The sequence below is a fragment of the Physella acuta genome, unplaced genomic scaffold (genome assembly GCF_028476545.2).
Source record: "Physella acuta isolate Inbredline_101_S28 unplaced genomic scaffold, ASM2847654v3 ptg002079l, whole genome shotgun sequence".
NCBI lineage: Eukaryota > Metazoa > Mollusca > Gastropoda > Physidae > Physella > Physella acuta.
Genome location: NW_026733581.1, coordinates 26,863 through 80,356, shown reverse-complemented (window position 1 = coordinate 80,356; position 53,494 = coordinate 26,863). Strand labels below are relative to the sequence as shown.

The following is a 53,494-nucleotide window of genomic DNA, read 5'->3' as shown; positions in this document are numbered from 1 at the left end:
GCCCGATCTCTGAATACACTCCAAATACTAATAAAGATTAATTTATTCAGCGGGAGAGCGAAGAGCATACACCGAAGTGTCACGCAAACGAGACAAGCACTCACTTAACTCGATTGTGAACACATTTTTTTGAGAATTTAAGATCACTGGACATTAAAATAAATCTCTTTCTACTTTTGTTTATTTTTGTGAAAAGGGGGGGGGGGGGCAGAATGGAGTCTTGTTTTATTTTTTCTAATTATATTTTTTTTTATTTTTTCGTTTCTATTTTCCTTTTTTTCATTTTAAAACTAGTTTTTCTGCTGGTATATGTTTCTTATTATTGAACAAAAAATAAAGAATCAGCTATTATTAAATTAGTTGATTGTATAGTTGTGACATCTGTGTTGGGTTCTCCGAAGACTGCGCGAAACGGAAAATTTCGCACGGAAAACTCCCCAAAAAGAAAAACACGCAAATCGAAACTAATTATAATAATACACTTTTTTAAAAACTTGTTATATTATGCTATAATGTACATGTGGTCATTCTTTGCGAAGGTCTATAAATGCTCGATTTAGAAAAACAAATTCCCTTGCGGACATTATGTGCGCAGTTATTTTTCCGTTGCGCATTTTTCCGGTCACTTTTGTGTTGTTATTGTTAGTGTTGGGTGCAAGTTAAACGATAGGTCCATATATGGGAAGGTAACACTAAAATATTATCCGTAATTATTCTTTACAATTAGGCCCAAATAAACTGCTGACCAATCAACCGGTGTCCCGATTAAGCAAAATCGACCTCATATGAAGAAACGACGCCCAGTCCTAGGTCCACATTCATTCTTAACCTCAGTCTTAAGGTAGTGTAGCTGCAGTTGTTGTAACTTGTGGCTTGTGTTGGCAAAATCCCTTATTCTATGTCTATGACAAAATCCCTTATTTTATGTCTACGAGAAAGTCGCGCCTAGGGAAAATGAAAAGTAGGCTGACTAGAGCAATCTTGGAATCAGATAAAAAATACCTGCCCAATAACAGAGTCTTGTGTAGAGGTGTGGCTGCAGCCCTTTGTTTCTCAAGGCTCTAAAGGGATAGGTCTTAAGGTCATGCACATATATTATCCAAGCTCAATTTCCTGATGAGGATCTGATCTTCACGTGCCTTATATTTTAAATACTGATTTTTTTTTAAATGGTATCTTTCGAATATTTGCCGACTTTATAAAATCCTCACAACTATAGATGAAACAAAAAATATACAGAAAAAATATGTTTGTTGTTATTTTAACTTTCCAAAAGAAATGAGCGCTCTTTAGAAGACGACTAAGGGAGAGAAGAAAAATATGTCTCCATTAATCACCAGGAATGTCGCCTGACGGTGTAAATACTAGTGTAGTAGTATAGTCATCGGCTGGGACTTCTGATTGGTCACCAGAGAGTCACCTGACAGTCTACGTCATTTGTGTGGGGCGGAAAAAAAATATCTTCAAAATTTTAGTTCATTTTGCTCGTGATTCAGACATTCAGTGGAATGGGAAAGGGCGGATCGGAAAGAACGAACGGAGCAGACAGAACGATCAGTGTTTCTTGCAGACTTATTTCTCCGTGGGGGGGGGGGGGGAGGCACTTGAAATTTTCGGGGTGGGGGGGCGGTAGAGTTTCTTCGGGGGGGGGGGGGGCGGACACTGTTAAAAGTATATATTTTCTATATAAATTTCATTCCGTTTGGGGGCGGTAGAGGCCCCTCCCCCCCCCCCCCCCCCCCGAAGAGATGCCTGGAAGACGGAACTTGCTGCAAAGGCCCGACTCGAGTGTAAGGGAAAGACTGTAAAGAATTGCTCAAGTCGGACATGGGCGTGTTCTGTGTGCGGAATATGTAATCAGTTATATATTTATATAGATATAGATATATATGTGTGTGTAAATATACACATATATGTATGTATATATATATATATATATATATATATATATATATATATATATATATATATATATATGTATGTATGTATATATATATATATATATCACTATTGGTCACGTTTAGCCTTGACCTACATAGCTCTGTGTGCATGACAGTGAGCGACTGACTCAATCTAAATGATCAATCTAATAACAAACTGTCCATGCACAAAAATTCGCTGCCATTTCGATCACTCACAAACTCATGCCAAAAAAATTACACTATACCTATCTAGTCACATTACAAATCACCTGTCAATTCAAAAGTTTGAACCCAAAAAAAAACATGATAAATTAATTACACCTGCCAATCATTTTTCCTATCCTTGTTTTTCGTTTGATATAACATTTAAAAAAAACGAAATAAAAAAATAATCTCACTTCCCCCCCCCCCCCACCCCCACCCAATGTCCGTCACAGTTTGTAATTCGCCCCATCCCATGTTGGTCCCCTGTCACACAGCTGACACAGATCCTTCACTCCACCCCTGTCTTGGTCCGCCACTTCAAGGGCCCCAGAGAAATGGATATATTTTTTTCCCCTGGGTTATTTCCCCGCCGTCCGCCTTATGTCCCCTTGGTTAATCATCGTATTGGCTTGCCCACCCACAACCAGGGCTGTCCTAAGCCTAGGCCTCGCCTCGCTTTCATCTTTATAAATGGGGCCGGACACGCGACTGAACATTATTTATGGGAAGATCCGAAGACGTCATGGAAATACCAAGAACAGAGCTAGGTTAAATCATAACTTACAGCACAAAAGATATTCACACACATAAGTCATTTAGGCGGATTCTTTATGTATTTAACTCTACTTCATTGACAGTAAAAGAAGTATAGTCTTTAAAGTCACTTTGAGGACATGTAGGGCTTGTAGTTAAAAGGTAGTAAAGTAAAATAAAGTTCCCTTTCCAAACGGTCTAAGTGCCAAGTGAAGTAGAGTTCACCTGTTCCTTTGACCTGGCATATGAAGAGATAGTGTAGTCAGCACTATGCCCAGCCGCCTTTACTTTCACTAACGTGAGTTAGGTACCCATCAGAGTTGGATGGACTCAGGCACGGTCTACTGACGTGAACCCGCATTCGAACTCGAGACTTACGGGTTAGCAGTCCAGCTCTCTGACTTCTCCCACTTAAAAAGACAGATAGTATATTTATTTACGCTTAAGCTTTTGTAAGTCCCCCCTCCCCCAAGCTCTGATGGATACCTAACTTGTGTTAGAGAAACTAAAGCGGTTGGGTTTAGTTCTGATCACACTATCCCCCCCTCTGTGCCTATGTCATTGAAACTTTAAAAATCTACTTCATCTGCCTCACGTGTCTTGCACACGAACGGGATGAATGGCGATGAAGCTTTGTGTTCTGTAAAGAAGTCAAGAATAAACTCACGTTTTAATTACAGTGTTGAAATGAGGTCAAACATTGTATGATATTCAAAAAATGGTTCATTGAATTGTCACATCGAATATGCAGCGCCAATGACCACTACAGAATGTACCGTTTATTTTCAATAATCTCATGATGCCGCACGATTTTACGGTAGAACACTGCCAAACTAGATGTTGGACAGCATACTAAATTCTTTTAAAAGCTGACGACTAATATACAACACTGCTAAACTTTTTTTTAAAGATGACAGATAGCATACTAAACACCAAAACGTATATCAAACTAATTTACCAAACATAAAATGACAAGATGACCAACAGCTTACAAAGGACCTAACTTATTTTAATAGCTGACAGAAGAGAGTTTCGGATAACAACTTTTGTTGTTGTTTTTTTTTACAAAAATTGTGTGCCAAAACATATTAATAGAAGTAGTTCTTTAGCATGTATTAGAGTTGAGTCGTATAAACATTTACTATACATTAGCAATACAAACATTTGATAAGTCACACAAACATAACGACATTTAACCAGACATACATTAAACATATTTTAGCCACACACTTATCCATATTTTAACCATACAAAGACATATTTTAGAGCCATATTTTAGACATACAAACAGCCATTTTTTTAGCTATACAAATAGCCATATTTTAGCTCAAAAAGGCTGTGATAGCATTTGTCATTAATGTCCATACAAACAAAACGAAATTTAACATCACAGACATTCATATTTTAGCCACACATTCATATTTTAACCATACAAACAGCCATATTTTTAGCTATAAAAACAGCCATATTTTAGCCACACAAGCAGCCATATTTTAGCCATACAAACAGCCATATTTTAGCCATACAAGCAGACATACATTAGCTATACAAGCAGCCATATTTTAGCCATACAAACAGCCATACTCCAACCAAACAAACAACGTACTTCAGTAGAATTGCTATAGGCTGTGATAACATTAGTCATTAATGTCCATACGCAGTTAGTGCTGGGGGGAGGGCGTTGTGGGAGGTTGGGGGAGGGGGGAGTGAGACCAACCTCCGTTTATATTTGCTCATTATTGATTTTGCGGCAATAGGGTCTAATGAATACTATAATTACAATGATTAATAAATCTAATAGCAGTCTAGGAATCAATAAAATATTATGGTTAATAAAGTATAATGAATGGTAAAGTACAATAATTGGTGAATTACAATGATTAATAGAGTATAATGATTTACAAATATAAATGTTGGATGACTATACTCGAATGAGTATAGACTTAAATCATTAATTTTAAAAAATCAAATTTAAAAACAAATATAATAAACGAAGATGTGTAATATATAAAGACTATGGTCTGTGAAATCTATTTACGTTAAGGGGACTTGCATAAATAACGTCATATTCCTAGAAGATGGGGGGGGGGAGTTTGGTAGTAATGTTTGGCGAGTGGGTGGGGATCGCATGCATTTTTAAACAAAGCGTCAGAAGTTAGTTTTCAAATTCTTAAAGGTTTCTGTGTCAACTGTAATACATAATTATCAATATACAACTTAAACATAATAAACTTAACTAAGCCAGCTCAATTAATATAGTAGGAGATAAAAGAAAAAAAATTGTTATTGCAGTTTGTCAGGAGGTTGAGGTAATTTGAAATGTGACGTCACTTTATGGGGGGGGGGGTCTGGTTTTTGTGACAATGTGTGACGGTGATCGGTGGGAGGAGATATATCGTGATCCAAGAACTGACTCTTAACCTGGTGTACAGGCATGACTATGCTGCATGACTCTGCTAAATGACTCGGCTGCATGAATACATTATCACACTTTGCCTTCCCTCTCTCCACTCCTCATAAAATGACAACTGGATTTGATGGAACAGCAAAAATATTTTTTTTATAAAAGAGTAGAGATTCCTCACAGGTCTGGTGACTCTACAGGGACTGGTGATTGAAATTCTAAATCAGGAACTCGGTGAGCACGTGGTTCTAGCTTTGATTGGCATTTTATTTCTCCTCAAACTAAAATAAATGCAAATTAAATTCGCGGAATTTTTTTTTTACAATTTGTTTTTTAAAAATGTAAAAGTAGTAAAAATCGATGTAGAGTTTAAAGATTGTCAGAGACTTAGTGAGGTTCTGAGATTGTCTTTGCGTTGATCGGTAATTTTTATAGGTAGAATCAATCAAATAATGGAATTCGCGTGATTGTTTTTAACTAGATTATTATCTTTCCGAATGAATAAAAATTGAGATGATTGTAAGGCATAAATAACATGCATGTTTTTTTAGCTACTATCTGTTCAGCATCCAAAGTAAGATAAGTTATAATGACAACAGATGTTTCGGCCACAGATCTTCTTCGACATAGATGAATGTGACGGACGAACTTCAATTAGTGCAAGGCTGGTTCCAGTTGGTCTTGTGATACTGCCATCTATTAATATCTATAACAGAATTCGATGTTTTTTATCGTACCGGAAACAGGTCTATAAATATAACGACATGTTTGTTTGTTGTTTGCTTTTTGTTTGTTTGTTGTTTTTTTTTTGTTTTTTGTTTGTTGTTGTTGTTTTTGTTTTTGTTTTTTGTTTTTGTTTTGTTTTTGTTTATTTTTTTACTCATTTTTAAACTCTACTCCTCTTCTCCTGTTCCGGGTGTCGAAAAAAAAACGAGTAGATTTCAAAACTAAATTAATATACTCTCTTTTTTTTAACCCTATCCCCCTTTCTGTAACACTTCATCAAACAAAGTCTGACCCCCCCCCCCACCCACCCCCACCCCTCACCCCTTAGGTGTGAGACATACTTTACAGACAAACCCTCACGCTGTCTCCACCCAAGTACAATCGCACACACGATGATTAGAGTGTAAAGAGCGGTATCGATTACCGTCAAACGATACCCTACTAATCACCCTCCTAACTGGCATAGATTTCACCAAACAAAAAACGCTGCGCCTCATTATCCTACACCGTGGATCCTTTAAGCCTTTTTATTTTTTATATTTTTTTTTCAAATCCCTTGCACTAAGGCGTCGTAATGACGACACGACAGTAGTCTCGGTGAAAGATAATAAATTCACTCTTTGCGCATGCGTACTCACAAGAGGGTTTTTTTTTCATTTTTTTTTCCACCTAATCAGGTTTATGAACTATTTTATGATTTGCGATGGCATTCATATCAGTTGTTGAGAGGCTGTTCAATGTGCACGGAGATGAAAGTATGGCGTTGTTTTTGAGTTGGGGAGGGGGGTACATTATCCGAAAGATGAAAGTATCATATTTTATCATATTTTAGCTATGTATTTATTGCGTGTTTTTCTCAAGCTTCTCCTGACAGTAAATTGACGATGATTTATGTCAGTGCATTACCCTATAGGGGGATGGCGTGGCCAAGCAGTAGAGCGCTAGACTGCTGATCCGAAAGTCTGGAGTTCGAATCAGGTTCTAGTTAGTAGACCGTCCAAGCTTTGATGGGTACCTAACTGAAGTTAAGGAAAGTGAAGGCGACTGGACATAGTGCTGACCACAATATCTCTTAATATGCCGAGGTCACTTCACCCGCCCCATGAACCGTCAAGTTCGAAAAGTGAACTTTACTTTTACATTATCCTATGCCTTATGTTAGACGATTCATGACAATATCCTATTGAGAGTAGTAGGTTCAGCAGTACTGGGTAGTTAGTTCATCACTGGATTGAAGGTAATGTATCATGCCCATGAAAGAGAAGTAGGGGAAGGACGTCTAGTTCTGGTTGGGTTTTTTAAGTGCTAGATCTTGCCTTAAGTTTTAACTTAGGAAATGGTGGTCTGTTTTTCAAGATCTTAGGCATCAGTTTTAACTCAGGAAGACTTCGTTTTCCTAAGTAATATAATTGGTCTCACTATGAATATACACAACTTTTAATAAAATAATGCACCGTGGTACTAATTTTATAATACAAAAAGTTGGGTTTCCGTACATTGTTCCCTTTGACATAGTCACGACTTCCAAATACATCCCTCCTCACTATACGCACTGGAATACTTTGAACTATTCAGAAATAGACTACACGTACCGTTATGAAAAACTGCTTCTAGAACCTTCCTTGGTTAAATGTCGTTCATTGAACGTGGTACCCACACTCTATAGCTTTACTTAATTCATAATCCATTATTGAACAACACGACAGTTTAAATCAACATCGTGATTACTTTATTTACCTAATTAGCCACCTAACTTCATAACTTAACTAAAACTTTTAACAGCATTAGATCGACTAAACTGCATGTCAGACTGACCTCGGGTAACTAATCCTTTGCTTCTAATTACACACATTTTAATGAGTGTACGTTAACAACACCCTGTTATGATAAGGTAGAACAACCCTCGGTAACAGCCCGGGTGTCAGGGGTGTCGTGAGGCGGTCTTGGGAGCTACCGGTTACACTACCGCTGGGGCGCGAGGAGCGACTCCTAGTTCGGTTAAGTCATCGAATGTAGTGGTCTACCGCGTCCTTGGTGTAGGGCGCTCATTAAAACAAATGTAGGCGCCATCATGCTCATTGGGTAGCCATGTGCTCCACAGACAGATAGACATACTTATACTTTATATATATATATATATATATATATATATATATATATATATATATATATATATATATATATATATATATATATATATATATATATATATATATATATATATATATATATATATAATATATAATATAAGCGCCATGTACTGTTTTTTTTAGCTTATTATTGTTTTTTAAAGTATCGCCCTCCCCCCCTTTTGACTTACAGTTACACCAGCGAGTACGGTGACCTGCATCTAACATTTACTGAATTCATAATTCATGGCTGTGAGCAGGGAACCCCCCGGGGATAGAGAGTGGGGACACGAACTTCAGTGGCACCGGTCTGCCTGCCCACAGATCGATCGTGTAAACCTTTTATCGATCTAGCTATACCTAGGCCTGTTCCGATAAGTAAACACTGCTATACCTAGGCCTGTTCCGATAAGTAAACACTGCTCTACCTAGGCCTGTTCCGATAAGTAAACACTGTTATACCTAGGCCTGTTCCGATAAGTAAACACTGCAATACCTAGGCCTGTTCCGATAAGTAAACACTGCTATACCTAGGCCTATTCTGCTAATTTTACATGCTATACCTAGGACTGTTCCAATTAGCGAACATGCTTTACCTAGATACATTATTTTAGGTAAACATACTTTACCTTTAACCATCATATTCTGCTAAGTGATAGAATTAAGCAGTATATTAAAAAAAACGTGAATACCTTGCTGTCAGTGTTTCTTCCAGGCATCTCTTTGCCCCCTCCCCCCGCAAGAGAGTCTACCGCCCCCACCGAACGAAATGGAATTTAAATAGAAAATATTATATATTCTCTCAATCGTGTCCGCCCACCACCACCCACTGCTTGCTGTCAATTCTATACTCAGTGTTGGTTATCATTACCGACTAAAACTCCACGTTCTAGTCAGGGAGAATAGAACAGCGTGATGCTCCGCCTGGTTTGGACGTGAAGGGCAGTTCGGTCTCGAGCCCGCGGGATCCGAACTCGTACCTCCCGGGTTAGCAAGTACTAGAACTAAGTGGACTCGTGGAACTGAAGTGTGACCAATCGCTTGCTACATCTCTCAACCAACATGTCTCCTCCACACTCCAAATCACATTTTTTAACCTTTTTGATCAGATAGTAGAACAATTAAAAATTAACACCTTTTTTACATAATGTGCACGACTGATAAATCGTAATGTGTTGCCGAATCTCTTTTGTTAACTTAGCACTCAACACCCAACCTGGCAATACAGCCCAAGCCAAATAAACCAAGAGCTTTATGGGTATGCCGTGAACACACACATTTTCCCCACCGACATTTAACACCAGATTTATCTGGCCACTTCCATGGAACGTAATAGCAATTAACATATCACCTCGCTACGCTAGCTGTACAAGTACCTCGAATATTTACAAGTCTAATTGCCGGACCGAAAACAAACCAGCCGTGATGATTTCTAAAAAGAACGTAATGTTTATTTGATGCGCTGTAGTTGTGACACTTTGAATGAGCAGGTTATACCATTATGTTAAAATTATTCAAAAGTTCATTTTCAATATTGTATCGATTGTTTTTCAAACTATCTATAAAAGTTTAAATAACTACGACATATTGGTTTTAACACTCAGACGTGTTCTGTGATGTTTATAACTGACTGAAAGAAGAGCTGATGTTGAAAGGTTAACTATGATGGCTCGCCCCGTCTGTGTCGTTTGAACTGATCGAGTTGTTAAACGTGCTAATTACTATTTTTGTTGTTAATTTCTTTCATACTGCCGCTGTATTTTATTTTGAAGAGTCACAATGTTTAGCCTACCAAATCAATATCAAACACAGCGGTTAGTCTGATGTGTGTTAATGTAAGTGGTTAGAGGAAAGTGGTTATGGGTGGAGGTTGTTACACGGAAGTGGTTATGTATGGAAGTGGTTAAGGATGGGGGTGGTTACAGGAAAGTGGTGAAGGTTTTAAGTGGTTACATGAACGCAATTATGGATGGAAGTGGTTATGGATGGAAGTGGTTATGGATGGAAGTGGTTATGGATGGAAGTGGTTATGGATGAAAGTGGTTATGGATGAAAGTAGTTACATGGATGGTGTTTTGGATGCAAGGGTCATCAAGGAAAGTGGTCATGAATGTAAGTGGTTGCACTGGTTACAAGGACGATGTAGTCACATGGCTATGTGTAAGTATAGTCATCGAACTAAGTATTTATGGAGGTAAGCGGTTTAGATGTAAGTAGTGACGGGGGGGTGGTTTGTAAGGAATGGGAATAGTAAAGAATTACAAATCCACTGGAAAATATTTTTTGTTCGAATTTCTTTTACCAGAATACTATACACGAGTTCAAAGAGGGTGTGTCTAATTTCGAAACTTTCTGCTACATCCGACCATAGGAGTAGCTAAAATTATACTTATTTACTTAGACATGTATTGATGTTTTTGCAATGTTTGTTCGTTTGGTTATTTTTTATCTAAAAATTTATTTTTTGTCTTGACAGAGATCTGAAGATGGAGAATATAATGCTGGATACACCAAAGAAGAATATCAAGTTGGTCGGTAAGTAGCGGGGGGGCGGGGGGAGGGGGGAGGGGGCGTGTGCTTGAGAGTGGGGGAAAGAATCTGGAGGGTGGTGCTGAAGGATGGATGTCTTTGTCGGTGGGGTAGGAATGTAAGTATCAGAATGGTGCTGGGAAACAAACATGAGTATTTATGTGGCTTTACATAATCGTAAACAAAACAGCATCTTTTCTCTCGTAAGTCACAGTGACTTTAAAGGATTTTTTCTCCATTTCCTACGCGGATTGTGGAGACTATCATAACCTATCTATATCCCCAAAACTAACTTTAACCAAGCCCTAACCCTAATTATAATCACAATAATACCCCCCTTACCCCCCCCCCCCACCCCAAATCGAATCATAGCCCTATCGCTTTCCATATTGCTAATCCTAAACCTAAAGGGTCATCCATTTACGACGTCCACAATTGTTTGGGATTTTGGAAAAGTCCATACGCGTCCGCAAAAGTCATAGTCATTTTTTCGGCCACCCCCCCCCCCCCCCCCCCCGTGTGGACGTCATAATGGATGACCCCTAACCGTAACTAGTTCTATCCTTAACCCAAACCCTATTCCTATACCAAACTCTATCCTTACCCCTTTACCACACCTTACCACCAACCCGATTCGCATCTATCTGTAAATGAACGGTTTTGTTTTTTTTTTGGCTGGAAAGGTGATATTGTACAGGGGAGGTAAAAATTGAATACTAAAAGACACTAGACTCTCTGCTGGCCAGTACCCCTCTATGATACACTTGGATCTTCTCCACTTTACAAAACGGTATATAAAATCGACGTTGGTTTTCCTGGATAAAAAGTTCACAAACGCCCATACACACACAGGGACAAAAAAAAAACTGAGGGTAAAAATTGTCTATTCACCGTAACGCGGACAACTACCCTTGATGAGAGCAAGCGGGACAACTCAGAATACGCGGGGGATAAATGAATGTCAGTCAATAATTAATGGCGACGGCGTATCCAGCTTAATCACAGAGAGCGCGGAATCAAGTGCGCTACTTTGGATTATATCATTGAGCTAATGTGGCGATTTATCCGGATGTGGTGGGTTCTGTGGGGTTTATTTGTCTGAGTGTGTGGGGGGGGGGGGGGGGTAAGCATTTGTCTGTGGTGGTATTTGTCTATGTTGGTGCGAGTATGCGATGGTATTTGACTATGTGGGAATATGTCTGTGGTGGTGGTATTTAAGTGCAGTGGTATTTGTCAATGATGGTAGGAGTATGTGATGGTATTTTGCCTGTATTGGAAAATGTCTGTAGTGGTATATTTGTAATGGTATTTGTTTGTGGCGGTGGTATTTATAGTCGTATTTGGTGGTGGTGGTGTTTGTGGTGGGTGGTAGTTGTCTGTAGTGGTATTTGTCTGTAATGTTTCTTTCAATCATTTGTCACACGTCGGGGTGTCTGTTCCCCTGAAAGTTTCAAGTGCTTTACAACCACCACCCCCCCCCCCCCCCCCCCAACAAACCCTCTTAATAAAATATGTGAACGAAGTCCTTTTTGTCAGTAGATATTTGTAGGTAGATTATATCCGTAGGATTTTGTGAGTAGAAAAAATAACATGAATGTCGAACCAATCATTAATGAGAAACAACATTGATGAGTTACCATATTAATGAGAAACAACATTGATGAGTTACCACATTAATGGGTAACAACATTGATGAGTAACATCATTAATGGGTAACAACTTTAATGGGTAACAACATTAATGGGTAACATCATTAATGGGTACCAACATTGATGGGTAACATCATTAATGGGTAATATCATTAATGGGTAACAACATTAATGGGTAACAACATTGATGGCTAACAACATTGATGGGTAACATCATTAATGGGTAAGAACTTTAATTATTAACAACATTGATGGGTAACAACATTAATGGGTAACAACATTGATGGGTAACAAAATGACCGACTAAAACCTATAGAACAAACCTACTATCGGACCTTATCAGCTGTTTCAACTTTAGGCCAGGTTTAAACACCCTGTGTTTCTTCCACGAGCAATCAAGATGATGTTATCGTTTACAGTCAAAACACCACACCATACCTCATCAGCTATCGAGACACTGCTATATCCTACGAACTACACACAATAACGCTATCTCCCACAAAACACACATCAAACCAACCATCACCAGCAATGACGACTCCAGTGTCTCCCACAAACCACTCACCACACTGCTGATAGCTCCCACAAACCACACACCACACCGCTGATATCCCCCACACACCACACCAACCCTCATCAGCAACGGAGACGCTGGTATATCCTACGAACCACACACAATAACGTTATCTCCCACAAACCACACATCAAACCAACCATCACCAGCAATCACGACTCTAGTTCCCCCCCCCCCAAAAAACCACACACCACACCACTGATATCTCCCACAAAACCACACACCACACCACTGATGTGTCCCACAAAACCACACATCAAACCAACCATCACCAGCCATCAAGACTCTAGTTTCCCCCCCCCCCCAAACCACACACCACACCACTGACATGTCCCACAAAACCACACACCACACCACTGATATCTCCCACAAAACCACACACCACACCAACCATCACCAGCCATCAAGACTCTAGTTTCCCCCCCCCCAAACCACACACCACACCACTGACATGTCCCACAAAACCACACACCACACCACTGATATCTCCCACAAAACCACACACCACACCAACCATCACCAGCAATCAAGACTCTAGTTTCCCCCCCCCCAAAACCACACACCACACCACTGACATGTCCCACACAACCACACCACTGACATGTCCCACACAACCACACACCACACCACTGACATGTCCCACAAAACCACACACCACACCACTGACATGTCCCACACAACCACACACCACACTACTGACATGTCCCACAAAACCACACACCACACCACTGACATGTCCCCCAAAACCACACACCACACCACTGACATGTCCCCCCAAACCACACACCACACCACTGATATCCCCCACAAACCACACCAACCATTTGACCCTATCGACTGAAGTAAAAGCAACACAAGATTACAGCCCATGCCTATACTTAACGGCCTCCACGGTGACCGGCAACCGGCGAAAATTGCCGGTCAACGGTCTGGAATCAGGCGTTTCCGGTGGTGTACTTCCTCTCCTCCGGGTCGTGTCGCCCAGATTTATACCGGCTGCACGTGGTATTTGGCGGGCTTGTTCTGATGTCTCTATCTGGTTCCTGTTGCCTCCTGGCTAATTTGTGCGGTTTATTCTTAGCCGGCTTTTGAAGTCAATAGGAGCATCGTTATTCCGGGGTGTTTTGATGGTGTTTGTAACATGAGGCCTGGTGTAAGTGAATACTCAACATACGCATACGTACACACATACACACGCACTTGTACACTTACACATACACATACATGTACGCATACACATATTACAAAAATATGTTCACATCAGCGCATGCATACATCATACACCCGCATAATCCTACACTCATAGAACCACTCACACGTATGCACAATAAACACTATAGACACCTACACAAGTAGGCTACGTGTTGAATAGGCACCGGACTACACACTAATCATAGATAGAACTACACATTATCGTTTTATTTATTTGATTCCGTGTCACATGTATAAAATGCCATCGCCTCCCATCATATCCCGCCCCCTCCCAATTTATATGCCAAATCAGCTGTTTCACTAGCCAGGCCTTATGAGTACGAAAAGGACTGTAATCCTAATCAAAGGGAAGTAATTAGAGAAAAAAAATTGATTTGTTTAATCCAGGGGAGATAATATATTTTTTTAAAAATCCTAAATTGAACAGAAAACAATCTGTTTACATATTTAATGCAGAAAAAAATAATTAGCTGACTAAATGTCCATAATATTGATCCATTAATCTTAGGGAAATAACTGCATCGCTGACATCTGCTTGTTTAAGATCACCCAACTATTATTCTCTGCTCAAATCGAACCTCAAACTTCGCTACCCTTTTTTTACGTTAAAAATATCCGCCATTCTTCCTCCTGTACCACCCCTACCCCAATATCGTCCTCAGCAGAATGTATTATCAACGCATCCCATCAGACCTACGTGGTTGGACATTAACCTTCATTTCATACTTGACCTCGGAGGAGAAGCTAAAAAAAATTGCTGGGGAGCGTGTTCTATTTATATAACTTTCTGCATACAGCTTTGAACAGACGGAGGCAATCTTGTAAGTGACGTCACTTCCGTCGTGACTCGAGTAAGGCATGAAAATCTGCAAGCAACATTAGTTTTGCTAACCACTATTTCATTTTACTAGAGGTTGTCTGCTGTTGTTGCTGTTAATGTTGTTGTTGTTGTTGTTGTTTTCACAGCATATCCGTATAATAAAGGGAAGGATTTAATTTATTCACTGATGTGCATGTAAATGAAAAGTCTATAAAATCTGCTAAAATATTTTCGTTTCTGTAGATAAAAAAATGTGTACACATGGCTAGCTAAAAAAACAATATCTCAGATTAATCGATGAAGTGATTGTGTTACAAAATTAACACCATCCATTCAGACGACACTCTCGCCCATCCTGACTGCACTCCCATACATCATGAGTACACTCTCACGCATCATAAAAGCACTCTCAAAAATCCTATGTGTGTGCTCATACAACTTGAGAGCACTCTGATACACCATGTGTGCACTCTCATATATCATAATGCACTCTCGTAACCATTTGCGGTCTCTCATATATCATGAATGCAAGAAGTAGTCTTGTTCTACCAAAAAATATTTCTCCTTAACCAACATATAAATAACGAGATTTTAATATAGAGCATAAATTGAGCTTTCGTAGAAAACCATATTTCTTATACATAGGAAAGTGAAAATAAACAAGTAAAACCTTATTTTCGACAGTGTGGGGTTCTTAGTTCTAAATGTTCTTTTTTAGTCCTGTTTCATATCTGTGATATATCTTTTCTTAAATTTAATATTAAAAAATTGTTAGTCTAGCAACCTGATCATTACGGGTCGAGTATTTTTAAGACGTGGTAGACACGCTTTAGAAACATGACCTAGCTTTTATGGATTTTTGTAGCCCATATTAGATGCGGTTGTTTTTTTAAAGTCAGTAGACATAGTAGTTAGTCTTAAAAATGTGACTTGTTAAACCTGAAACAGATAACACGGACTACGATACCCAACACTAGCCGTCAGTGTTTAATTCAGGCAGTTGTCCCACCCCCCTCCCAAAGCATGTCTACCGCCCCCCCTCCCCCAAAGAAATATAATTTATACAGAAAATATATACTTTTACCAGTGTCGTCATCCCCCCCCCCCGCACCCCTCCCTCTCCGTCCCATCCCGTTACCCAAAATGTTCAAGTGCACCCCCCCCCTCCGGCTCAGCCAGTACTAAAAATAACCTTTTCTTAGTCTCAGACTTAACAAGTAGCCTACTGAATAAAGATTACTTTTACAGAGGTGAATAAAGATTGTCTGAACAAGAATGCGGTTGGTGGGGGAAAAGGAACAATTGACCTTTTTTTAAAACAGAAAGAAGAATTTTTTTTAAATACGATTTCATTTTAATGTAATTTTGTTTCTTTATCTAAACATTGCCCCTAGTCTTTTCCCCACAATCAAAATTAAATTTACGGTGGTAAGGTTAAGCAGAAAAAAAAACTAAAAACAATGTGGACATACTCGTAGGCCTACATCTAAACTATTTTAACCTTAGACCACTCTTATTTAAAAACTCGGATCTGCCGCACACAGTTTTACTAAACGGAACAACCCACTAATTTCAACTTTTATTTTTACTTTTAAAAAATCTGGCCAATGTCTTCTGTATGCTCGTATCGACTTACATGTTAAAATTGTTAGCTTGCTCAAGTCGATGGCTTCTGTCATTGGCCAGGAAGAAATTAACACAATCCCTAGACAAACGAACGAATTATCCACTGTTCGGCTGAGTCATACTAAGCAAATAATCAATTCTTAAGCTAAAAACAACAGAATATATTCAAAACGGAAGTGGAATCCACAATATTATGGAAATGTATCTTTTTTCCCCGCAGATTTCGGCCTTAGTAATACATTTGCTAAGGATGAGTTGATGAAAACGCATTGTGGGTCGCCTGAGTACGCTGCTCCTGAACTCTTCACTCCGGGAGAAAGATATGGCCTTGAAATAGATATATGGAGTTTGTGAGTTTGAATTTGTTTAATTTTTCACCTACTGATTAATAAGGTTTTTTTTTTTTTTTTTAAATGGCACTTTGATATTTTAAGAGGTTGAGGGGGAAAAAAGAAAGTTTACAGTTGAGTTTTTATATCTGTTCATTTTCGGAAATAGGCCAAAAAAATGATTTTTAGTCTTATAGTTTTGGCTTGTTTTTCCATGGATTATAAATGACGTCACACTTATATAGTCATAGGGAAGTTTAGACTTTAACTAAGAGGCCACACTTTGACAATTTAAGAAGGCTTTTTTATTTTATTTTCAATGTTAGTAAATTGAAATAAAAATAGATTAATAGACATGTTGACCCAGCTAGCGTGTGACGTCATTTGAAGAGTGGGGTTTGGCTGGCTCCTGTGATGATCATGATGGGATGACATACTGTACTGTTTATTTTATGACCTCAGTTAGACAACTTAGGCTTTTTTTCATTGTATAATCGGATTTTACAACAGTGTCTGCCAATTATTTGTTAAAATTTTGTTTAAAAGTGTGAGTGATATATATATATATATATATATATATATATATATATATATATATATATATATATATATATATATGACATTAAGGAAAAAATGTACAATTAATCTCAAGAGCACTTGTTGTATGATCACAGGGGAATTGTGATGTATGCTATGTTGATTGGCAAGCTTCCATTCACCACGCCTTACACAGACCAGTACAGAAGACAGAAGTTGGTCCAGCAGATGGAGAAAGGTCTGGTTGAGTCTCACAACCAAGAAATGGCACACCTTTCTGCAGGTCGGTTGTCAGCTCAAGTTTTGTTTAGTGAAAAATAAAATTCAACTAAAAGGGTTGATCCATGTTTTTTAACATTGGGGTGCTTTATCATTTTGTTATATTATCTTATAGAGATATTGGAGGTGGTGGTATTGAGTAATATTATATAATTACTTCTTTGATTTTCTTTATTTATATTTTTGTTAAATTGGAATGGCATGGGGAATAATTTGACACATCTGGTCTACACATTTTATTTCCTTTTACTCAGTATAAGATTTTGAAATAGCATCTAATAATGTACAAAATCCCTAAGCTCACAATTATTAATCAATGCAATTTTGATAGTAGGAGCCTCACTAAAAAAAATTTCAAAGTTTTATTTGTCAATTAAATAATTTAAAAAAAAGAAAATACAGTCTAGAAGACCATATAAATTGGCCTACCATACAGTTTTGATTATTATTATATGTGTGAGCATGGGGGGGGGGTGGAGCTAACCTGGGGAAAACTGTCTTAACAAATATTTTCTTAGCCAGATTTTTCGGGCCAAGCCTTGCCGAATCTTACACTTAAAACAAACACAAAATGAGAATAAAAAGTATTCTTCCATAGATTGTCAAGATCTGCTTCACAAAGTTATTGAGCCTTCACCAAGCCTTCGTTTGCCTCTACTGGACATGGAGATTCATGTGTGGATCACTGAAAATGCAAAGAAGCCATTTTTCCCATTCCAAAGTTTTCCTCGAGATAAAAACATGCGAGTCCAGGTACAGAGTATAGTTTTTCTAGAGATTTTTTTAAATTTTGGCTTTGCAGAAAAATCTTAGCTACATGTAGTTTTAACTGTTGTTCTTATTTATTTTAAAATATTCGTTGTATGTGTAAGCTGGTCATGAGTTTATGAGTTTCCGGAAAGTGAGTAGACTGGTATCGAGGCTGCCGTGGTCAGAGTCACACTGAAACTGAGTTACAGAAACAGGAAATAAAAATATGAAACATTAATATGTTAAATTAATTTTTTCTTTTGTTTTTTAGCTTTTTACTTTTTAAATAGTTTGTTAAGTCCATACAAGTTTTTAAATTTTGTTTATTTGATTCGTATATTTAGTGATATTTTTAAGATAAAAGCAAAGTTTAGTACAGCCAGAATAACTGAACTCTCAACAGATTTGAAAACAAAATAAAATCTAACACTTCATTAATTTTTAAATATTTTGTTAAAAAGTTTGAATAATGTTGATTATGTATTATTTTCTGGGTGATAATGAAAAAATATTACAACTCTATGTAGTAATTAAAATTTATTTTAAAAGCTAATTAATGATTGGATGTCAAGTGTGCATTTAATTGTTCTAGGTTGAAGATAAATGTATGAAACTTTGTGTGCATCATAGACTCCTGTATTATTAAAAACAAAAGGTTACTCTGTGGGTGTGGTATTTTATTAGTTTGCATCTGTTGAGAGTTCCTCCCTAAAAATTCTGTTTGCATCACTTGGCTCTAATCTATTTGCTATCGGTGTTGTATAAACAATATAGTCTGTGTGTGTGTTTGTTTGTTTATTTGTGTGTGCAAGTTTTTGTTCTGTTGGTAAAGTTTGTTTAGCCATTGATTACATGTTATGTACCATTTCATCCGGCTCTTTCAAAAAAGACCATTTGGATTTAGGCTGCAATTTGACATGAAAATGGAACATACTTTTGTTAATAAACTTTAAATTTTATATTATATTGTGTTTTTTCAGACATTCAAAGAAAGACAACTTTTTTTTTAATTTAACAGCACTCTTAATTATATTGTTTTATTTATTTTTCAAGCACATTTGTCTAAAGCATTTAAAAAACTCACAATTAATGTTTCCATGTTCAAGTTATAAAAACAGAGCTAATGTATTTTTTCTACAGGTATTTTATAGAAATATCATAATTTTCCCATCATTTTACTCATGCTTGAATGATTATTGATACAGCTTAAATGTTACATTGATTAACATTACTACCTTTTTATACCTTTAATGCAAACATATTTAGCAATTTCAATTAGGCTTTATAAAAATAATATCAAAATACCAAACTTCTATCAATTTTTTTATTATTAATTTTCATTTGAAATATTAAACTAGGAGAATATTTTTTTAAACTTTTAGTTCCTAATATACTTTTATGACGACACAGTGGTTTGTCATCTCATTTATAAACTATTTTTAAAAACTAAATTTTTATTTTTTGAAGAAGCATACTGCGTCTACTGAGGTGCATACAAAAATGAAAAGAATTTAGCAGCAGCAGTTTTGAAATTTGTTACTCGTTACCATATATAATATTGTCTTGCCCAGTATTTTAATATGATTTTTAGAACATCATCTCATTTTTAAAGATTGACGTAAATTACTGCCATGATGTTGATGGGATTGGATGGTTTATAAATATTATTATATAATCTATTATATATGTAAGATCAGCTTCAGAAATCATAACTTTTGTCTGTATTTAAGACTATTTGCTTTTTCAATTCTAGTTCATTCTATTTATCTTTACTGTTAATAATATTTATTATAAACCTATTAGGCCTTGTTCCAGTTTCTATCTTTAAGAACAATTTACAGAGATTGTAAGCTATTTGATAAAAAAAATATACACTATAAGCAGTAAAATTACTTATTTAATACTACATTATTAATTAAGGAAATTCTAAACTTGATTTATTACTTAATGTTAATATTTTCTGTAAATATATATTAGTTGTAAATATATATTAGTTAAAAGACAAAAATAGTAAAGAAAATATATCAGGGTTAATTGTCCATTTCTTTTTACTAATTTAATCATCATCCTCATCATCATCATAATGTTTTGTTTGTCGCCCATCCCCATGACGGCCTATCCTGCAAAGGTGCAGGGTTCCATGACTAGTCTTGAAGAAGATGAGGTAACTCTCACAAATTTTCATACATCATGTTTCTGAGACCTAGTAAAGCTTTGCTTAGACCCATGGCTGTGCATTGATTAGTGGTCATCATTTTTTAGTACACAAATTAAACACTGTCTAGATGAAAAATATAACAAACATGGTCGAAGTGTTTTTGCTTCAAATTAAAGAAAAGACCAGTTTTTTTAATGGATTATTAGAGCTTATTTGTTAAGTACTTGACTCATAGTTCAGCCATGAAAAACAGAAAAGCTTGCTCTTGTTCTCATGGCATCATTAGATTGTTTGTGTCTTGTTGTTGCTTTACTGTACATCCTTTCAAACTAATTAAATAAGATGTTCTATATCACATGATGAGATGAAAACAAAAATCTGTTGTCTAATTACCGGAAAAGTGAAAAAAAAATGACAATGGGATCTGCAGTAAATCAAGCTTTCTGTTTAATTTCCACTGTTGTCCTCATGTCTTAGGCACACTTCATGTACTACATCTGTTTGTGTATCCATCTAAAAATGTGCTTACAGTACAATGATCGGGTAGTTGGATGCGGATATGGATGTCTGTTCTACATAGTTGTTGCCACACACACACGGTCACATGGTGGGATTTTAGTCTCGTTTTTTTTTAATCTGTCCATCATTTCAGTTATGAAAATATTTTTTTTTTCAAAAATATTTATTCACACTTGAATTCAGCTACACAGCAGTTCTCCCTTTTGTGAATGCCTAAAATCTAAGTTAAAGTGTCTGCGTGAAAATTGCAAAACATTTTCTGGGTGTTTATTTCAGCTTTTGATATAAGGAAGGCGGTGCTTAATTTTATTGAGCTGTATGCCGTTTTCAATATTCTAGTTTGCTGCTCACTTGGTTTGCATCATAATGATTGTTTTGAATGTTTGTTTGATTTTGGGCATCTTGTTTCCTCATGCTTGTCTTTTGTTTTAAAAAAAAAATCATTAACCTTTTAGGTGCTTGTCCCTTTAAGAAATTTGTATAACACTTGTCTGAATAGAAATAATGTACTACTCTGGTTTGTTTGTATTTTTTTTTTTTTACATTTATTTTAAAAATTCTGTTTTTATATTATGTTCATACAAATTGTTTTTTGTTTTGATTTATTTAAATAAAAATAGAAATTCACCAACAAGTTGTGTGTGAGCTATGTTCAATTCTCTCTTAAGCTTGTGCATCCACGATGAACCCTCAGTTATTTAAAAAAAAATATTTTTAGCATGTATATAAACAATGTCCTGGAGCTAACTATTGATATTAGGAGCTTTAATGCCAATTTTAAACTGTTAAAAACTGTTTTCTTTATATTTACTTCTTAGATGTTTGGATTGGCTGGTATATAATATTCAACTTAGGAACTGTATTTGCTTATAGCCTTATGGTTTTTATATTTATCCTGGATATTCTCTGCTTAAATGTTTTATATTTATGACTAGAATCCCAGTCTTGGAAAAAAAATAGTTAAAATGACATTATTTAAAATGTGTGCTTAAGCAGTACATGAATTTCAGTTTTGCTAAACCATTGAAATATTTTTAGAAGAATTTGGCACTATAAAATGTAACATCCTATAACAAAAAATTTAATAAACCACTTTCCTGTGTCTGTTATATCAATACTTGCAAAAAGCAAATTGAACCCCATGTCTTGTCATTCAGTGACCAAATGTTCTTGGTCATGATTTGTTTTGTTTTAAATTTAGAATGAGAAGTGTTGCTCGTCCCTACACATCTGCTGCCCTTAGAATGAAAAAAAAAACTGTTGAAACTTGACTGCATCTTGGGCATGTCCTTTAAACTTTTTTAATCTGTCCACACCAAACACTGATTTTTACAACCAGTCAATGCATTTCGTGTAACAGTGCCTATTTGCATCTAATTGAATTCTACTCTATTCACTTCCCCAGTCATCTCTCTTTGTCTCATACTTTAAAATAACTTTTTTTTTTTACTAAGATGAGCCTAACATCTCATTAATTGTAGATTTTGAAAAAACATAATTTTTGCCATGAAACAAAAATGTTAACTAAGGAATATTTAAATATATCAATTATAATCAATATTTAACAATAATAATAACATTTTTTTGAGATAATTTATTATTGAGTTTCATTTAAAATTGATCTTACCTAGTAAAATTGTTTGACTTTCAGTGGGTTTTTTTTTACCTACAATTTTGAATATCAAAACAATATATTTAAATTAAGAAAAAGCTTTTATTACTTGCTATTTTACTTTTTCAGACACTTGAGGAGCTTGCCACAGCATTAGGGATGAGAAAAGAGATTCTGGAGCAGAAAGTTGCTGAAAATAAATCAGACGAACATTCAGCCATGTTCAATATGATTTTAGACAGAAAGCGCCAGCAACAAGGTATTGTTTCCGTTTTTAATTGTAATTTTTTTTAACTACTCTATGCTGCTAAATTATATTTTCATGTCCAACAAAGGTTTCTCTTTTAATATTTCTTGAATTGAATCAAATATAAAACATGTTTTATTGTTTTACTGGAATTTTTATTGTAAATATTTGTATTAATCTATTAGAAATGGCTACATGATTGGTTTTTTACTGTTTGTATTTAATTGTTAAACAAAACTATCGAGTATAGCAAAAAGCCAAACGTTTTAATTGTTCTTAAATAATAGAAAAAATTACCACTCATAGTTATAAACTTACAATGATATTAATTATTTTAGGATTTTCTTTCTGTTCACTATTGATCTATTGGGTCTTCTATTTTTGGTATGCAAATAGCCTGATATATATGGTCTTATTTAAGATTCAAAGACTTATTGATTATTGGCTGTAATCAGCTGAAGCCATTCTCCCTTTTGAAACTGCCAGCTAGTATTGATGTGGGTACATGAAATTACAGGTGCATGTCTACACAATAAGCAAAGGCTTCCATCTTGTCTAATTGTCCAGAAATTTTACTCTTTCTATTTTATCCATTGTCGCTTTCTCTTTAGTTAAAACTTCTACACCAAATATTTATATTTAGAAATAAATATATATATATTTCCAGGAATATTTGATGTTGATCATACCTTAAAAGGTGAAAAGAAGGAACCTAAGAAAAGGTCCAAATCTGCACATACTTCTTCTAAGAAAGGTGGAGAAAAAACACAAATGTTGAAAGGTTTTATTTGATTTTTGTTTGTTTTGGACTTGTTTCCATTCTAAAATCATTTTTGTTATTATATTTGGTTTGTTATATTTAGCTTTACATTTTTTTTAATGTTTTGGATAATTTAAAGCATTAAAATATCTTTTTTAATTGTTAATTGTTGAATAATTGAGTTGTAATTTCAAAAAGATGAATTTTTTAATTGCTTTTCAGGTCCCCCAGCATTAGTTTTGTCTACAGATGACTCAACAGACCCTGCACAAACTGGAATCGAGCCAGAGACTGAGACTAAGTTCAGCTCATTTGACTTCCTCGCACTTTGCAGCACTCCAACATGGTTGGGTCCAGAAAGACGGAAATCTAGGCGGCGCTCCAGGTCACCCATGCCTTCCCCCCATATTCAGCAGCATGGGACCCAGGGTGTAAGTTCTCCATATCATCATTTCTTTTTTTTAAAAATAGAAACTCTTGATTTGCTTAGAAATTAGATATTTCATCCATTAATACAAATGGGTTTTCATTTTTAATTTAAACTCTTGATTTTCATAGAAATCAGACATTCTGTCAGCTAACACAAATTGATCTTCATTTTTTAATAGAAACTGTTGATTTTCATAGAAATTGGATATTCTATTAGTTAAAAAAAATGGATCTTCATTTTTAAATAGAAACTCTTGGTTTTCATTGAAATTAGATATTCTATTAGTTAACACAAATGAATCTTAATTTTTCTTTTCAAACCTCCTGATTTTTGTAGAAATTGGAATTTCTGTCTCTCAATACAAGTGGAAATACATTCAAAACAAAATAAACATTAAAATTTGTTTGCTTTTTTATTAAATTCACAAGGTAGATTTTTTTAATAACAAAATGTATCCAGAGAGTAGCAAAACTGGTCAGGTCTCCAAATAGGGTATCTAAAACAGTAAGTCAAGTTGAAAATGACAACTGATTCTTGAATTATTTTCTAATCAAAACAGTTATCCGTGAGAAACCAAATGAAGCGGGTACGGTATAAAAACAAATACTTTTCTTTTTTTCAAATTACAATTTTGTAACATTCTCAATATTATTACTCTTGCATTCTTCAGTGTGCAAATTTACTATATTTCATTGTGCATATATTACTTCAAGTACTCTACCCAGATACTCTTACATATCTATATCTATCTATATATATATTGATGTATATATTTATCCACTTGTACTCATATATCCAATAACTAGTGTGTTATTTTTATATTACATACTAATATTGCTTATTTATTTCTTTAACTAATCATAACTATTAATATCAGCAGTTTTTTTTCTTTATTTAATTGTGTTATTTTGTGGGAATTCAACACAAAACTGTTCAGTTTGCACCAGTAGTCATGTTAGAAAATATATTTTCTATTATATGCTTAGCAAATGGAATATCTTTGAATATGCTCATTAAAAGCTATCTTCCAAAATATAGACATTCAAGTGAAATGACTATTTTTTTATTATTAGAAGGATGGCTAAGTTCCCAATATGAGCCTCAAGTTAAGTTTTTTTAATTAGGTTTTTAGTTACAGAGGAATAATATATTTATATGAATTAGCTTTATTTATTTGAACTATAACCTACGTTCCAGTTATTAGATATTGCAAGAGGTGTGCATGTGCTGAAGAGGTTATTTTTACCCAGACTTAGTATTCCTATTGTCTTTACACTGCTGTTCAACATGAAGAACAACGGCTTGCGAAAAAAAAGGAATAACCAACATTTGTAACTCAAAAATCCATATCATAAAAAACGCCTATGCTTATATCAGAGAGAAAAATAATTCTGATTTTTTAAACTCCAGTTTTATTATATTTCTTTGTATTTTATGCTCTTCATTAGTATTAATTAAGAACTTGAGGCAAAAAAAATAACTTTGATCAGAATTTTGTTTTATAAAGAATATCGTGACCAATATGATAACTACTTATATAGTGATTTAAAAGAAGGGCAGTAATATAGTTAAAGCTTTGTTTCATCCCCCTTATATTGCATGGCACAATAGCAGCACTACATGTCTTTTTTGTTTAAGCCAGATAATTTTTATCCTTTTCATAGCAAATTCAAATTTTAAATTTAGTTTATTGAAAGAAAAAAAAGAAAATACTTTATTAACAAAAATAACCAAATCAGTCAAATATTTACAATAACTGTATATTTAATATATTAAAAATTATTAATATTTCAAAAACAAAATAATCTACTTATGCTGTTTGCTATAGCACTGCATGTTTTTGTGTAGAACAATACTTATGTTTGAAAAAATTCTATTTTATTTCACTTGTTATTTTACTTGTCCAAATATTAACTTCAAAAAGAAATTTTAAATATTAAACAACAGAAATAAAAACTTTCATAAAAGTTTTGAAATTAAATATGCTCTGAAAATCAAATTATTAATTTTAATGTTAAAATGAATAAATTACTATTATAATTAAATGTAAGTGTAGTTGTTGTTTTTGCTTGACTGTTGTTTTATGTTAGTTTTACAATCAAGATAGTTTTGCATTGAGATAGGCTGTAGTTGGTGGTTAAAACTTTAATATGTTCTCTTAAACGTAAGTATACATTATTATAAAACAATATTTAAAAGTCATGTAAGAAAAAAGCCTAGAATAAGTTTCACCATCTGAAAATATGTTACATGCCTGCAATGTCAATAAAGATAGCCTGTACAAATTTTAAAATTTTAAGTGATAGTCTTTTAAACATGGACATTGCATTAAAAATGAACAATGTATAGAAAAAAAGATTCATAAAGATTAAAGACATCATTATTTAACTTACACATTGATTTGAAATTATGTTAATTTATTCTGCAATCATGTTATTTATGTGAATTTCTTATTCTAACAGTATAAAAATTTACTACAGGCCTAGCAGTTGATTTTTTTCAAATTTTACAAAAATGTTTGATTATCAATCTAAAATATGCAGTCTAAAATGATAGCATTGAAGTTAATTTTATGTTGTTCCAGCACCATGATTCACTTTTTGTTTCACTTTTTCACATTTTAGTTTCTTTGCATTTCAAGTATTGATGGATCTGCGACAAAATTTTAAAATTTTAATCATCTAAATTTAACTTTTAATTCTTTATTTTTAAAATAATATTATTAATAGTATTCATTTATTGAAAGCGGTGAACAAAACAATGTCCTAAATCAAATGCAGTTTATTAAAAACGGAATTTTATAAATTTCTGACAGCAACAAAACAATATATATTTTGCATGTCAGTATTCACTGTACAATTTTTTACCACTTGATTTCAAATTAAAACTAAGTATATTTATTTTTCTGTAATACACATAAAATCACTTGTATAATTTATTTTTTCTTTTGTTTTTTTTTTTTTAATTTGATTTTCATAAAAGCACATTAACCTAAAATTGATTTCACAGGTTAGAAAATGGCACTTGCATAGTTTGCACCTCACCAATGTTATAAGTTTGCAGTCAGCACTGTTTTATTTTCATTTTCTGGGATGAAGCAAACAACGGATTTAAATTTCAAATTTTAAAAAATTTCAAATATTTTTTATAACAACAAAACAAGAAAATTTTTAATAAGATGTCACAGCAATTTGCTTAGGGTGATCAAAAAAAAAATTCATTACTTCACCTTCAATTAAGTCTAGTCTGAGAAAAATAAAGCATTTACCAAAATAGCATTTTTATATGTATTAGGTCTTAGTAGACTTTTTTATACAAATAACTATTTCCTTAAAAATTATTATACATATTTTTCCACCTATAAAAGAAGTTTTTTTTTTTAAAGCTTGCTCAGAGCCAAAAAAAAAATCCAAGGAATTATTTTTTGAAAATTACAATAAACAACTTCATTTCCATCTACACTATATTTTTTTTTACATATTTTTCTAGATGAAGAAAACACTATTTTTTAAATCTGTTTTACGACTCAGTCTTATTATTGAAATAACAATGTCATCTATTCAGAAATACATTTTAAGCAAAAGTTACATGCTGTCTTGATGGCATAATGTTCTTGCTATTGAGTGTAATACAAAGAAAAAGTCAAGTCGTTGTCTGGTAATATAAAACTACCACAGGGTTTTGGAAACATTTTTGTAAAGAATATATTTCAGCTGCATCATCCTCCTGAAGCTTCACATACAAAAAAATATTTATATCCTAACTTTTTTTTTCCTTTACATCTGAACAGGATTACATGGAGCGTCAAGCCATAGAAATGGAACGTGAAATGTTAAGGGAGGAAAGAGCTGCCGCTGCTGGACTCCTTTCTCCCAACTCAGCCAACCAAGGAAGTCAAAACCTTCACAACGACCACGCCCCTGTCAGCACAAGCCTCTCTGTGCCGGGTACTGAGCCTTCCAACTCTCAACTTGCCATTCGTCGGAGCTCTTCGTTTAAATTTTCCAGACGAAGAGCTCGATCATGCGGACCTTCTCACAGACCTAAAGGTACCTACCAACGCTCAGGTTCTATTGATCACCGCCCCGGGTCGGACGACATGCCTCAGCTAGCCAATCTGGCGCATTCTAAAGAAGGAAGCAGTGCCCCGATTATTACGGGTGATGCTAGCATCCTCCGCGGCACAACAAAAGCATCATCCCTAAAGATGAAGAACTCCCACCCATCTGCAGGGAGAAAACTCAGCGTGGACTTTGATTTAGCTAAACATTCAGCTATTCCTGACACTCCCAAAAAGAACATGCTCGCTGTCCCTGCAGTGGAGCCCAAGAAACAATTTCTTGAGGTTCCGGATATAGACCATCAAAATAAAAACTTTTTGACCGTTCCCAACCATGAGACCGGAAGCAACCCGCACATCTGTGTGCCGCCCCAGGAGGAGATCTTCATTCCATCGGAAGAAAGTTTATCCTTGTCTTCTGGCTCTAAAACTGTTACCAGACCAGGGAACTTGACTCTCAAAGAATGTTACCTTTCTATAAAAGAGGATAACCACAAATGCACACCACACATACTTCCTGTCAGACCATTCATACCAGGGTCCAACGGACCTCTGACTAACGTGGAAGTTCACTACGTAGACAGCTCTAACCCTAGCTCTTCTACAGATTTGCTTCGCCCCCCTGGTCATTCATCCATGAAACTGGATTCCCTGGATTTGCCACTAACGAATAGTGATCAAAATAAATCCCAAAGCTCGGAATTATTTTTTCTTGGTACGAATGATAAGCTAATAGATGATTCTTCTTTGGAGAATGTGCTGGAGGTGAAGTCCAAGCATCAGCGAAACAAGTCACGCCAAAAGCATTCACTGTTTGACTCCCCACCTTCGTATGAGTCACTGCTAAAGCTGCCATCCCCCAACTCCAACCACACGGTAATATACAACGGTCACGATGAAAGGGCTTTAGCTATGCAAACGGATAAATCACTTGTGTTGTGCAATTCTAGTGAGAATCGTATTCTTCTTGGAGCAGAGTGTCCCCCTGCCAATTGTGTTAGTGCTTCTAAAGATGGCATTTCAGATCTCCATGACCAAGGTATTTCAGATCTTCATGATCATTTCGATGGATTAATGTTGGCTTCAGAAGGCTACGATGAGTGCGACGATCATGTCGACAGCATGACGGAGCTTATTTCCGACTCATTCAGGCATGAAATTCTCACCAACGCCAAACCCACTGTCAGTACCCCAGTGGGAATAGGCGCCACCCAGAAGATAAGTCGGCAAAACTCGGCAGCCACCCCGGATGACGACATCCATTTGTCATCCAGAAAAGGCAGTAGTGGCGCGGCCAGCAAAAGTTCAAAGTCAGGGTCAGGCCGGTGGCAGGGCAGCGGAAAAGCGAAATCTCCCACCACGCCTATGTGGATGAATTTGAAAACACCGCTGGCCCGGATAGAAAGTTTCCACAGCGATGACTTTGATAATCTGAGAGACAGCGACAACGATGAAAAAGGTTCCGCCTCTTCCATGTCTGTCACCACCCCCACTGTGCCATGTTTTGCGTACAAATTGCATTTGATGAAAAAGAAGCAAACCAAGTTAAAGAATAAAAACAGCAGCAGTGATAGTGGGTGTGGCTCACTGCAGAACAATGATTACTCCTCGTCAAAAGTTAATCGAACGTCAGACAGAAAGCTTAGGCAGGAAGGGAGGTAATTAGAACTTTAACCTGTTTTTAATTTAATTCAGATTAATATTTCTGTTAATGCTTTGCCCTAATGTTTAGCATGTTCATTGAATAGGTAAATTGGTTAGATGTTAAAATTCTATCTTAAGTTCAAATGCTAACAAAATCTCCAGTGCTCCATGGAAATATATAATAAATTTTTCAGTATTAAATTAGAAAAAGTAAGGAATATGAGCCTTTTTAAAACTTTTATATTTTATAATTTTTATTTATTTATTATTTAATTTTAACATAATTGAGACTTAACAATTGTACAATTTTTAAAAATAAATGTTGTTAATTTTAAGAAAACTTTTTTTTAAAGATATATTTTCTTTAAAAATGTTTAATTTAAATATATTATTTTATTAATATATATTAAACTAAATGACTTATTTGTCATAAAAACATATTAAATTCTAAACCATAATAGATACAACCAATACATTTAATGCCATGTGATTGTTCCATTCTAGACATGATGTCACAGACCCCTTGCTAAGCTCAGGCAGTGAGACAGAACATCACGATGATTGTATAGACAGAGTAGGAGTGGCAGGCAAGGCTAAGGTTCACCCTATGGGTGCAGGTAGGTATTGTTGGCACTGGTCCTCCACTGGCTGCTGAACTAGCTCCTAGAGATAGATGAAAGTTCCTGAATCGTCTGTATATTTTATTATGCATGGCTCATACAGAGTTTCTCTAAATACTATTGTAGAACTTTTCATTGACATGCACATAAAATGACATTTGACAAATTTGAATTAAATTTATGTTGTTTTCTTTCTAACATTGCTTCTTTTTTTTTTTACCCAGTTTTGAGTGAAGTCATTAAAACTTTAACCTTTTTTATAGTCACCTTTTTTTTTTTTAATTTTTTTTTAAATTTTTTCCAATAAATGGTTAAATTCTAATTTCCTTTTTTTTTTTTACTTTCTGCCAGGACGAGGGTTGTTAGACCCCTTATTTCATTGAAAAAAAAGTAAATTTTAAATTTTAGCAAACTTGCTTCATTCAATTAGCTTTCAAATGTTCTCTATATACTTCAATTCAATATGCTGATTCTTAAGCTTTCCAACTATAAACAAATTCTATAGTTCTGTACGTTCTTGTTTTCCTGTGTAAAACTTCAAAATATTTTTTTTTTCTTATACCAATATGTGCATGTCATTTCTACATTTTACCTACTTATTAGTCATCAGGTGTAATGTAATTACTCTATCTCCTTTGTTAGCGAGAGTTATCTCTTTATAAATGCATGTTTACTAAAACAGAACCCTAAAGTTTGTTGTACAAGTGAAAAATAAACATATGTATGCCTAGCTTCTATTTATCTACTTTATGTTGAATAATTTTATTTGCCTGTTTTCATTCATCTATTTTCTCAAATATATTCAACGATGTGTACTGAACTTTTTGACATATAATACGATCTGCATTGTTAGTCTCTCTATTCCTATGCTTAGCAACTGTGCTTTTTCCCAACCCCCAGTTAACTATATTAGTGAAGTGTGTATGCAGTGGCATAGCTAAAATGTACTACTAGGGCTGGAAATTTTCTTTATATAATTTACATTTATGTTTATATATATAACCATAGGCATATATATATATATATATATATATATATATATATATATATATATATATATATATATATATATATATATATATATATATATATATATATATATATATATATATATATATAATAGCTAAAATTGAAGATCAAAATGAACCAGAGATAAAAATATTAAACTCAGTGTCTGCCCTATAAATTTTGAAAATTATCCTTCCCCCTGGTGCCTATATATCTATGCCACTGTTACAGAAAATGTGTACTGTTGGTATGCATCGTAATTATCATTTTGCTGCTTTGCAGATGACAGGGACACAGACCTGTTGAGTAAATCTGATACAAAATGTTTACCTTACACCAATGCAATCACCAGACAACCTAATCAGATCAAGGTAAGAGCTGCACAGACCACATCATTTTATTTGCACCTAGTCTGCCACCTTCAGAGCTTCTGCAGTAGTTAGACGTGTGAGGGCCTGGGCTATTATTTACCCCAACAAGTAACGGTCACAAAATGTAAAAGGCTTGTCCCCATATATAAACCTGTAAAAATGTTTCTTTTTGTAGCAGTTTAAAAAAATGTTTAAAATTGTGAATTATCATAAATGACAGTTTTATTAAAAAATTAAAAGTTTACTGCAGTTTTCTGTTCAATAACAACTAAGTACTTTGTTTTGTTTTTTTCATTAAATTCAATTATATTAATAAATAGTGTAGACTTAAATTTAAAAATGTAAATGCCATATAATTTGTAAAATAATTTCATTTTGAAAAAGCAAATAAATAAAAAAAGATCAAAATTTAATTGGCAGTATAACATTTTTATTTCAACAAGCTGTAACTATAAACATATAATGTTTCATTTCTTTTGTAATCCTTTGTGCTATTTGATATAATAATACTAATTTAATATAATGAGCAATTTATTATCAAGGTAAATAATACTAAATACCTTCTCATTCTGATCTAGCAGTTTTATGGGATTTCACCTGCTACATGTAATACTGAATTGTCGAACTTATTAAAACTAAAATCTAGTAGAACCACCAAATTTACCCCTTTTTATCAAATCACAACAGTCATTTACAGTTTTGCATGATGGATTTGCAAAGGCAGTAAACATTGAACTATTTAGGGGTTGTTCTGAACTTCATGCTAATCTTATTGCTTCTAATAGTGCTGTATCTCTTTTTTTTAAGTTTTGTGTCAATAGCTATAGTAACTTTTAGCTTTATGCATGAATGTTGTGTAAAGGCTGTAAGTCCATTTTGAATTAAATACAATTTTTTTTAAATTAGACAAGTTTAAAATTTTTACGTGTGAGTTTAAGTTCAGTCATGATTTTTGGATTTTATCATTTGAAATTAAAAAGTAATGATCAAATTCTCAATAAGTAAATTGTTCTAGATCTATGTAATCCATTAGATTCCACTAATTTACCAAAAATAAACATAAGCCTACCACATTTTCAAAAGGGCTAGATCATAGCTTAGATAAAGAGGCTTGGTTTTTTTTAGTGTCTACAAAAATTGATTTAATCTTTAAACAGAACAAAAAAAAAATAGGTAAATGCTTTGGAATTTTGGGCTACTATTAGTTTTTCTTACTTTTATTAAATCTTTTTTTTTCTACCTCTCTGTCACACACAATGAAAGGGAGATAACCAGCTTTTTTTAAACACTTATGCCAATAGAGATAACTGACCTGCAACATCATGTTTTTCAATCCATGAGTTCTCAGAGAATCAACTATATAATTTTTTGTGATTTTTTTTTTTTAAATCTTTGGTACTTTTTCAAACTTTTAAATCAGCCAAAATTTAAACACAAATTTTCTTCATTTTTATTAGGTTAAAAGATTAATACAACAAATAACAATTATTTCTTCTTTCCTTAAACTGCTTTAACCTAGTATGCTTTATAATTCAGAATCATAAACCCTACCTTAACATATTTTTGCCCTTTGATCAGCCGCAAGTACTGTAGGCAGGTAAATTTGATTTGACTGTTAATTTATGGTCAGGCTATGCACCTACAATCCTATTCTTTCCCTGCATTCTATATTTATCCTATTTAAAAAAGGATTATACTATTCCACCTCATTAATGTACTTATAATGTATAAATTAGCATGGATACATTACATATATATATATATATATATATATATATATATATATATATATATATATATATAATTTTTTATCATTTTCATAATTTTTTTTTAAACATCTCAGTTAAGACCTTTTTTGTGTTATAATCTTTAAAACTCAATGCTTGAAACATCACATAAAATGTGAAAAGCGCATGATATTCCTTTCTACACAGAATATAATTTTTGTTCTCCATAAGCATGCAAGAAAATTTTTCTAATTGGCTTAGTAGTGATAGAGTCCTACAAGCTATATTATTACAAGAGATAATTATATTCGGTCTTTAATTTTTGTTTTTAATTACATTTTTACACAAAAATTTTAATTATGACATGTTTAAAATATTTTATTTATTAGGCAATTAGAAAATGTGTTTAGGATTTGGTCTAAATTATTGTTTTCTGGAAACCACATTTTTCTTACGGTCAATATTTAATCTAAAAAAATCTATGCACTGTTTCCTGAACTAAAAAAACAAACAAAAAATGCATGATATTGGCATGTAGAGATTTATTTTCATATTTGTTCTCTTTAGTTTAATTAATTCTAAAAAATATTCTTGCTCATTCCTAGTGACTCTCTTACTGGATTATTATTATAGACAATTTATGTAGACATTTTATAAAACTGATATAAGTAGAATCAATTAAACTAGCTTCACACTTTTGGAAAGTTGAAATTTCCTTGTATATGATTCATATTATGAGTAATTATTTTATATTAACACATTTTAAAAAGATTTAATTTTGTGTAGCTTAAAAAAATCAAGGTTCCATTTTAATCATGGTTTTTACAACAGTTAAATTGGACTTTTTTAAAATGAGTCTTTAAAAAAGTGGAACCCTAACATTGTATTCAATCATATTGATTTGACAAATAGGTCCATCAGTGAGTTATTTTCTGTTCTTGTCATCAAAAGTTGTCTGATTTGTTTGTTTTTAGAAATTTCTCACTACTATAATAAAATTTGTAACTTAGTTTGTGATTATTTCACATTTTCAAATTTTAATTAACTTCAGAACAATATATATTTTTTCTTAGCATTGGTGTTTATTTTAAAGAAGCTTTGAACTAAACAAAGTCAAAGTTTAAATTTTATCTTTAAAAAAAGATTTTAATTGCGTGAAATTTTCTTTTCTTCAGAACTCAATCAACAAGTGTCAGAAAATAACACCAGGCTCAGAGGAAGGGGGAAAGAAAAAAATATTCACCAAAAATATGGCGTGGAGAAAAAGCTTTGCTCAATTTCTGAAGAGGAGGAGGTACCACAGCCATGCAGCGACCGCACCCCAACAGCAACAGCCTATTAGCCACCACCCGCTGTTGCACCAGAACCAACACCAAAACCAACACCAGAACCAACATCAGAACCAACACCAGCAACAGCAGCAACCTTCCCCCGGCAATAATAATAACAATGATTTAGCTCATGTTGACCCAACGCCTGTGTCCAGAAATGGCATTTCCGCTTTGGGTCAGCAGCCAAACAAGTTGACTGAACTCTCTACGGGGACTGAGGACCACACCGTAGTCACGAGCCAAGATGTAGATAATTTCAAACTGGCCACAGCACTCTCCTCAGTCCCAGTAGAGAACAATGTCATAGGTATGTTCTGTTAACTTTTAAAGGGTAACTCAACTTGCTCAGTATACTTTCGTTAAAAGTAATTTTTGTGGTGTTGTTACTTGTAGTCAAATACATGATGTACATGTTTATCACAATGACTATTATGAAACTCTTCATCCTTCAAACATCCTATAGTTTTGACTACAGTTTAATTAGGCCACGTATCTGCGTTGTGTACAATTTATGTTAGCTAAATGTAATTAAAATCTATTATTCAAATAATCACAGCTGTAATGCTTTGGGTAAAATATGCTTAGTCGTGTTTCAGCAATATTTCATCTATTACAGTGTCCTTCACACATTTAAAAAAAAATTGTTATTATTTATTTGATGTGTTTTTTTTTCAGAATGTATCAACAAATTGTACTTTTTAAAATCAAAACTAAAATCGAATTTATTATCTTCACCTTTATTTAACAATGTTTATCATCATTTCATTTTTTTATTACAATTTTTTATCTATTTTTCTTTTCAATCTCATAACAGCACCTGACTGGTCCCTGGGTTAGTAAACGTGTCTTATAAATTAAACTTGATATGATCTAATTTTCCCTCCAGAATTGATTGAGCTTCAGTCATCTCCCAAACTCCACTGCTCCTCTTCCCCAACAAGTCGTGTGTTTGACTTTACCCTCGCATCAGATTCCCCTAAGATGAAATCCTCTTGCCTCCTCGGTTGGGGTTCCTGCCGCGACTGTGGCAGAAGTGATATCTCATCGGAAGAGGTTAGCCCAGCACTTTTTCTTACAGGGGTTCTTCTAAGGATTTCCATCGACTCAGAGCACTGTTAAAATTGTTTTAAAAAATAATCAAACCTAACCTGGTCAGCACTAATCTGAAGTAGAATCATTTTTCAAATTAATTTAGAAACCTGTTAAAATATTTTTTTCCAAGCTAATAATGTCTAATTAATCTAAGAATAATAATTTTCCAAACTCATTAAGAACATGTTTGAATAATTTTCCAAACTAGTGAAGACTAATGAATCTAACCTGAAGTATCTGAATATTTTAAGAGCAACTTCATACAGAGAAAAGAAAGTAATGTTAATGTTAAATGCAAAATTATCATCTTAAGACTTATAATCAAACAGACAAAATATTTCAGAAAAATTTTCTCTTAAACTACAACTCTGTTGTTGATTGTTTCACTCACACACACACTGTATTTTCAACTAAAAAGTTCCTAATTTGTGCTATATGTGTTTTGCTGGCTTAGTTCAGTTATTTTATATAGGCTACTTTGGACTTTTTTTTTTGCTTTTTTTTGCACTTTAGCTTAAATAACAGTTATAAAAGTTATTCAGTCTAGTTTGCACAATTTTAATTAAGTTTTACGCCAGTTCACAAATGCTTTTTCTTTGCTATAATTAAGTTTTCGTTGTTTTTGTTTCTTATATGATAATTACTATATTTCAGGATATTGAATGCTTTACAACTCATGATCCTACAGCCATCAGCTTGAGCATGAAACCGATAGGAGAGAACAATTTACCAGAGAACTTCATTCAGACATATCAATATTCCCCTACATGACAGCAAGCCCAGCTTTTTAAACTGCGCATCACATTTTTTTAGACAATTCCATTAATAATTTGACAAGCATGGCTTCAAAACACAATTGTTTATAACGTTTATTGGCTATTATGAAAAGGAAAGAAACATTTTTTTTAGAAAAAGTTGTCTTGCCTTTGCATTGAGCCATAATACATTCAATTTTCAAGAAATCACAATAAAAATTAGCATAATAAACAAATTAACCTAAAGCAAGTAAATCGTGATAAAATTTTTGTACTAAAAAAATGTGATAAACATAGATTTGTAGTTTGTAAGATAATTGTTGAACTGTAAACCTTTCTACTCCATGTAGACAAATGAGCTCCAATAGCAGCGAGGATAATTTCAATACAAACTTGTTCAGCTTCACTTCTGATTTATCATTCACTTATTTATCATTTATATAGCACTTTAAATTTGCAGGGGTGTTAATTGAAGAAAAAGATTTCTGATAACAGCTATTAAACTTAAACGAACATTTTGTTCTATTTTACAGTTAATTATTTTATGTTGATAATTTTATTTTACAGTTAGTTCTTTAAATATCAGACTTTGGCAGAAAAGTTAATCTTATAATAGAAAGACTCTAAATTTCACATTTGAAAGAAAGAATGAAAAACTTAATTGTTTTTGTTGTAGAATTGCAAAATTTGATTCTACACATTATATTTAGCAACTTTTCTTTTCCCCTTATGTCATAGAGATTTATATTTCCTCTATTGAAGGTTGATAGGCAGTTATACATTTAATAATTTAAATCTGTTTTCTCATTAAAATAAAAAAAGTCAATTACACCATCAAAAAAAGTCTGCAATTCCAAAAATCAAAATTCTTTTAAATATTCTTTAAGTCCTCTATGCCTTGAAAATAAACAAAATGTATTTTGATTTAGCTTTTTTTTATTTTATGCCAAATTAATTTTTGCCTTCCATTCCATTTGACAATTTTAATTTAAAGACTTTTATTTTAACAATGTTCTTTTTGCAATTGTTATTTTTCAAACTTTTTTTTGTTTTAAACTGTCTAAACTGGATCTAAACATTTAGATATTTTTAAATCTGGTAAAACTTAATCTGTCTTTTCAAATGCACTGGGTATTCTGAAATGCTGGCCATTTCTACTGCATTATTTTAGTTAACTATGATGTGTAGGCTCCATCTGTAAATATATACATATTTCCATAGCTAAACTGTAGATAGTTTGTAATTAATTTATTGTTTATCTTTTCATTATCTTTCCTCAAAGCTGTGATAAAAGGCTAATCAGTGAATCCTGTACACAAAAAAGAAATGTGTGGACTTTAAAAAGTTGTGAATCTGTTTGGTTTGCAAAAATTGGTTGCTTAGCACTTAATATGCATTACCATTGAACTAGCTGTAGATCTAGCCAGTAGTAGTAGTTTAGTCTCAGCATTACCTTTTTCACAGTATTTTTAGTCACCAGACAAACAACATTTGTAAATGTATGTTCTTTTTGTGTCAGCTACTAGCTCGTCTCTCTTGGATTAAGTGTTGTTTTGTATTTCAATGAGCCAAATATCCCCCTGTAGCTCTGTACTACTCTCTGCTCAATTTCAAGATTTATATTACAATAATGTCACTTATGTAAAACAAAATATTAACAATAACTTAAAATAACACTAGTTAATTGTTTGATAAACTTCCATCTTTTGTTTTAAAAAATTACAAATTTAAGCAGAAATAAGTCTGTTTCTTTTTTTTCAAATCACTATGATTAGTTTGAATTATAAAATATCTTTTATGGTCTAAACATAAAGGGGGAAAAAATCTATTTGCGCCATGTGTACTTAAATATGTATGTAAGTTATGTTCATTTCTATTTAAAATAATTTGCTTTAGGAAGATTTAAAGTTATGTCAAACTGACTTTAATATTTCAATTTCATCATGTATGTAGTCTTAACTAGTAATCTCAGCACCTTTAAGCATTTGCACTTTGAACTATGGCCATAGTTGAATTATTACAATGTGTTCACAAAGCCTGTTTTGATGTTGATGAAGCCAAAATGTTGTAAATCTTACTGTATACAGCAATACAGGAACAGCATAGAGGAGTTGTACGCTACATCTCCTAGCTCTTTTGTTCAAATGTTAAGGAAAGAGTTTGCGCCATCAATCTATTCAGAGAGTGTTGATTTACAAAGTGGTTTCTTGCACAAGGTTTTTAAATAAATGTTAACAATTATAACTTAGAGGTTCCTTAACTTTAAACTGTTTTTATTTTTCTATGCAAGTATATTTAATCTTGTGTATGTTTTTTTTTTTAAAGAAATTGGATCAACTCAAAGTAGATTTTTTAATGTCTATTTACAAAAAAAAATTGATTTCTCAAAGTTTTCAGAAATTCAACATCAATACCAATAATTATTTACAAAAATAAACACCAGTAAAAGCCCAATTTTAAGTTTTCAAAATATTTACGATTTTCTCCAACCAACATTTTTGTACAAATTGGAAACTGATACTTTGTTTAAGTAGTTTTGATAAGTAACATTGACCTGTAAGAGGAGAGAGATTTTTTCATTTCTATGGGCTTATTTTAAACAATTCTTTTAAGAGGCTGCTAATTTATAAAGAGGCTGCTAATTTAAAAATTAAAGATTAAGTTATTGGAGTGTTTTTGTCTGTAATCAAATTGTAGGAAAAGTGTAATATATTTGTACTGTATAGCAAGCGGTGTTGACACTGAACATAACTTTTTTGTTAAATGGTTTTCCAAATAAATACTCACCAAATCACTTAAACTTAGAGTAGTAAATTCATTTTAGGTAACAACCACTTATTAACAGAGATAATCAAGTGTAGCTGAAAGATTTTGATTAAAATGAACAGAGTGGTTGCCCATGAATAATTCTGCTTTTTCAGCATTTAAATTTGAATTTTTTATGCTTTGACACAGTGACTTTATAGCCACGCTTGTTAAGAAGGAATGATTAAGAAGTTTTATTATGAAATATTTAGATGTACTAACCTGAACATCATGATGTGTTGAACATCATGATGTGCTGAACATCCTTTTGTGTGGAACATTTTGATGTACTGAACAATTGAACATCATGTTGAGAAAAGCCTGATAATGTGCTGAACTTGTCTCAAACACAATTTTTTTTTTTTTTTTTTGATGAACATCAAAATGTTCCATACATCATGGTTCACCAAGTATAAAAAAAATTAATGAAACAAACCACAAGGGTCAAGCTGGTGACCTCACAACTATTGTCTCTCTTGTGACCTACACTTCATAACCTTCTTCGGGTATAGCTAGTAAATTAATGTATGTACATTTGTCAGTCTACATGCGTAACTGTGATTTCCTCATCTTTCTTCTCCCGACACAAACTGTAAAAGGGTTGTGATAACGACAGGTGAAAACTTCACTCCAGAAAACTTTATGTACATACAAGCCATGACTTATGGCCCTTGTTGTGTCAGGAGGAATTGGTTTATCAAGTATTACAAAATGAATGACGGCTATGTTTGTTCTTAGCTAGTATTTTATGTAGAAATGGTGGGGAAAAAGAAATTAATTCCAATGTTATTTTTTTTTTTTTGATTTTTAATTTATTCTTTTTCAATGTGATAAATTTAAAAAACAGCTGTAGGAATCCGATTCTATTTCTCATTAGATGCCGGTGACATAGAAATGTAAAAAAAAAAATTGTGTCGTTTTTTTTTTAAAAATGATATTGAAACTGTGGCATATATTGCCACGCCTGCATTTACCTTGCCAATTTACTTGTGGGTGATATGTATTTGGTGGGTCGTTGTGTCGACGACAACTTGACATACGTTTTGGTTTTATGATTAGTTTATAAGCCGTTCAAGTCTTTTATTATAAATATCTGTTCAAGTGCCTCAAGAGTCAGCTGGTAAACAAATGTGTCGATGACCTTTGACCTCTCAACTGAGTTTGGGTGACCTTTGACCTCTCCCAACTGAGTTCAGGACTTATTTTTAAATTATTTAACATTGGTTGTTTTGTTTTTTTTTAAGGGGGGGTTTCTTTCTTGTACATTATTATAATTTAAGGATCGACTTAAACTCTAGACTTGTTCTTTCACTGTCACCTATGCCTAAACTTGCTCCATAAAAAAAGGCAAACATAACATAACCAACACCCAGACTGGTAACTGTTATTTTTATTTTTGTTAAACACTATTGTTATGCTATTTGATATATTGAATACCAGTTAGTAATGGCACAGTTGTTAAACAATGTTTTTTTTTTAATGACCTAATTGTTAGAGTACTATGTAACCAGATGATAAGTGTAAATAGCTACATTATACATACTCTATTCATTGTACTTTACTACTATGAGTACGCTCAACTTTGTTATTACTTACTTACATGTCATTTCATATTTCTTCTCATTCCCATAATTTTTTCTCTTTTTTTTTCATTTTTTACCCCTCCAATTCATTCTAGTCAATGGTATACTTACACTCAAATGTGAACTTTAGAGAAAGTATCTTTATTTATGTAAACACATTATCAGCATAATTACATTTGTACTATTAGTAATGGTATGTGTTATAACACTTTCCTGGATGTGAATTGGATGAAGATGTATACATTGTTCACTTTTAAAATGTTACCTACACTATCTTTCTTAGGTTAGAAATAATAATGATGTAATGTTATGAAAATTGAAAACAAATGTTTCTTTACCCTGAAAAAAAAACATTAGAAAATGCACAAACATAGATTCTTAAAAAGACAAAAAAGCTGATGCTTAACCATGCTGTAGAAATATTTTTAATGAATGTCCAACTTCTCTTGAAAATTAAAAAAAACAAAAAATTGTTTCCATCATTAGTGCATTCAACTTTTTAAGAAACCTCAGCAACAGCACAAATGATATGCTTCACTTTTTATACATTTTGTTGATATATGTCACATTAACTCTTACTTCAAAGATGTTGTTTTTCTTTTTGGTGGTGCAGGGTAAAATACTAAAATAAATTGCATCTTACATGAACTTTGAAATTTTATAGTTCTTTTTAATAAACCACAATAAAGCACTAAGTATTCAAATATCAAACTTCTTTTTCCTTTTAGCATCAGTAATACACTGATATTCTAATTTCTATGATTCCCATTTGATCATTTGTTTTAGTGACATTTATTTCATGTGTCATTTTAATGATTTTGTTAACATAACTAAAGCTTAGACTACTTGGAAATGAGTATATTTATGTATATCGTAGAGAATCATTCCAGTAATGTAGCACATACACGTGTGAAATATCTTTGAAATGATAGACATTTAATCATATTCCAATCAACATAAGGTACTAATGAAAAAAACAATAAGAATTTTCAATAGCTCAAGTTTTGCATTAATGAACTTGTTTGGAACATATATATATATGTTACATTCAAAGCCCAAAGTGTGGCCAATGCACATTGGCAGCACTTCGGGCTTTGTATATATAACTGTATATATATATGTGTGTATATGTATGTGTGTATATATATATATATATATATATATATGTATATGTGCATATATATACATATATGTATTTATTTATATATACATATATATATACATATATATTATTATATACATATATATACATATATATGTATATTAGAAATTATTGTAAACATTATTGCAATGCCAAGTAAAATATAACCATTTGTTTGCTTTGTTTTTTAATGCAATCTTTGTCTTACATCAAGTTTTAATTTGAATTAGTAAGGTTCAGTAATAGTTTTAGGTGTTTTTATACACACAAAGTAAAAAGTTGAAACTTTGTAAAGTCACTTTTTTTTTTCTTTTATGATTAAACTTCATGTACAATAAATAATACCAACCTCAAAGTTTTATGTTGTTTTCATGTTTTTTATTAAAGGGATTCTTTTGTCATCGTTTTCAAAACATCTTATCCCACATCACCAAACCACAGATTGGTTTTATTTTTTTTTTAAACAAAATCAAATGTTGATTTAGTTGAAATGTAGACTTATTTGGTAGAATAATAAAGAACATTAAATTCAAACGTATTTTAACTTACTATATGAAAAACTAATAAATGTAAGTAAATATTGATATTCTATCTGGAAAGACTATTTATAAAACTGTAGATTGTTTTCAAATTGTGTGGTCCTGCCAAAACCTCAGCAGTTTTGATTACAATCCAATTTTTAAAAAGTATTTTCTAACATTATTCGAAAATTATTTCGAATTATTTTTCTAGTTTTAAATATTTCCTAGTTAAATTACTATAGTCATATTCATCTATTCTTATTATTTTACATTGTGACCCAGTACCTATTAAAACCGCTTTAAATGACTCATTACTTTATGGTATACACATCATGAAACTTTACAACATGATTCTGTGGAAATATTGGTACTCCTGTGTTCATGTAATGGTCAACGCAGTATTGGTTTTATTGTGTGCTATTATCATGGGATGAACTAAAGACAGCAGGAGACTTTAATAGGACAAAATTTGACAAAAAATATTTTAGAATTTTAAAAACTGGAACACGTTTGTAAAAAATATGTTTATTGGTAAAAAGAAAAAAGATTTATTTTTCTCCATAAATTGTTTCCGTTGGTGTTTGCTGCTTTTTCTTTTATTATGAATTGGTTTGGTCTTTACTTAATTAATTGATTTCAGCATTCCTATTAAAAACATTTTAACCACAAAACTCCATGGGTACATAGGTAAATAAAGAGTTATATTGTGAGTAAATGTAACTATAAGGTACCTGTATAAGCCACCTTTTACTAACTTTTTGAAAATATTACCATAAGTTCAGGTGGACATGAAGAAATATGTGCTCAGAAGCCTGTTTTTATTTCTTGATAATATAAATAATATTTTCATTACGTTACAAAGATAATTTTTTTTTTAAATATTTTCTCTCACATTCTTGCACTGCAAAATTAAATAGGCAAGATATTTATTTCAGTAACTTAAAGTGTATAGATGTTTACTGAAAATAATAAGGCATATTGTTCCATTTCATGAATCAATATAATTATATTGCATTTGGACCTTACCTCACCTGTTTATGGAAAACCTCTCATAGATACAGAGTAACTTTTTTTTTAAATAGATGCAAAGTCACACTTTCTGAAAAAATATTTTCCATGGATAAACCTCTGATACAGAGGCGTAGCGAGGGAAGGTACATATGTCCCCAGGCGCCGACCTTAGGGGGCGCTAAAATGGGTTGGAAAAAGAAACTGAAAATTTGAGGTGTGGGGTGCTAATTAAAAGTTTGAGGGGGGGATGCAAATTAAATGGTTTAATTGGGAGGGGGGTGCAAATTGAAAATTGAAAGGTTGTTCCCAAGGGGGGCGCCAAATTGAAAGTTTGTCCCTGGGCGCCGGGAAGGGTTGCTACGCCTCTGCTCTGATAAAACTCAACCCAATTATTTTGAATCAAAACAGAATTTTTTTTTTATTATCTGAAAAAGCCTTGTACCTGTTTTTCCTATTTATCTTTATCTTTCATTAAAAATGTATGCTACTGAAAGATGAAAAGTTTTAGGTAGAGGTGTTAAAAGCATCTTGTAACCTGTGTTGAAAACATATCTTTTTTGTGTAAATAAATAAATCTACTAACCAAACAAAAAATTAAATATGCAGTAGATTGAATTAGGCAGTGGCATTGCTAGGTCGGGTTTCACCTGGTGCGGCACTTCATGGTGTAACCCCCCCCCCCCTTACACACACCAAAGGGAAAAAAGTATGTATATATATATACCACTAATAAAAGTTTATCTGTAGATTCAACATGCTTATTACATAAGTAAGTTTATGCAACAGTTATAGGCCTAACCCTAAGATGAAATGACCGTTTTTTTATACCAGCAATTCAGGTAAGTTGAATGTATGCTTTTACAATTTAGATTGTCATTTAATAGGTGTTGTCTTTTGAAAATTTCTATTTTGTCTGTTTTTTGTTTATGTTTTTATATCATTAAAAAAAACTGCATCGAAATCCATTTCAATAAATGAACAACATAATTACCAAAGACAAGAAAGACAACTATTGAGTTTACTACTATTTCTGCACAGAGAATTACGGCTCTTCTTTTGTTTTTCTTGAGGTTCTATACACAAGAAACTCCACATTGAACGCTTCAAGCATCTGTACAAAATAGATGTAAAAAAGTTAAATTCCCCTTTTCAGCCCTGACGGTCCATGTGGCAAGTGAAGTAGAGTTCACCTGTTTTTATTACCTCAGCATATGAAGGAATAGAGTGGGCAGCACTGTGTACAGCATATTCCTTTTGACTGTCAGTTCTAAAACAAGAACATTTTGGGTGAAGTTGATTCCAGCTTACAAACAACAAGGCATTTTTCAGTGATTTTTTATATAATTATTGTGTTAGCTAATGAATGTTCGAGTAATTGATGAGGTCGGATTCTTCAGTTTTATAAAAATGAGATCATCCATTTGTGACATCTGCATGAAGAGTGGGAGACTTCATGTGAATACAAGCCTCATATTAGGCATCAACATGCTTTTAATGTGCCAAAAAAAAAAATGTTCTAAAACATTTAACGGCAACATGAAATATATATACATTTTTTTTTAATTAAACCAGCATTTTGTTCTAAACTATGAAAAAATAATTTTAAAAATTAGTTGTTATAATCCAGTTTCTGTCTCCTGGCATCCATTGTACTGATGTTACAAGACAAAAAGAAATATTTAAACTGTACCTTCCAAATATTAAAATACCACATGAAAATAATGTTATTTAATTGTCATAATCTATATAATATATAATTCTCTTCATGGAGACCATAGAAAACACCAGCAGCTTAGCCACCACCCTCATCCCCCCACCAGTTAGGTGAGCTGTGGTTCACCCCGATAGTTTACAAGATAGTTTACAATCATAGAGCTGGGTTAGTGACAGCTAATAGGGGCAGATAATGTATTAAACAATTTTAAAAAAAGGGGAGGTAATAATTTCTGATTGATCTTTTCTTTGTAAACAGCTGCTTTCACTGGGCGGGAGGAGGTGGGGAGGGGGTAGTGTTGAATTCACAAATTATTAATTGCTGGTAAGCATAAAATAAAACAACTAGATGGCGGCGTATACTACAGCTCGTAGAAAATTAATTATTAAAACAGTCAAATACAAACACCAAGCAAGAAGCAATTACTTTTATTTGTGAGGTGCATAATATCAAGAGATGATAACTGCTAATAAAAAGTTGTGTGACTCTTGTCATGAAGATCTAACATCTAACAATGTTGCGCTTTTTAAAAAAGATTAGATTTAAAAATTGTTAATTTCACATGTGAAAGTTTTTTTCTAATTTGTCAAACAAACCTACAAATGAGCCTTGTTTAAACATGAAAACGATTACTATATGCGCACATATTATGGCGATTCCAATTCATTTCTCACACATAACAGCTACAGACATTTGTAAACAAACAGCTGCAGAGACTTGTAAACAAACAGCTGCAGAGACTAGTAAACAAACAGCTGCAAAGACTTGTAAACAAACAGCTGCAGAGACTTGTAAACAAACAGCTGCAGAGACTTGTAAACAAAAAGTTGCAGAGACTTGTAAAGAAACAGCTGCAGACATTTGTAAACAAACAGCTGCAGAGACTTGTAAACAAACAGCTGCAGAGACTTGTAAACAAACAGCTGCAGAGACTTGTAAACAAACAGCTGCAGAGACTTGTAAACAAACAGTTGCAGAGACTTGTAAACAAAAAGCTGCATGCAGAGACTTGTAAACAAACAGCTGCAGAGACTTGTAAACAAACAGCTGCATGCAGAGACTTGTAAACAAACAGCTGCAGAGACTTGTAAACAAACAGCTGCAGAGACTTGTAAACAAACAGCTGCAGAGACTTGTAAACAAACAACAGCTGCAGAGACTTGTAAACAAACAGCTGCAGAGACTAGTAAACAAACAGCTGCAGAGACTTGTAAACAAACAGCTGCAGAGACTTGTAAACAAACAGCTGCAGAGACTTGTAAACAAACAGCTGCAGAGACTTGTAAACAAACAGTTGCAGAGACTTGTAAACAAAAAGCTGCATGCAGAGACTTGTAAACAAACAGCTGCAGAGACTTGTAAACAAACAGCTGCATGCAGAGACTTGTAAACAAATAGCTGCAGAGACTTGTAAACAAACAGCTGTAGAGACTTGTAAACAAACAGCTGCAGAGACTTGTAAACAAACAACAGCTGCAGAGACTTGTAAACAAACAGCTGCAGAGACTAGTAAACAAACAGCTGCAGAGACTAGTAAACAAACAGCTGCAGAGACTTGTAAACAAACAGCTGCAGAGACTAGTAAACAAACAGCTGCAGAGACTTGTAAACAAACAGCTGCAGAGACTTGTAAACAAACAGCTGCAGAGACTTGTAAACAAAAAGCTGCATGCAGAGACTTGTAAACAAACAGCTGCAGAGACTTGTAAACAAACAGCTGCATGCAGAGACTTGTAAACAAACAGCTGCAGAGACTTGTAAACAAACAGCTGCAGAGACTTGTAAACAAACAGCTGCATGCAGAGACTTGTAAACAAACAGCTGCAGAGACTTGTAAACAAACAGCTGCAGAGACTAGTAAACAAACAACAGCTGCAGAGACTTGTAAGCAAACAGCTGCAGAGACTTGTAAACAAACAGCTGCAGAGACTTGTAAACAAACAGCTGCAGAGACTTGTAAACAAAAAGCTGCAGAGACTTGTAAACAAACAGCTGCAGAGACTTGTAAACAAACAGCTGCAGAGACTTGTAAACAAACAGCTGCAGAGACTTGTAAACAAAAAGCTGCAGAGACTTGTAAACAAACAGCTGCAGAGACTTGTAAACAAACAGCTGCAGAGACTTGTAAACAAACAGCTGCAGAGACTTGTAAACAAACAGCTGCAGAGACTTGTAAACAAACAGCAGCAGAGACTTGTAAACAAACAGCTGCAGAGACTTGTAAACAAACAGCTGCAGAGACTAGTAAACAAACAGCTGCAGAGACTAGTAAACAAACAGCTGCAGAGACTTGTAAACAAACAGCTGCAGAGACTTGTCAACAAACAACAGCTGCAGAGACTTGTAAACAAACAGCTGCAGAGACTTGTAAACAAACAACAGCTGATAAACATCAGTAAACAAACAATGGCTGCAGACACATGTAACTGTTTTGTTGAGCAACACCAACACAAGATTTTATATGACAAAGTAAAAATGTCAACCAACTAAAGTAAAATGATATAGTGATTCAATTTATATGATGTAAAATTGTGACCTTTCTGCAAAAAAAAATAAAATAAAAATTTAAAAAAAAAATTTAAGTATAGCTACAAACTCTAGTCAAAGGCATAATATAAAAATTATTCTTGCAGTGTAACTTTTACTAGACACACCCACTAAAAAACAGGCCTAATATTAAATTCATCCTCAAGAAGGATAGGTCTGTAACAGAAGTCTACATATCAATTTTAGTCTAAAACACATCTATGTTAATTTTATGCTAAAAATTTAATTTTTTTTTAAATTGTATAACTGATACACAAGTCATCTAATTTTAGACACAAACTTTATATTGGTTTGGAAATAAAATAATTGCATTATTTTTATTAAACAATATTTGCTCTAAAATGCATTTTTTTCAATTAGTGTAAAATCTTGAATATGTGATGTGATGATTGACTAAGTTCACATATCATCAAGTAAAAATCTTTTGTAATTAACTATAACAAATGGCATTCATTATTCCTAAGTAAAATAAAAACCTTGCCAACCCATTCGTCAAACCTGTTATGATCTAATGAGGGATCACAATTTCAGAATATGGAAGGAAAAAGTCTTCTTAAGAAGAATGACTAGTTTTTCTACTTAAAACTGAATGAAGGCTCCTTCAGGTCCCATACCAGGATCATACAATAGTTTTGGTAATGTTACATTTATAGCGACACCAGATATTTCAAACCATCCAATGAGAGTAAAAAAAAATGTAATTAACTTTTTATACATATTTAAACCCAAAGCTTCCATTCTTTTCACTAAACACTACTAAAAACATTAGCATTGTTGAATAATTTAGAATATTATACTTAAAAAGTGTAATATTTTATTTAATGGTAATCCATTAGTGAGGCAGCAAATTTAATTCCTTATGCAACACCCCACACCTTCCATCCCCTATTATCTTCCCTAGAGGTAGTTTTCTGGATAACTACAAATGCCACAGTTCAGGAATGAGGTTATATCACAAGAGATGAATAGCATCACACCAAGGAAACTTGGATTGACTAGTTCAAATATATCATAAATAATTACTGAGCAAATGTCAGCCCCATCCACCCTACATTGAGTTACATGAGAGTCCATCCACCCTACATTTATATCCACATAACAGTCCATCCACCCTACATTTATATCCACATGAAAGTCCATCCACCCTACATTTATATCCACATGACAGTACATCTACCCTACATTTATATCCACATGACAGTCCATCCCCCCTACATTAATATCCACATGACATGACAGTACATCCACCCTACATTTATATCCACATGACAGTCTATCCACCCTACATGTATATCCACATGACTGTACATCCACCCTACATTTATATCCACATGACAGCCCTAACCACCCTACATTTATATCCACATGACAGTACATCCACCCTACATTTATATCCACATAAGTCCATCCACCCTACATTTATATCCACATGACAGTATATCCACCCTACATTTATATCCACATGACAGTCCATCCACCCTACATTTATATCCACATAAGTCCATCCACCCTACATTTATATCCACATGACAGCCCTAACCACCCTACATTTATATCCACATGACAGTACATCCACCCTACATTTATATCCACATGACAGTACATCCACCCTACATTTATATCCACATGACAGTACATCCACCCTACATTTATATCCACATGACAGTACATCCACCCTACATTTATATCCACATGACAGTACATCCACCCTACATTTATATCCACATGACAGTCCATCCACCCTACATTTATATCCACATGACAGTACATCCACCCTACATTTATATCCACATGACAGTACATCCACCGGACATAATATACATCAATAAGATAGCCCTTGACTTTAATTATTTTAGTATTTTCTATTCTCCCCAATGCAATTACTTTTTACCTAATCTATTATACACAACAACAATACTACAGTACACAGCTAATGTGTGTTGCTATTCAATTAGCCAGAAACTGTACAGTGTTTATAATATCAGCTAGGGTACTCTAAACATAATTAGTAATTAATGGATAGTATGAAATGAAACCTGCTGAAAGGATGGCACTTCTCTATGGAAACAGGCCTACAATATCTAACTAAATATAAAAGTTTTTTAAATTCCCTGTACAAAAAAAGTTCAAAATAATTTACTAATTACAAACATTGATTTAAAATTATGTTACTGAGTTATTATATTAAAAACCATTGCACATAATTTATTTTTCATTCTTCACTGATTAAAATAATAAAGAAAAGAACTTAAGATAACATACAACACTAATATTTAAAACAATCACAGCTCCATAATATGCCAAAGTCATAAAAAAAAATCTTTTAAAAACTGTAAATACCAGTAGAAGGTGAAACAAAACACTTGAAAACAGAAAAATCAATTTTGGCACATTAAAGTTTGTAAAATCTTAGACCTGATATATTTTTAAGTGATGTCAAATTTTTAGTTTATAAATCATTGATTGCAAAGTAGTTTACTGGCGCAAGAGATTAACAAATTAATTTGTGGGGGGGGGGGGGGGGGGATGAGATTTCTAAGGGTGGGGTGAAAAACTGAACGAAATGAACATGTCTGAATAGGGGTGGGGGAGATGCTAGACTTTTATATTTTTGGAAAGCTCATTGACTAATAGCTTGCTGAGATCAAGTGTTATGCACTATTTATTGGACTTAAATGCATTTACACACACATTCAAAAATACAACAAAAAATGGGCTCCACTCCCCATGATTGTCTTCCCCTTCCTCTTTAAGAAACAACTATGACTTTACGATAATTAGATAACTACATGTGATTGTCACCCAAAGTTTTATAGCCACAACATAATCCAGGTGGGTCTTATCATTACATCCTATGTTTTCCGTCATGTCCTCTATGTATAATGGAAGCTTATCAGCTTTTTATGGTCCCTCCATTGAGTGCCACCAAGTATTAAAATAAAAATAAAACTATGTGTAAAGGTAATAAAAAATGATGTACTGATTGTGAAGTAATTGCCACAGGGACAAGGGGAGAGAAGAATATCAAAACATGGAGGCAACTCTGTACCTTGAGCACAAACATAGACACAGATAAGAAATGGCATATGTAAGTATTTATAGTAATGATGGCAACCTATGAAGCATAATAATCTATACATTTTATGAATATTACAACAGAAAGTATACCAAAAAAATAAGTTGATTTTCAGTATTTTATACTGCCAATAAAATGAAGCCATAAAAATTTACAATTTTTCCTTTATTAATCGTAAACTTTCATTTAAAATCCTAAATAATTCTTAACTTTATACAATCTTAAACTTCCTTTTAAAAATTCATAACTTTCCCTTAAATCCAAAATGTTCAGGGATTTGCATCAACACAAAAAATGTCTATGCCAGTACTATGATGCCATTGATACAATATTATGGTGCTTTTCATATCATTCATGTCATGTTTAGTCATTAATAGTTTTTCAAGTTGAATACAAAAACATCTCACAATATACATACACAATTTAAAAATTGGGGAAATTCTTACTCAACCATTTAATTTTCTTCTCCCTTGAGATTTCAAGGCAAATGATCATGTTGTTAAGTCTAGTTAGTCAAAAACTTTTTTTTCAGTTTTAAAAATTATTTTAAATCTCGGGCCATCCAATTTACCAAAAACACAAATTGATATTTATTCTGGAATGTTCTTTTAGGAATGCTAATGCAAATGGTTCATACAAGAAAAAAACAATACAATCCTATTATCATCTTCAAAACTAACATGAGAATTAATTCATCTGGTTGGCTCTAAGCTAAAATGTTTTCTTTCTAATGCTATCAAAACAGAATTACTAAATGATTTTTTTTAAATATTATTTATTTTAAAAGTTATTTCAAACACATGACAACTTGATAAAGATTCACCTTATTATTTCACAATTACACTATACTTATAGGTGCAATATGGCAAGTCAGTGCATGATTTATAGGCAGCAAGTAACTGATCTGGACAAGAACAAGCTAGTCACCTACATACACCTCTATGACTGGTCAATTGCAAACAATAATTAAATACATCTGTGCAAGCTAGGATTGAAGTTACATAAATGAGTAGACAGCTGTGCTCAATAAGATACTGTATGCAGTGTGGGACAGAAAAGGATACTAGGCACTAAGTCTGGGGGGAAAGTACTTACAAAAATACAGTTGACAATTATGTTAAATTTTCATTTACTACTTGACAAATAGTGACTGTGTGTAGTGATTATGCTTTATGAGATCATCCCTTCAAATCATTATTAGGATATCATATGAGATCATAAGGAAGCCAGACAAGCCAACATTATGAACAAGACAGAGAAGTATGTATGTTTGTCAATAATGTTTGATCTAAGCAGGAAATCCAAAACATGAATTGGAAAAATGAAACAGAATAATTAAAATCAAAGGTTACTATAGTTGAAAAAGATGTCCTTTCAAGTATTGGAAATGCTACTTTTTAAATAAAAATTAAAACAATTTCTTAAAAAATACACTTTTTAAATTACTAAAACAATGCAGAACATTTGTAAACTTGGTTCTTGAAAATTAAATGATTTTTGTTAATGTCAAAAGTACACTCAAATGAAAAAAAATAATGTATCCCTTGTTTCTAAAAAAAATGTACATAAACAATAGATTACAACAAATGTTATTATATATATTGAAAGAATGTAAATAATAAATACATAATATACATTAGATACACTGAACATGTTTACAGTGAAAAAAAAACAACTTTAGTATTATAAAACTAGAATGTGATAAAGGTTACAAAAGTCATTATAGATACCATATTTTTCTCCAGTTTTAGGTATATAATTTCTATTGATTCGTTGTGAATAAATGGTAAACAATAAACTTCCATTAATAAAGTTAATAGCTATCTTTTTATGTTTAAAAAAAGCATACAAATTAATTTCTACAAGTTAATCAGTTCATGATCCAACTTTTTAAGCTGATCTCCATATATTTTGCAGATCTATGTACACACAGCATGTACACACATTATCTACATGCTACAACCTTCATATTAACCGTGGCTGTTTACATTAGCTTACATGATTACATCAACATTACTTACTTAACATAAATTGACATAAAGTTGAAGTGAACAATTACTTGAACAACATGAATCATAATTTTATACACCAGAACATTTTTGTTGTATGTTCTATGAAAGGAAAAAGAAATCACCCATTAGAGTATGAATAATAAGAATGCCCAAGATTATGTCAGTCTTTGAGTATAACTTTGAATATCATTTTTTCTTTTTCAAAACATGGGTTATAGTGCAGCAAATATTGGCTGACTGAGTAAGTGATCTGTGGGTTGGAAATTTCAATGATAGAGCGTCTATTTTATGCCTGCCATTTATCTATACAAACAAAAATTGGTCCATTAACACTTTGAAAGCTTTTGTTTTATCTAGAGGTCATTAGAATTACATTAACTGTTTTCTAATAGTAATGATAAAAAACAATCTTATAATTTTAAGTAACATTAAAGTGTAGACTAAGTTGATTTTAACATCGTGTTTAGAAATATTTAATTTGTGCCATAAGCTAAAAAAGCTATCTAATAACTTTAATAATTGGTCT

The 53,494-nt window shown here is 33.2% G+C and overlaps 2 protein-coding genes across 7 annotated transcripts in view; one reads left to right on the top strand and one right to left on the bottom strand.

The window, feature by feature from the left end:
* The first annotated feature begins 10,399 nt into the window (after positions 1 to 10,399).
* Positions 10,400 to 37,443, top strand: LOC131932055 (uncharacterized). Of its 4 annotated transcripts, none has more exons than XM_059288920.1 (14): positions 10,400 to 10,454; positions 16,550 to 16,679; positions 17,333 to 17,478; positions 18,073 to 18,227; positions 22,643 to 22,772; positions 23,428 to 23,514; positions 23,743 to 23,951; positions 24,510 to 24,536; positions 27,741 to 29,668; positions 30,159 to 30,271; positions 31,565 to 31,653; positions 34,556 to 35,018; positions 35,598 to 35,764; positions 36,458 to 37,443. In XM_059288920.1, exons 1-14 carry the CDS (start codon positions 10,406 to 10,408, stop codon positions 36,572 to 36,574), a joined length of 3,810 nt encoding a protein of 1,269 aa, XP_059144903.1. In that variant the 5' UTR covers positions 10,400 to 10,405; the 3' UTR covers positions 36,575 to 37,443. The 4 variants fall into 4 exon arrangements, with proteins under 4 accessions (XP_059144903.1, XP_059144902.1, XP_059144904.1 ...); XM_059288919.1 differs by having other exon boundaries at positions 23,428 to 23,541; XM_059288921.1 differs by lacking the exon at positions 24,510 to 24,536 and having other exon boundaries at positions 23,428 to 23,541.
* Positions 37,444 to 52,624: 15,181 nt separating this feature from the next.
* LOC131932058 (XK-related protein 6) overlaps positions 52,625 to 53,494 on the bottom strand; it is a 4,695-nt gene continuing 3,825 nt past the window's right edge. For all 3 annotated transcript variants that reach the window (XM_059288925.1, XM_059288924.1, XM_059288926.1), the window contains exon 4: positions 52,625 to 53,494. This exon is cut by the window's right edge and continues 750 nt beyond it. The gene's annotated coding sequence lies outside the window, so the exon portion shown is untranslated.

What these genes read in the sequence shown, in the direction of transcription:
- LOC131932055 (XM_059288919.1), top strand. Translation starts at nt 10,406, where the DNA reads ATGGAGAATATAATGCTGGATACACCAAAGAAGAATATCAAGTTGGTC. An exon ending in GAAATAGATATATGGAGTTT is followed by an intron (nt 16,680 to 17,332) that starts GTGAGTTTGAAT and finishes GTATGATCACAG; the next exon opens with GGGAATTGTGATGTATGCTA. An exon ending in AGCAGCATGGGACCCAGGGT is followed by an intron (nt 23,952 to 24,509) that starts GTAAGTTCTCCA and finishes TAATCAAAACAG; the next exon opens with TTATCCGTGAGAAACCAAAT.